The following is a 72089-nucleotide window of genomic DNA, read 5'->3' on the forward strand; positions in this document are numbered from 1 at the left end:
CTCAATCATATTTCCCCTCATCTGTCTCTTTTCCAAGCTAAAGATACCTAACCTCTTTAGCCTTTCCTCATACGAGAGGAGTTCCATCCCCTTTATCATTTTGGTCGCTCTTCTTTGAACCTTTTCTAATTCTGCTATATCTTTTTTGAGATATGGCGACAAGAACTGAACGCAATACTCAAGGTGCATGTAACTTCCTCGAGTGTCCCCTAGTCTTTGTACTTTTGGAATGAGTAAAAAATTGATTTACTTCTACTCATTCTACACCACTCAGGATTTTGTAGACCTCAATCATATCTCCCCTCATCCGTCTGTTTTCCAAGCTAAAGAGCCCTAACCAAGAACTGAATGCAATACTCAAGGTGCAGACGCACCACAGCGCGATACAAAGACATTATAATGTTTTCGGTCATATTCATCATCCCTTTTCTGATAATTCCTAGCATCCTATATGCTTTTTTGGCCACTGCCACACACTGAGCAGAAGATTTCAGCAGATTATCTACAATGACGCCCAATCTTTTTCATGAGCGCTGACCCACAAGGTGGACCCTATCATCAGGTAACTATCATTTGGTTTATTCTTTCCAATGTGCATCACTTTGCATTTGTCCACATTAAATTTCATCTGCCATTTGGATGCCCAGTCTTCCAATTTTCAAAGGTCTTTCTGCAATATTTTACAGTCTGCACATATTTTAACAACCTTAAATAGTTTTGTATCATCTGCACATTTTGATCACGTCACTGATCGTTCCGATTTCCATATCATTTATAAATACGTTAAATAGTACTGGTCCCAGTGCAGATCCCTGCAGCACTCCACTGTTCACCCTCCTTCATTGAGAGAAATTACCATTTAACCCTACCCTCTGTTTTCTGTCCAATAACCAATTCCTAATCCACACCAAAACCTTGCCTCCTATCCCATGACTCTTTCATTTTCTCAGGAGTCTCTCATGTGGAACTATAAAAAGCTTTCTGAAAATATAAATACATCAACTGGTTCGCCTTTATCCACATGTTTATTCACGCCTTCAAAGAAATGAAGCAAATTGGTGAGACAAGACTTTCCTCGGCTGAACCCATTCTGACTCTGTCATATTAAAACATGTTTGTCTACATGTTCTGTAATTTTATTCTTTATAATAATTTCCACTGTTTTGCTCGGCACCGATGTCAGGCTTACCAGTCTATAATTTCCTGGATCACCCTTAGAACTCTTTTTAAAAATCAGTCACATTGGCCATCCTCCAATCTTCAGGTACTATGAACAATTTTAACAACGGGTTACATAACAAGCAATAATGAGCTTTAATTGGCAACAACTAGAATTTACACTCACAACTCACTAAGTAGTGTGCCTAACTTCTAATGTGTGCAGGCAAAAAGATGCATGGTTATAGGTAGGGAAATTGACATTTTCTGGGCATTCTGAAATTTACGTGTGTAGTTATAGAATATTGCCCTCTATGCCTAAATCTACATGCAGGGATTTATGCCACATTTTTGTTGATATAAATGGAAGCGCATAGTTTTAAGCACTGCGATATCAACTAAGCATATTCTATATACCGCGTCTAAATCTAGGCACAACTTATAGAATACACTTAGTCAGAAATGTTTTCTGTGTGGATTTTTTAGGCACCATATATAGAATCTCCCCTTAAAGGGCAAAGACACACCTTTAGCTATGCACGTATTGTGGTGCGCTTCAGCATCCACTCGGAATATGAAGGAAGGAGACAACCCAAAGTGATATCACAGGAGTGGGTGAAGCTCATCACCCCCCATAGAAGTACAACAGTGAAAAGCACTGACACTAAAACCAGTAAAGTGTGCAAATACAGTCAAAACAGTTTCAGGAGCAAGGTCCAATAGCTGGGCATCCAAAATGAACTAGACTTTGAAGGTAGGATGTTATCCTTTCACAAATAACATGGCTTGCAAGCTTGAATGCAATCTGTTTATTCAATATGCACAATTCTGAGACACTTTGCATCTCATTATTATTTAGGGCCTCTTTTACCAAGTCACACTAACAGTTCCCGCACAGCAAAAACAGTATCTGAATTCAAGAGAGTTTGGGACAAGAACATAGGATCTCTAAGAGTTAAGGAGAGTAGATGGCATGGATGGGCAGACTTGATAGGCCATATGGTCTTTATCTGCCTACATTTCTCTATGTTTCTAGGTTTATTCCACTGACACCTGCAACACACATTATGCTTATATGCAAAACACATATATGGTTTCAAGCCCAGCCAGTACCACAAAAGTAGGGGATGCCAAATAAAGCAGCCATAGAAGAAGAGAAATAGAGGTACTGCATCCCATGACAGTCTTTATGGCTACCTTCATTGATATAGTAACATAGAGGGGCATAATCGAATGGCGCCGGCGATCTATTTTGGCGGCAGCGCAACAGCTGGCCGTAAACATATTATCGAAAAAGATGGCTGGCCATCTTTTCTTTCGATAATACAGTTTGGCCCAGCCAAATGCCAGTGTTCGCCGGGTTTGAGATGTCTGGTTTTGTTTTTCAGCAATAATGGAAAAAAATGCCGGCGATCTCAAACCCGGCGAAATCCAAGGCATTTGGTTGTGGGAGGAGCCAGCATTTGTAGTGCACTGGTCCCCCTGACATGCCAGGACACGAACCGGGCACCCTAGGGGGCACTTCTAAAAATTAAAAAAATATATGCAAATACCTCCCAGGTGCATAGCTCCCTTACCTTAGGTGCTGAGCCCCCCAAATCCCCCCAAACCCACTCCCCACAACTCTACACCACTACCATAGTCCTTATGGGTGAAGGGGGGCACCTACATGTGGGTAGAGTGGGTTTTGGGGTGGTTTGGAGGCCTCAACACTTACCACCACACGTGTAACAGGTAGGGGGGATGGGCCTGGGTCTGCCTGCCTGAAGTCCACTGCAACCAACAAAAACTGTTCCAGGGACCTGCATACTGCTGTCAGGGAGCTGAGTATGACATTTGAGGCTGGCATATAGGCTGGCAAAAAAGGTTTTTATTTTTATTTTCTTAGTGTGGGAGGGGGTTGGTGACCAATGGGGGAGTACAGGGAGGTCATCCCCCATTCCCTCTGGTGGTCATCTGGACAGTTGGGACACCTTTTTGAGGCTTGGTCGTGAAAATAAAAGGACCAAGAAAACCCGGCGAAATACTGATTAACGCCTGTTTTTTTTTTTTCATTATCCGCGAAAGCCAGCCATCTAGTAGCCACGTCCATGCCTGCCCATGTCCCGCCTTCACTATGCCACCGACACGCCCCCTTGAATTTTCGCTGGCTCGGCGACGGGAAAGTGGCGACGGTGTCAAAAAAACAGCTTTCGATTATACCGATTTCGCCGCTTTTGAGAGATTGCTGGCCATCTCCCGATTTATGTCGGAAGATGCCCGGCAATCACTTTTGAAAATAAGCCTGATAGTAACATAGTAAATGACGGCAAATAAAGACCTGTACGGTCCGTCCATTCTCCCCAACAAAATAAACTCATTTTACATGGTATGTGATACTTTATATGTATACCCGAGTTTGGTTTGTCCTTGCCTTTCTCAGGGCACAGACCGTAGAAGTCTGCCCAGTACTGTTCTTGTACTAAGTTCTGAAGCTAAAGTCGAAGCCCCTTAAAATTTACACTTCAGCCCATCCCTATCTATTCAGTCACAATCAGGGTGTAGACCGTAGAAGTCTGCCCAGCTCCCGTTTTGTTTCCCAATTACCAGAGTCTTAGTGGCCAGAGTCTTCCTGCACCGAGCAAGGATTACCATTTCAGTATAGCTCCACTTGTTTTGGGGTAACAATGCCTAGATGATGTGGAGGAGCATAATCGAACGGGAACGACAATCTCTAAGGGTGCCCATCTCTAAGGACGTCCCGGTGAAGGGGCGGGGAAACCCTTATTATCGAAGCAAGATGGGTGTCCATCTTTTGGTTTGATAATACGGTTGGGGACACCCAAATCTCAACATTTACGTCAAATTACTGAAAACAGAGATATCCATCAATGGCAATATGTATTTTTATGAACTAAATAAGTTTTCAGACTTCATGATTTTCAATAATAGTAATTTATATACTTTTAGAGTACAAAGTTGAATAAGTTATTAACTGGTAAGCATAAATAAAATCCACACTAATATTTCAAACCGCACACTGGTTTTAATTGCATAGCATTATAGCAATCTACAGAAATTGCTAGAAAGTATAATATATGAAGTAATACTACAGCTGTCACAATAACAGTGCAAAATAGTTAGGCATATGAATCATTTTAATTAGCACTGGAGGTCAGGGATTCAATTTATGACCTTGCTGATTTATTCTTGTTTCTATGTTAGCTCTTGTTTCCAGTAATCTGTCTTTTGTCTCTTTCTAAATAAATTAATTTGAGTCATTCATTATCATTTTATGTCTGGATACCAATTAAGCTGTTCTAGAGTTAAATCTTTGATGACCTAATATCTGACATCATAAATTTAGGACTATATATTTTTTTAAGAGGAAGAAAAATAATCACAACATCCTAAATCAGGTGTAGACTGTTAGTTGTTGGAAAACACATGGCTAAACTACATTAGACTAATCGAGTCTAATAATAGTCTTCATTTTCTTACTGACACATTGTGCATCTGTAGGTCACTGATAATTCAGCTGTATGCAATGTACTGTCCTATAGATAGCAAACATTCTGTTCTCTTGGCAATATTATCCCACCTGTTTCATAGATGTTTTTCCACATGTTCCTTCTTAGTCACCAGTTAGGAACATAATGTTAACTGCTTAATGAGTTTTGTCCATTAGTTAAAAATTAACTTACAGTAAAGAAATCATGATTAAGGGGCCTATTTACAAAAATTTGTTAGCTGTAACAGGCTGCACATTAAGGCACTCAAAAATCATTGTTAATGATGAGCGCCCACTATAGCATTAAGTGATAATTTTGACATCCAAATTTGGGCACCAGATTTTGTATCTGCTGAAACCAGGTGTAATTCCCGGTACCCAATTTGGGTGCACATCCCTAGTATTCTATAACACTGAAGATCAAGAAGAAGTAGAGGACAACATGATTGTCAAGAGGGAGAATTCAAGTCGAAATTCTTTATTAGGCACCAAAGCTAGCAACCCAACACAGGCTAATGTTTTGGCAGAAAAACCACCTGCCTCAGGCGTCACAGGTCTTACAGAGTAGTCAACTATGTATATGTGGAACCTATGGGTAGGTATATTCCTCTCAACAAATAACAAAAGCTATATGAAATACTGCCAACAAAACAAACAGCGTTCTAAGAAACTGTCATCAGATTGTCAGCTCTGGTGCCTAATAAAGAATTTTGACTTGATTTCGCCCTGCTTGAGAGTTGTGCTTCCCTCTACTTCTTCTTGATCGTCATTCAATCCGTAGAGAGCATCTTCCTATTCTAAAACATTGAGCACAAATTTTAGGAATGCCCCTGGCCCACCCATGCACCTCCCATGGCTATGCTCCATTGTAGGTTGTGCAGTAAAGGATTTGGGTGCACATTGTTAAAGATAGCGCATAGCAAGATGTGCTATTGGCACTAATTGGCATGTTAGTTGGATACACATCTTGGATTGGTGTTGAATTTTGGGTGCCATATATAGAATCCAGGGGTAAATACTTATCTTACTGTTAGTACAAATTACAGCAGTGGTAACTTGCAATGCTGTAGTTTGTCATTATTGTGCTTGAGCTTCTGGACACACGTGTGTTGAGGCAGCCATTAAGACAAAGCTTTAAAGATTGTCACCAGCTAAATTATCCCACGATATTCAGTGCTGGGCCATGATTGGGCACAGGCACTGAATATCGGGGGATAATTTGGGGTGGGCAGGCTGCTGGAACTTATGTGGGCCTGGCCGAAATTCACTTGGAGCTGCATAAGAGTTATGCAGCCTCGGCTGAATATCGGACTGGGGCCCATACAGTTTTGGGGGGTTTGTTTGTTTTACCATAGTACCACAAGCTGCTGCAAGAGGTCGTGGCAGCCATTTTCTTTAAGCGGCCGCAAGGGGCAGGAGTGAGGTGCCTGCGCTTCTGCCCCCAATGTCCACCATGGACCACCAGGGCTACAGGTAGGCCCAGGGAGAGGGCCTACCTGGATGGCTGGGAGGCCTCCAGGGCTGGGTTTTCTTGCCACAGGGTGGAGGGAGGGGGAAGGAAAGAGGACCATTGTCAGGGGCAGGAGGGGGCTCAGGGGCTTTTTTATTACAAAATCCCAAATGCTTTATGGGCCCCGGCCCAATATTCAGAGCCGGGACCCACATAGCTAGGCCAGCCAAAGTTAGGACAGCACTGAATATTAGCAGTACCTGCATAACCCCAGGTTCCTCCTTAATGCCGCCCCCCATAAATGTAGTTGGTAATGCTTAGTATGGTTGTTTCCATGCTGTGATGTTGTCAAAAGTCTGACTGGTTTTGATGAAAGACATTTGGTCTTAATGATAAAGTTTACAAGTTGGCATTGAAGAATGGATTCAGTAATTTTGCCAATGAAGGGAAGATTAGCGATAGGGTGAAAATATAAGACACCTGCAAGCCTGAAGGCTATTGGTTTACATTCAGATACAGTAGGTATTTTTCTGTCCCTTGAGGGCTCATAATTTAAAAATAAATCACTAACAGCTGAAGTTGGATTTGAATCTGAGTCTCCTGAGCCTCAACCCACTACTCTAACCATTAGGCTAGCCCTCTGCTTGCATTAACCTCTGTGAGGCCATTTTATAAGACGTGAACACCAAAAAACTGAAAACATGGGACCAACACCCACTCCTGTGTAATAAAGAAAATTTTAAAATCAACACACATACAGTATGTGAAAATGAGGAATAATGAACAAAGAACTCACTTAGCTGTGAACATCTCCTGGTGAAAGCTAAATAATTAACATGTCCAGGTGTAACACTTTCACTTTTCATAGCTCACAGTCTCATTGATGTGAAAAAGCCTTATAATTATCAGTCTCATATTCTCTCATGAAAATCATAATTCATATTGACTTCAATATATAAAATGTGTGGAATTTATTGTAATGTCCGTTGAAGCCAATAAATCACTTCACATAGTGTGCGTAAAAAAAGTATAACTTAGCTTTAGCAGCAGGAGCAATCACAGCAGGGACCTGTTTCACCTCCCAGACTTCTTCAGGGGAACTTACAGCCATCTCTGCATTTCAAATTCACTCCCCTTTTTTTACACATCTAATTTACACATTTAAGTTCCAATTAAGTCTAATTAGTTCCAATAATTGCTTGTTAAAATGACAATTATTGGCACTAATTAGCTCATTATTCAATTAGGGCCCCTTTTACCAAGCTGCGGCAAAAGGAGGCCGGTGCTGGCATTGGCACATGTTTTACATGTGTGCCGAGGCCCCCTTTTAATGCAGCTGGTAAAAGGGAAGTCTTGCTTTCCTGCAGGAAATTGCCATGTGGCAAGTAAAGTACTTGTCGTGCGGCCATTTCAGGGGGAGCCCTTACTACCACTCAATGGGTGGCGGTAAGGACTCCCACGTTAACTTGGCAGTAACCGGGAGTACTGCCCGATTACCACTGGCTACAGCTGGAAATGACATCACACTAGGGGTGGGAAGAACTGCTGGGCTGCTGTGGTAGCCGGTAGTATTTCCTGTATAGCCGCTTAGTAAAAGGAGCCCTTAAATTGTGCGTGCAAATTAGTTGTGTGCCCAAATTTTCATGCACAATTTTTTGTCTTTTATAGAATTAGGGGGTAAATGCAATTCGCTGTTTGAATAGTAGCACTGAATGCACAGTATATATTTTAATGCCAACCATGTTCTCCCTGATTTAGAATCAGTGTTCAAGGTGTTTAGGTGAACATTTTATGAAAAAAATGGTTCTACTATGTCTTTTGCAATTTTTTTTCTTTTGAAAGGATGGAGGATTTTTAAGGACTCCTATGGGTTTAATAGCTATGGATTGTAGACACCACTAGTAATATGAGATCTTTTTATGACAAAGGAAAAATATATATTTTCTTTTAAAGCAAAGATCAATAAGAAGTGGAGCATCAACCATAACAATGAAATAAACTACACAGATCTAGTAATATTTTAGAGAACAGAACCCTTAGGGGTCCTTTTACACAGCCGTGGTAAAAGGTGGCCTGTGGTAGTGTGGGCGCATCTTTTAGGCGCGCGCTCTGGGCCATTTTTTACCGTGGCTTGGAAAAAGGCTAATTTTTAACGGGCCAGTGCTAATATTAAAACTAGCATGTGCCTATTTATGGCCTGAACCCTTACCGCCACTCATTGACCTAGTGGTAAGGGCTCATGCACGACCCATGCAGTAACCATGCAGCGTGCTCCAACATGGGCGCGCTGCCAGTTACTGCCAGGAACGCCCCGTGGTATAAAACAGAAACATATTTTCTACCGTGGGATTCAGCATGCGCAAAACTCAGAATTACTTCCGTGGGCACATGCTACCCCAGCGGTAGTGGCAATTGGGCGCATACTACCCACGCGTTAGTCCTCCTGCGCCTTTGTAAAAGGGCCCCCTCAGTGTCCACCACTCACTAAAACACAATGTGAGCTTATATTGGATCTTGTGCAGTCATTGGTACTACTGTTCACTCTGTTTATCTTATTATCCAAAATGACTATTATCTTAATCAAAGCAACTAGAAAGGGTAATACAGTATATACAAAAGGCTTACAAGGGCGAAAAAAAGCAGAACTGGGCCTTTAAGACTGAGACAACAGGAGTCCTTTATTGAGATCAGACCCGACACGAGCTGTGTTTCGGTGTAAACAACGCCTGCCTCAGGGGTCTAAGTTTAATGTGAAGATATGCAAGTAGGGAACTCAAATCCCCTCCAAAACAATTTGAGAAACTGTCAGTGAAAACCGACGGAGCTCTACAGGAGTTTCACAATTTACTTTGGCGGTTTTTACTAACCGACGGCGTTCTACTGGAGTAAACAGCAAGGGGACAAATATCATTTTCCAGGAAAACTAGATATCAGTAAATTTCCCAAACAACAGGTGACTAAAATTGTGCATATATTTGGAGTAAATTCTCAAAAGGTCACTTAAGGTTAGGTGCAAAGATGCAGGGTACTATGCATGAATTCTATAACAGCAATAATGCATAAAATTACCACGCAGGAATGCTAAAAGATCTGCACGCACATTCCTGAATCTTCACTTTCCCAGCTGTAAAGGTCTAAAATACAGATTAATACACGCGTCCAGCTTTTCATACATGAGTTTGCAGCTGTGGAGTGTTCTACCATTTGACCTGAAAATAGTTCACAAACCTAATTAACTTCCGTAAAGCACTGAAGACTCACCTCTTTAACAAGACATACCATAATGACTCATAATAGGAACTGTAATGCACCATCACTTACTTAATATTTGGAATATTTTTTCCCTATACCGGATTGTTTAATTTTATTATGTCTTCCATGTTCTATATGTTATACCAATTGAATGTTATCTCTTTTTACCTGATTGTTTATTATGTCATCTATGTTCTCTATATAATACCAATTATATCTGTACTGGAATGGCGTAAGCCATGACGGAAAATTGTAAGCCACATTGAGCCTAGAAATAGGTGGGAAAATGTGGGATACAAATGCAACAAATAAATAATAAATTAATTATAGAATCCTAGTGTAAGCAGACATTTATTGGCCAACATTTAGGCATGATCACTTATGCCATGCCAATGGCTTTTGTAAATGACTGCACCAAAATGCAGTTTCATGCATAACGGACAACATTCTATAAGCTTAGGGCCAAATTCTATAACTGGCGACTAGAAAATCAGCACCAGAAAACCACGCACTTAGCACAATTTTATATACTATGCCTAAAGTTAGGCGTACTTTATAGAATACGTGCGTGTGCCAATCTTGTAACTAAAATTTAGGCGTACCCATTTAGGCCACCTAAAACCAGGCCTAAATAGGTGGCCTAACTTAGCCGCAGTTCAGGTGTATTTCATAGTAGTACGCATCTGAATTTAGATGTCTTCCACAAAACGTCCAAATTCTGAACAGAAAAGAAGGTCATTTTCGAAAAAGAAAAATGTCTTTTTTGTTTTTCAAAAATACTATGGACCTTTTGTATTTTGGACGTTTCGTGATTTGGACATTTTTTTTTTGGGGGGGGGAGGGGCATTTTGGAAAAAAAATAACGTCCAAGTGCAAAACATACAAAATCAAACCATTGGGTTGTAGGAGGAGCCAACATTTTTAGTAGACTGGTCCCCCTGACATCCCAGGAAAGCAATAGGGCACCCTAGGGGGCACTGCAGTGGATGCAAATAGATCTCATGTATATTCATTGGGGAAATTCTGAAGACCTGCCTGGGTTGCGGCCCTCCAGGACCCAAATTGCACACCCTTGGTTTAGACAGTTGGAAGGGAAAACCTGATAATTATCAAATAGACTGTATATAATATTGCTAGAGGAATACTAAAATTAGCAAATAAGGTGAAATTCACAGTTTTATCTACTGTCATGTTTTACTTTTCTACAAAAATTAAGAAGCCATAAAACATGTTACCCTTTAATTGATTTGAGAGAAGGTTATTTTATTCAACCACAGCTTCTGCCTTGAGAACCCCAGTGGACTTAGAGCACATATTTTAATTGTTTCTCACTCTTAAGGAAGACGATGCAGTAATTCTTGTTCCAATTTCCTTATATCCATAGACTTATGCTAATGAATACTAATACTTTATTAATACAGAAAAAGAAGTGAAGAACTTCAAGGTTAAACTGTGCATTTACCAATCCTTTCATGTTTAAGAGATTCACAAACACTAAAATCAATCAAATTGATAAAGTGTCACCAGAGAGCAATTTCTTTGTAATAAATTCTTTTTGATGTTCATCCTTAACATCACCAAGCAGCATTATTACAGCTTTTGGATGACAGAAGTTATTCCCAATTACATTTCAAGCTTCTTAACTAACTGTTTCATGAAACATACAAGACACATCTCTGTCTCTTTTATGCATTGTTCGCTCCCAAGCATAAATATTTTTTTGCAGGCTGATACTATATTTCTCAGGAGCGTGTTACTAAATATGTTCACGTCATGGATGTTGCTATAAAAGGAAAAGAAACAACAACAAAAAATAAAGCTGTGAAAGTCAATTCTATAACGGGCACCTAATTTTAGGTGCCAATTGCACACATTAATTTATAGAATAGGTTCACTTACCCACCTGAATGGCATCACAAATTTCCATTTATACATATATGTGCTAAGCACTATTCTATAAAATTTATAGAATCGCTCTCATTGGGAACAGGGGCATGCATGCTAACCATTGCTTTATTTTGATTTATTTTAGAGGAATTTGGGAGGTTTTTCATATTGGGCTAGATTCTACATATGGCACCCAAAAAATCGCACAAAAAAATCCCCGTTTAAGCGGTATTCTATAAGCCGTGCCAAATGTTTGGACCAGTTTATGAAATGTTTAAGAAGAAAGGTAACACATAAATTTAGGTGCCACCATTTGCACCAACGAAAACAAGGTGCAAACGCACATGCTTAAATTTACATGCAAAGCACCGTTCCACGCCCCCTTTGTCAGGTACAGATCCCACGCTTACATTTACACATGTAAGTCCCATTAAATCTAATTAGTACCAATAATTGCTTGTGAAAAAGCCAATTATTGGCACTAATTGGCTTGTTATTCTATTAAATTGTGTGCACAAATCGGGAGCACGCCTAAATATGCACATGCAATTTTTGGTGACTTTTATAGAATCAGGGGGGTTATGTATATTATTTAAGGTTTTCTTTTTGTTTTCTTGCATTTATTTTTGTATTTTGTATTCAGCCTACATTGGTATACCATAGGGCATTTATGTTGAAAAAGAGATACCAGTTTGGAACATCCAAAATTTGATATGCATTTCACAAAAGCCTAAGTAAAGATGGAGCTGAGGGAAAAACACATGTGTTTCTTTTCATGCATAGCAGGAATAGCCACATTACAGAGGACATTATTGAAAGAAGCCCATTTAAAGGTTTTTGTTTGCTAGCCCTAAAGAAGTAAGCACAATTCCTTCCTCAGCTGTTCTCTAAAACCCAGGTTAAAAGAGGAGTTAGTTGGCAGGTGTGATTCTAAGTAGGTAGAAATTAGGTAGCAGTATTCCAAGATTTCTGAACCGTGAGTTTAGGGAGAGTTCATATTTTCCAAGTGGGGTTTTGAAATCAAGTACCTGTCTATTTGTGTTAGGAACCTACAACATCTCTGTTGCACTCGAGTTCAAGAACAGTTTGTTACTTTTCCCCAAAATCTCTGTTGCACTCGAGTTCAAGTAGAGTTTGTTACTTTTTCCTATTTCTTAGTGGCCGTTAGTCTTCTCAAAACTGTGGGTAGATGTGGTTCAGTGAGTATGAGTAACTGAGCAACATCAAGATAGGTATTAAGTTTTGGGTCCATCAACCAAAGCAGCTCAACTAGAGGTTTGAGGTAGATATTAAATAGTGTGTAGGGCATTCTGTTTAGTTCCCCATGTTGTTTATAGGAGGTTTTCTTTCATTTTATTTATTTTGTTAATTTTGGGGGGAGGGGCACTATTCTTGAAGAGTGCACGCTATTTGTGAAGAATATGCACTATTTTTCAGTAAGGTATACATGCATACTTTATTCTTGCACTGTTGATGGAAGACAAAGACCATAGGATGTATCTAATCTGCCCATCCATACCATCTACTATTCCTTAGTGATCCAGTGTGCTTGTCCCACGCTTTTGTGAATTTAGATGTAGTGTTCGTCTCCTCCACCTCCACTGGAAGGCCCTTCCACACATCCACCACACTTTCCATAAAGAAGAATTTTCTTAGATTACTGTTGAGTCTATAAATTGTGTTGGGAAAAATATGCATTCAAATTTCCGCCTAACATCTGTGAAGATACTTTTCCTATTAAAACCTATGCACATTCTTTTCTGGAACAATTTTCAAAGGCATTTCTACGTATAAAAATGAATTTTTGGCACAGAAATGAGACTGTTGAAGATAAAAGTGCACATATATAGGGGAAAAATACTCCCATGTACAGGGTTGGAGTGATCTGTGTACCTAAAGCCATACTTTTGGGATGGTTTTGTTTTGTAAATGTGTGAAACAAGCTGAAAAATGTCCAAAAAATATGAAAGATTCAGAAAATTCTGAAAACAAACCAAAACTATTTTGGCTATATACAACCCTATAAAATATGTAATTCCAGGTTGAAAGAAATAATAACCCTTTTGCGTTTCAAACATTCAGGTTTTGATGCTGCCAACTACATTGATGCATGTGATCATTTACTCCATTTTGAAGACAGAAGAGTTAACTTGAGAGAACCATCATATTATTATATTCTAGAAATAGCTTCTCAGGGGCATGTATTCTAGTAATTTTAAATAACTGCTAGATATCGGCATTTTAGTGAGAGGTGTAGGGTGGGGAAATTTATCAAGTCTGAAAAACATGGTATTACTAAGCAGGTAGTCCATTTCCACAAGACGCTGGGAAAACCTTAACAAAAACTATGAAGATTTGCTTTGAAATTCATTTGTCCTGAGCATCAAGCCTTTCTGTCACTGCATTCTTTTCCTAAGTGCTTACACTCTATTGCTTCTTCAATAATCTGATTTTATGTGCCAAAATAACTGTGGCTCCTAGAAGAAATGTCTGTTTAATTGACAATGCACCACAGTAAGCTAGCAAATCATGTAAGAAATATGAAGGCGTTAAACTCTTGCCTTATTTTTTTTTTCATTGTGCTGATATTTAGAGAACATTCCAATCAGTTTGCTAATTATTGTGTTTCTGTAGAAATTCAAAGAGCTTTCCAATATAGATTTTTCTCAAGTAATAACACACGATGCTCACAAATAGCTTCCTCACCCCACCAAAACAAAGCCAACTGAATATGGTATCCACCCAGTTTGTTTGGGGTTTTTTTTTAGATTGAACTGTTCATTAAATTGTAAAGAAAATCAATGTGTGAGCAGGATGTCTTCTTTATTTATGTCTCATGTATAAATCAATAGTACCTGAATGCTACTGCATACAAAATATTAGTTAATTGGAAGCAAAAAATAATGAATAATAATATTTACATTGCATTATTGGTATGTGTACACAGTGGCGTAGCAAGGGCAGGGCGGTGGGGGCGGTCCGCACTGGGGGTCAACGGGTGGGGAGGGTGCTCTGCTGGCGAGTCCCTACCAGCTCCATCCACCCGGCAGCTGTGTGGTGCGGCGCCTCGCGTCTGCGCTGCTGTAAGAGAAGAAAATCGCCTCGTCGGCCCTTCCCTCACTCTCTGTCCCGCCTTCGAGGAAATAGGACGTTACATCAGAGGGCGGGACACACACTAAGGGAAATGCCGATGAGGCGCCGGGTGAACGGAGCTGGTAGACAGGTGGGAACTGGGTCGGGGAGGTGCCGTGTTGCCATGTTACTCCGGGGGGGGGGGGGTGCACGCAGCAGCGATCCGCCCCGGGTGGCAGTAAACCACAGAACGCCACTGTGTGTACACAGTAATGTGGAGCGGCGTTTTAGAAATGACATCCAAATTGAGGGGGCCCTTTTACTAAGCGCGTGTGCCATTTTCAATGCTACAAAAGTATTTTCTATTTTTGTAGCACTGGGGTTTATCCGGTGGTAATCAGGCAAGGCTAGCATGGGAGCCCTTACCATCACCTCATTGGGTAGCGGTAAGTGCTCCCCCTCCCTTCAAAATGGCCATGTGGTAAGTGGTTCACTTACAGCACGACCATTTCTTGTTCAGAAAAAAAGACAGCCTTTTATCCGCTGCGGTAAAAGGGGGCCTCAGCGCACATCAAAGACATGTGCCGATGATAGCAGGCCCCCTTCTACCACAGCTTAGCAGAAAGGGGCCCTGAGGAATTTAGATATTAAAGTTGGGATATCTGATGTTCTACTAGTATCTTAGATTGAGATTGATGCATAACGTATGCTTGAAAGTGGAGCCCAGATAGGGTTCACTGTTCATCCCTTGAAAAAGCCATGGGTGAAATGGAACCCCGTTGGGAATATCAAGTTAAATGTTCTTTTAATTTCATTTTTCCACACTCCTGGTTTGTGTTTTATGACGAAAAAGACTATTTAATAAATATATTGAGTGAAATGATATAGTGATTTTGAAAAACTGTTGTAAAAATCGGAGGTTTTTTGACGAATGATGACGTGTTACCTGTTGTGACTTTACGTCACAGAAGTTCTGGAAATCGCCCCCAGGGTTTTTTGAGGTCTTTTCCTCCATTATAAAAAAATATATTGTGTATTATAAGGGAAGAATGTGAAGGGGTGTTAAACACTATTGGGGAGATTCTATATACGACGCCTAAATAAATTGATGCGGAAATCAGTGCCGACTAATCATATTCTATAAATAGCACCTAGATTTGGACATGGTATATAGAATACGCTTAGTTTATTTATTTATTTATTTATTTATTTATTTATTTATTTGCTGCATTTGTATCCCACATTTTCCCACCTCTTTGCAGGCTCAGTGTGGCTTACATTATGCCGCCATGACAATCGTCATTAACGGATTGAGAGGAACAGAGTATTGTTTCAGCTAAAGGTACATAAGGTATCAAGACCATTAGAAATAAAGAAATAATTAATACACTACAGATATGCAGAGAGTAGGATAAAGTATAACGATTAATTAATAACAGTATGTGAGTGGAGGAGTGGCCTAGTGGTTAGGGTGGTGGACTTTGGTCCTGGGGAACTGAGGAACTGAGTTCGATTCCCACTTCAGGCACAGGCAGCTCCTTGTTACTCTGGGCAAGTCACTTAAACCTCCATTGCCCCTTGTAAGCCACATTGAGCCTGCCATGAGTGGGAAAGCGCAGGATACAAATGTAACAAAAATAAAAGTAACCGATTTAAGGAATTCAGGGTCAATTAGTTCTAATACAGATGTGAAATGAGTCTCTTGTGAAGGATTATTATTATAAGTCTTGTTGAATAAGTTAGTCTTCAGCGACCTCCAGAAGGCTGTCGGATCATGTGTTGCCTTCAAGGCATTCGGCAATGCATTCCAACGTTGCGTGCAGATGTAGGAGAAGCTAGTTGATATCTCAGCACCTAAAACTATGCACCTCTATACCAATGAAAATATGGCATAAATCCTGGTGTGTAGATTTAGGTGCACTGAGACATATTCTATAACTACATGTGTAAATTTTGGATAGCCCATGAAATGCCCATTTCCTCACCCATAACCACGCTCCCTTTTGCCTGCATGCATTAGAAGTTAGGTGCATTGCATTACAGAATGCACTTAGCAAGTTGTGCGTGTCAGTTCTAATTATTGCCAATTAGTGCTCATTATTGCTTGTTAAGAGCTGTCACCAATGCTGATTAGCTTGTTAAGCCAATTAAGTTATGCCTGTTGTTAAAGAATACTCTTGAATTTTGGTGCAGGTCTCTAGGCACGCTATATGGAATCCGGGGGTATATGACTGCTAGTATCTTAGAACACGCGGGTTGTTGAAACGTTGAAACCTTCTGCTCAGTGTGCAGCGTCAGCTAAGAAAGCAAAAAGAATGTTAGGTATTATTAGGAAAAGGAATGGAAAACAAAAATGAGGATATTATAATGCCTTTATCTCGCTCCATGGAATTAGAAAAGGTACAGAGAAGGGCTACAAAAATGATAAAGGGGATGGGATGAATTCCCTATAAGAAAAGGCTAAAACAGCTAGGGCTCTTCAGCTTGGAGAAAATACGGCTGAGGGGAGATATGATAAGAGATCTATAAAATAATGAGTGGAGTGGAACGGGTAGACATGAATCGCTTGTTTACTCTTTCCAAAAATACTAGGACTAAGGGCCACACAATGAAGATATAAAGTAGTAAATTTAAAACAAATTGGAGAAAATATTTCTTCACTCACCTTGTAATTAAACACTGGAATTCATTGCCAGAGAATTTGGGTGAGGGAATGGGCTCTAAGTGCTATATAGAATGCTTAGCTTGGAGCGCTCTTTATAAAATAACACTCTTTGCCAATTTTTTTCAGCCCCCAAATTTAGACACCATTTACTGAATCTAGGCCTATGCCACATTAAGTGTGCCACTTACAGAATAGTACTTAGGAGGTATATTGATATTTATACACATGTGTTCACACACATTCCCACGTCAGTCAATATTTTGTATATCTCTATATATGGCGCCTGAAAAATCAGCACCAAAAATATTTCCGCCTAGGCATATTCTGTAAACTGCACCTAGATTTAGGCACGGTTTATAGAATATGCCTAGCAAGTTAGACTGTGCTTAACTCTAGCCGTGCATAGATTTTCATAATGCCCACAATCCGCCCATTCCATGCCCATGGCCACACCCCATTTTTAGCAGTGCGCATTAGAATTTACACGCACCACTTTACAGAATATACCTAGCAAGTTGTGCATGTAAATTCTCTAATTAATGCCAATTAGTATTGATTGCTTGTTAAGTGGCAATTATCAGCACTGATTGGCTTAAGTAATTAAATTGCGTGCACAAATCCAGAATATGACCGGATTGGCGTGTGCAATTTTGGTCACGGAGTATAGAATCTGGGAGGTAACATCTAAATGTAAACACCTAATTATACAACTCCCTCCTTATATTGTAACCCTCCAGGGACAGGAAAATGCCTAGTGTACCTGAATGTAATTCACCTTGAAACTACTATTGATAACGGTGTGAGCAAAATCCAAATCAATAAATCTCGTTGACACTGTCAAACATGATATTCAGTGGCATTTTCCAGATAATTCAGCTGAATACCACTGACTGAGCCTATGAGAGCTAGTTATGTGGATAACTGGATATTCAGGTACTGTTACCTGGCTAACCAGCTTTGAAAATTGACCCCCCCCCCCCCCCAAGTTTTAAAAAATCTATGTATAAGAAGGTTATGTATTTGCTACTTGCCAGTAAGCACTCACTTTTCTTTGAATATGGGGCAAAAGTCTCACAGCACTCTCTTATAAGGGGAGAAGTGGCCCAGTTGGTAAACAACGAACAAAGTCCAAGTTCATGATTTTAAGACTTACCTCTGCATTGGAATTTCAATGTACTACTACTACTACTTGACATTTCTAAAGCGCTACTAGGGTTACCAGCGCTGTACAATTTAACATAAAGGACAGTCCCTACTCAAAGGACAAGTGAACAGTCAGTCCGATAGTGGCAGTCAAATTGGGGCAGTCTGGATTTCCTGAAAGGTGAGAGTTAGGTGCCGAAAGCAGCATTGAAGAGGTGGGCTTTAAGCAAAGACTTGAAGATGGGCAGGGAGGGGGCTTGGCGTAAGGGCTCAGGAAGGTTGTTCCAGGCATAGGGTGAGGCGAGGCAGAATGAGCGGAACCTGGAGTTGGCGTTGGTGGAGAAGGGTACTGAGAGGAGGGATTTGTCCTGTGAACGGAGGTTTTGGGCGGGAACATAAGGGGAGATGAGGGTAGAGAGGTAGTGAGGGGCAGCAGACTGAGTGCATTTGTAGGTAAGAAGGAGAAGCTTGAACTGAAATGTAACCCCAGGCAACTTATGCTATGGTCTATATGCTCAGCTGTGTTGCATGCCCAGGAAAATGGGGTTTATTTTTTTAATTGCCACCAATTTAAAAAAAAAATCCTACCAGACTCGATGCTTTCTCTCCTAGCATCACCCTACCAGACTCCTCCAGCCCATACTTTACCCTATCCTTGGGTCTACTGAGGAGAGTGTAACCCCTAATCATGCCTGCTCTGCCAGTGCTCTACGTCAAATGGCACTTTTATATTTATTTATTTTATAAGGATTTATTTACCGCCTTTTTGAAGGAATTCACTCAAGGCGGTGTACAGTAAGAATAGAACAAACATGAGCAATAGGCAATTACAGCAGTAGAAGTACTCAAATAACAATACAAAATATGGCAAGGTATACTATTTACAATGTCAACACGATACATAATAGAACATTTTAATTGGAGGCAGGGATAGTGCTAGGCAGACTTATACGGTCCGTGCCAGAGCCGGTGGTGGGAGACGGGGCTGGTGGTTGGGAGGCGGGGATAGTGCTGGGCAGACTTATACGGTCTGTGCCCTGAAAAAGACAGGTACAAATCAAGGTAAGGTATACACAAAAAGTGGCACATGAGTTTATCTTGTTGGGCAGACTGGATGGACTGTGCTTTTTCTGCCGTCATCTACTATGTTACTATAATGAACAGTAAAGCAAAGATGGAATATATAGATAGGTTAGAGAGTAAGAAGAGTTAGAAAGTAAGGTGACTGATTTAAAGAAAGTTTCACCCGAGGTCAGAGAGATGGTTAAATATTATCTCAGCTAGTGTAGGAGTGGATAAACATGTCCTGCTGCAGTATGTGCAGCCCGAGTCACTCCTTGTGTGTGTGAGTGAGACTAACAAGTTAGTTACTTGTTCCATTAAAGGCCTGGTCGAAGAGCCAAGCTTTCACCTGCTTCCTGAAGTCATCTATTTCAATTACTCTTACAAGTATTTTTAAATGTAGCATTTTCTCCTTTGCATATATTTGGGGTTTTTTTTATTGGCTGCTATACTCAATGAGAAATGACAAGTGCGAAATGACAAGTGCAAAGCAAGTGATGTTTGTAAACTATCTTATATATTTTTGTTTAGGAAAATTCCTATGACCTTCAAGCTAAACAATTTGTGCATGAAATCAATTTGTTTTGTTGCTGCTGACAATGCATAAACCTTGAACTACATGTCTAAAATAGTTGGCTAGCACAGCAAGTCCAGTCTGTTCTAAGTGACATTTACACTGGGTCTAAAGGTCCAGACGGCTCACTTGACTTACTGGCTGACAGCAAGCTGTTGATCACTTCTGGCATTTTACACCACTGCAAATCAGTGACAAGAACAAAAGGGACAGACTGAAAATGTGAGTCAGATTATAAATGTGACAGTGAGTAAGTGTGTGTCTGTGGGGGGCAGGAGTCAGACTTAAGTCACCATAAATGTACCTCGTCAGAGAATATATTAACATTATTTCTTGCTTTGCATTGACCCAGCTGTTAAGTGCATCCTCATTATAAAGCTGGTATCTGGCATGCCTTCTTTTTACTGGTGCCAACTGACTGCTTCTCCCTCTCTTTCTTATGGGGGCCGCTACAAGCATGGCAGTTTCTATGGCAGGCCCCAAGTGGAGTGAAGTTGCCACTGCCACTCCTGGCTAAACTGGCTGCTTAACTGCAATGAAATAAAATTTTTCAAGACAAATCTCAACTTTTAAAAGTTTAAGGATGCAGCTTTAAAATATGTATAGTAAATATGGGGTTAGTGTTGTGCATTAAGGGTCCTTTTACTAATCCGTGGTAAAAAGTGGCCTCTGGTAGTGAGGGCGCATGTTTTAGGCACGTGCTGGGCCATTTTTTACTGCGGCTGCAAAAAAGCGTTGTTTTTTTTAAAGGGCTGGAAAATGGGCAAGCACAGTCATTAGCGCAGGCCTATTTATGGCCTGAGCCCTTATCGCCACCCATTGACTTAGCGGTAGGGGCTGACACGCTACCCGCATGGTAACCATGCAGTGCACAAACTGCTGACTACCACCAGGAATGCCCCCGCAGTAGAAAATAGAACATTATTTTCTACCATGGAATTTGGTGCACGCCAAACTCAGAGCTACCACCAGTGCACCCTTCTACTCCACTGCTAACTCCAGACTCCGTTCCTTTTATCTTGCTGCACCTTATGGCTGGAATAGACTTCCTGAGCCGGTACGTCAAGCTCCATCTCTGGCCATCTTCAAATCTAAGCTAAAAGTCCACCTTTTTGATGCTGCTTTTAACTCCTAACCCTTATCCACTTGTTCAGAACCCTTATTTTATCATCCTCACTTCAATATTCCCTTATCTCTTGTTTGTCTGTCCTAATTAGATTGTAAGCCTCTGTCGAGCAGGAACTGTCTCTTCATATTCAAGTGTACAGAGCTGCGTACGTCTAGTAGCGCTTTAAAATGATAAGTAGTAGTAGTAGTGCTAACCCAGCGGCAGTGCTGATTTGGCATATGCTACCCATGCATTAGCCCTCCCACGCCTTAGTAAAAGGGCCCCTAAGCAAAAAAAAAAGAAAAAAAGCATATGAGAAACAGAGGGAAAAATAATCCAAATCCATAAAACACTCAAACTGTGTAAAAAAAGAGGAAAATGCCACTTGCTTGGTGTCAATGAAGAAAAGATCTCAGTGACAAATACAGAAAAAATCGGGGAAATGTAAAGCCTGAAAAAAAAAATCGCCATCGCAGGTCAAAAAAATTCCATTTTCCACATAAGATATATGGGGTTCAAAAAACCCATATTACCAGTGTCCATAAATCACTACAATGGTATAACAACAAAACACTAAAGCGGCCTTTTACAAAGGTGCATTAGCATTTTTAGTGCACAATAAACACTAGAGACACACATAGGAATATGTGGGCATTTCTAGCGTTTAGTGCAACCTTATTTTTAGTGTGCGCTAAAAATGCTAGCGCCTTTGTTAAGCACCCCTAAATTAGGTCTTAGAAACATTTCAAAACATGCTTAAAAGCACTTAGCTTAGAAAGCACAAATAGAGAAATTCAGGGCTCCTTTTACTAAGCGGTGGTAAGCCCAATGCGGGTTTACCGCTCGCTATACAGGAAGTACCGCCGGGCTACTGTAGCAGCCCGGCGGTACTTCCCACCCCTAATGCACCATCATTTCTGGTGCTATAAAAATGTGAGCTGCCCGGTGAAGACCGCGTTAGTGCGGGAGCCCTTACCACCACCTCAGTGGGTAGTGGTAAGGGCTCCCCCCCCCCAAAATAGCCACACGGCAAGTGCTTTACTTGCCACATGGGCATTTCCTATAGGAAAACAAGACTTCCCTTTCACCAGCTGCAGTAAAAGGGAGTCTCAGTGCGCGTGAAAACCATGCACCGAAGCCAGCGCAAGCCCCCTTTTACCTCCACTTGGTAAAAGAGGCCCTCAGTGGCTATAAAGCTCAAAGCATTATCCTCCGGATTCCGTATATGGTGCACAAAATTATGAGTGCAGCTTCGGGCACATGTCCAATTTGTGCACACAATTTAATTGAGTAATGAACCAATTATCACCAATAATTGGGCACTAATTGGCAAAAATTAGAATTTATGCGTACATCTTGCTAGGCGCTAGTCTATAAAGATGAGTGTGTAAATTCTTGTGCTGGATCTGAAAAGAGGATATGGTCATGGGAGAGCGGGTTATGGGCGGTCCAAGAATTTGCATGCAGGGTTACAGAATACGGCAGATCCATACCTAATTTAGATTGGTGTAAATCTTTATGCCTAAAAGTTAAACACAGGTCTCTGCACTAGGCACTGTTCTATAAAAGGCACCCAATTCAGTCTTTCTGCAGCTAAGGGAAGATGAGAGAGCAAATGCATCTCTGGAAGAAGCTATGGCAAAATGGGTGCCTGTCAGGATCTAAGTTTGAGGGGCCCTTTTACTAAGCCGCATAAGCATCTACGCCTGCCCAACATGCGCCAAAATGGAGTTACCGCATGGCTACCACTTGTCTCTTGTGGGGACACACACATCTGAAAAATAATTTTTATTTTCGGACGCGCGTATTGGATGCGCAGCAAGTGGCATTTGGCGCGTGTAGGTCATTACCGCCCGGTGACCGCATGAGACTTTACCGCTAGGTCAATGGCTGGCAGTAAGGTCTCAGACCCAAAATGGATACACACCAATTTTGATTTTGCCACACGTCCATGTTCGGCAAAAACAAAAAAAAAAGGCCTTCTTTACAGGCACGCTGAGAAATGGATCGGCGCGCACCCAAAACCCGCGCCTACACTACCGCAAGTCATTTTTCAGCGTGCCTTTGTAAAAGGACCCCTGAGATGTGTCACTAATTTTGCAGTCTTTGCACCAATATTCCTGCTGCGGTTTGATGTCCGTGAAGCATAATTGAATTGAAGAGTATGAAGCACTGTATATATTCAAACTTTAATTGCATGAAAAATATTTTTAAAGTTTTCCAGTTATTGGCAAGAAGTTTTTTGACCCATGATTACAGTAGTCACTAAAAGCTAATTACCACAACCTGTCACTGGCAGAGGCCGTTTTCAAGTCCAAACTTAAAGCCCACCTCTTTACCACTGCTTTTGACTCCTAACCACTAATCACTTGCCCTATCCTTTCATCCTCACCTCTTTATTCCCTTACCCTTATTGTTCTGTCTGTTTACCTGTCTTATCTAGATTGTAAGCTCTTTGAGCAGGGACTGTCTTTTTGTGTATGGTGTACAGCGCTGCGTATGCCTTGTAGCGCTATAGAAATGATAAGTAGTAGTAGTTAGGAATCCTTTGCGACATCTGAGGTCTTTTTCTCCTGCCATTTTTTATTTTTCTTTGTGGACTGTCTGTAGTTTGTTGTTCACTTGTGGGTATCATTTGTGATATAGTGTGAATCCAACTCGGAGTGCCATTTATAGAATAGCGCTTAGCGTTCATTTTTTCGGCGCCATATATAGAATTTGGTCCTATGTGCTGAAGAGAAAAAAAGGCAGTTTAGCAACTAAGCCACTCTCAACAGGAGCCCCGTTTCGCTGGGGAGAGCAATCACGCTAAAAAGAAAACCAACCTACACCAGCAGCAACCCAGGTGGAGTTTTCCTCTTTTTTTACACAGTTTGGGTGTTTTATGGGTCCTTTTACTAAGCCACGTAAGCGTCTACGCATGGCCAAAGTGTGCCAAAATGGAGTTACTGCCCAACTATCGCATGGCTCTGACGGTAATTTCATTTTTGACGCGCGTCTGATACGTGCATCTGAAAAATATTTTTATTTTTGGGCGCGCGTGTAATGGACACACGCAGGTCATTATCACCCGGTTATCGCGTGAGTCTTTACCGCTAGGTCAATGGCTGGCGTTAAGGTCTCAGACCCAAAATGGACGCACGGCAATTTTGATTTTGCCACATGTCCGTTTTCGGCAAAAGAAAAAAGGCCTTTTTTACAGGCGTGCTAAAAAATGGATTGGTGCGCTCCCAAAACCCGCACCTACACTACCGCAAGCCATTTTTCAGCGCGTCTTAATAAAAGGACCCCTGATTGATTTGGATTAGTCTTACTCCCAAACTAGAGTATGTGGCATATAAGCTCAGTCTCTCAAACTGACTATTAATGCTTCCTGTAGTACTTGTATTATACCAAAAGAGATCTTCCTTCTCTAGTTCATAAGGTGCAACAATGTACAGGCAACCATGGGGTACCTGAAATTCCTTTTAATCAAACCTGTGGCTCTCAAAATAAGAGGAAATATTTCTCGAGTATGATGAATCAATTATTACTTCATCAGAAGTTTCCCAGTGAAATGAGTTCTGTATGTTCCCACTAAAGACGAACGGGAGGGGAACTTTGCCTTCAGCATTTTAACTTTCAATCTGCTCAGCTTCAAAGTCTAGCCTCAGGTTATTGCACAAACCTTTAACTGTTCTATTTAAAAAAAAAATGTACAGGTACTATATGCTGTGTGCTTTCCCTTCCTCAGAAAATGATGTTCATTCTGGATACTTATTTCAAGTGATATTTTCTAGGCCTTTCTTCTCATAAGGAAATACGATCACCAGTTTAGGGAAGAAACATTCTGGTAAGCCTTTAACCATAAAGAGGTGAAAAACAACTTGTATATTGCCTGCACACTTGAAAGTTATTCAAGTCATGTAAAACTTGTACAGTAGAAAGCCCATTATCCGGACTATTCTCTGTAGAGGGTGGTCCGGATAATCATAAATGCGGAGAATTGGACAAAACATGCCTTTTTTTTGTTACATTTGTACCCCGCGCTTTCCCACTCATGGCAGGCTCAATGTGGCTTACATATTGTATACAGGTACTTATTTGTACCTGGGGCAATGGAGGGTTAAGTGACTTGCCCAGAGTCACAAGGAGCTGCCTGTGCCTGAAGTGGGAATCAAACTCAGTTCCTCAGTTCCCCAGGACCAGAGTCCACCACCCTAACCACTAGGCCACTCCTCCACTTTTTGCCTTTTTTTCCCATTTCCAAGCAGCGTCCCCGCAAGCAATGATAGCAAGGCTGTTTCTTCTGCCGCGTCCCTGCAAGAGCAAGGCAGAAAAGGGCTTTTTTCTGCTGTGTATGAGTCAGGAAAGGACAGGGCTTTTCTCTGCGCGGACCACGAGAATTGGCTGGGAAGGTATTGGTGGATAATGGGTCCAGATAATTGGAAATCCGGATGATTGGCATTCTGCTGTATTTTTCTTTCTGTGGAGGACTCACAATCAGTTTGTATCTGTATCTGAGGCAATAGAGGGTAATTAACATGCCTAAGACCATAAGGAGCTGTACTGGGATAAGGCTCGCTGTGTTCTCAGGCACTGATCTAACCATTAGGCTACTCCTCCACTCTGTATTGCAGTTGATCCTAGATGTTCCATGAGATTGGACTTTGGTGGGGGCTAGTTTATACTGTTCAGGATGGGTAACATCAGGGCTTTTTTTGAGGGGGTACTTGAGGATACTGAGTACCGGCACCTTTTCCATTGTCTGCTAAAATTAACCAATGGACCCCAAGTTTTAATGAAAGAGCTCAGGTTCTACACACCAATTCTGCTTTGTAATAGATTCTGTGACTGGTTGCAGGGAGCCTTACTATTGTGGGGTGGGTGGGTCCCTCAGTGATCACCCCACCCCTGAAGGGTGGCCTAGCATTTGAGTACCGGCACCTTTTTTGCTGGAAAAAACACACTAGGTAACATTCAAACAGCAAAAAGGATCAGTATATTAAAACTGGTTTGAACCAGGGGTCCCCAGGACAAGGGTTATATATGATATTTTATATCGCTGAAAGTATCAGCGGGGGACCCTCAATGGAGCTAGATAAGAATGTGTCACTGTGTTGTACTGCCATTGCTTTCTTCACATGATGGAGCTTGGGAACCCCACCAGCCTTGCTACCTCTGCTGCTGCTGCTGCTGCACATCAAAGAATGGAACTTCCCTGAGCTAGATTCAGCTAAAATAAACTAATTGCATATAGGAGGCAATTTTGCACAGCTAAAGTACACAGGTACGTTCGTATCCAAGTATCATTGTCCTAGTTTTCAAAGGGAGCCTATCCAGGGAGTTTCCTTTGAAAACTGCTTACTTTTCAGGTACACTCTGCTTGTTGTTTCTGTGGACAGCAGAAAGGTAGCAAAACATCACAAGGTCGGAACACAGCTTTGCCTATTAACACACAGACGGTGTTTAATAAAACAGTTTTCGGTTGATAAAGTGATTTAACCAACCAGAAATGGCTCTTGGCCAGTTAACTGGTTAGTGCTGCCGAAAATGTCCGGTTAGCATCTCTCTCAAAACCAGCTATTTTTTTTTGGGGGGGGGGGGGGAATGCAGGGGTAGAGTTAGCACTTGACTTGGTAAGTACTGATAGTCCACACTTAGGACCAAATTCTATATATGGTGCCGAAAGACCTGTGCTGAAAAAATAACACTTAGCACTATTCTATAAATGGCGCTCAAAGTTAGGTATCACTTATTAGAATAAGCGCTTAGCACCGGGATCTGCGACTACTTTTAGGATCAAGCATATACATCAACTGAACCCTGGTATAAGTTGTCATGCCTAAATTAGGCATGGATCTCCCTTATTCTATAAATGTGCATAAATTGCAGCAATGCCACTGATCCACCCATGTTCCTCCCATGGCGGTGCTCCCTTTTTGGAACTACACGTAAACTTTCTGCATGGATCTGGGTGTGAAAATATGTGCACCGATTAGCACCAATAGTTGATTTTTAGGTCCCAATTATTGGCACTAATTGGCTCATTATTCAATTAAATGACACCCACACCCACATTTGTACACACAATTTAAAGCACCATTTATAGAATTTGGAAGTTCACCAGCCAAGGTAACCACATAAATAGGTTGCACAAATATCAGTCCTATCTTTGGGGCCCTTTTACTAAGCCGTGGCAAAAAGTGACCTGCGGCAGTGTGAGAGCATCTTTTGGGCATGTACCGGGTCTGTTTTTGCAATGTCCTGGAAAAATGACCCTTTTTTAAGGGGCTGGAAAATGGATGTGCGGCAAAATAATGTCCATTTTTGACCTGAGACCATACTGCCACCCATTGACTTAGCGGTAAGTCTTACGCGGTACCCAGGTGGTAGGCATGCAGCGTGTGCTCACTGCTGTTTACCACCAGATAAGCGCCACATAGTAGAAAATATTTTCTACCGCGTGTTTTCGGCATGGGCAAATTCAGAATTACTGACCGGGGCACATGGTAAACGGGCGGTAATGCTGATTTGGCATGCACTGGACACGCATAGGCCCTTACGCACCTTTGTAAAATGGCCCCTTTATCCGGTGCCCCATAGCTGGTTAAGTGCTGAATATTGCCTTTATAGAGGGAAAAGTAGCCTAGTGGTTAGTGCAGCAGCCTTGTGACTACTACTACTATAAATCATTTCTATAGCGCTACCAGTCGTACGCAACACTTCACAATTGAACATGAAGAAGAGCACACCCTGTCATAGTGCATTTTAATCTGCAGTAAGCACTCATTATTGCTTACTGCAGCTTAGTAAAAAACTGTCGTAGTGTTTATTACAATGGGGGGGGGGAGGCATGCACTGAAGCACAGCATATGTAGGAGCTACCACTGTAACAAGATTTTGGTTTAATTTACCCCCAAATTGTTTTGTCCCTTGTAGAGCAAAGTGTGCTCCAGCTATGTGAAATATCAAATATCATTCAAAAAATAGATTGAAGAGGTGGCCCACAGATTAACTGGGTGCTGGACACTGCCATGCTGAAGCAGCTGAGTTCAGTTCCTGGGTAAGGTCTTCTGCTACCCAGATCAGGTGGAGTTGGAGATGTGATAGCTGCTGCCATAGCAAAATTATTGGTTACATTTAGAGCCTATGATTGATTGAAGGGTTCAGAAAGAAACCTTGATGCATGGCCCCCAACTGAGGACTGTAGCTTCAGTAACTGAGTTGTGAGTCTTCTTCTTCTTCTTCCAACATTTATTTCCTCTCTACTGATAAGCGCATTTCAATGCTCATTGGTTGGATTCAGCAAGAACCTACATATCATTTAAGGGCCATCCTTGAGCAGTCAGAAGAACATAAAAGTGATATATGGTTTGCCTCTTGTCACAATCTCAGATCGCAGGTTTATCAGATTATCTTCATTCTCTCCTGTTAGTTCTTGACTTGATGATGGATACAGAAAGAATTTAGGATCTTCAGGTGGCCCATTCTTTTTCTGCCCCTGCAGAAAGTAGAAAAGTAATTCTAATCTTCATGCTGAGCCCTTCAGCATCACCGCCAAGTTATGACTATCACAACTCCCTGCAGGTAATCATAGGGGTGGTGTTAATTGGCTCTGTTGTAGTGAGGGGTTACCTACATGAGATCAGATTTTTTTCTATTTTGACATGACGTGACTTACTTAGGGTGTCTAGTGTCCTTTGCCATTTCCTCCTGCTAGATGTCTAGCAATGCTATTCCAGATTTTACATGGCAGTTTGAGTTAATGTCACTGCAATAATTCAATACCGGGTCCATTTTAGTTACATAGGCAGAGTGTTCCCATACCAGGCAAGAACACATAGTGCTGGCATAACAAAATGCATCCGTAGAGACTACGTTCATAGTTGGGTGAATTCTCCATTCTGAATTTGCAAGTTTACATTTGTTGTTTTGGTACTAACCATAGTTCTCTTTTTTTATTTTTTCCAAGGGCAATCAAATGTTAAAGGTAAGTGTACTGTCCATTTTTACTTTAACGCATATTGGACTGACACAGTAAATCAGATGTTCATCTTTCTAACTGATGTAAGTTCTTGCTTTGCACTTCCATTGGGCAGGTGGAAGGGGTAGGCCTGAGGTTTACTTAGGTTTGGTTGAAGCTGATCAATAATACTGGAGTCAGCCATACTTGTTAATGCAGGGGTGGTCAACCACAGTCCTCATGGGTCTTCACTTAGTCGGGTTTCCAAGATTACCACATGCATGAGATTGATTTGCATGTACTACTTCCATTGTATGCAAATAGATCTCATGCAAATTCATTGTGGTTGCCCACTACTGTGCTAATGCAGATTGCAAAGTGTGCTTCAGCTAGGGCAAATATCCTGTCTGTGCAGCAAAATAAGATTGGAGAGGCAAAATAAAAAAAAAAAGGGAGGGGAATATCAGGTAGCCAAAAATGGTAGAGGAAATTGCTAGGTGAAAAAAAATGTATTTGTTAACCAAAAAGAAACTGAGCATGAGAGTACTATAAAGACCTTTCACACAGCTCACAGACATGCTTATAAATATCTATTTCACCAAAATATATATGCATTCCTCATCTCTGGCTGTTTACAGACTGAAATATATTTACTAGTAAAAGTCTAAAATGAAGCATTGCCATAGTCAGCAATCCAAAATGTTTTCAATCATCCCCTATTTCTAATACATGGGCTATACATTCACATATCAAAAGTCAGATGTATATAGCCAGTGCTATTTTTCTCTCTGATAATCTCTGAGCTTTCCTGGCCTGCCTTTAGGTTTATTTCAGTCTATACAATATTGACATCACAGAATGGTCCCCCGGGGCTTTTCCTTTCAATATTAGTAAGTAGCATCTTTATTAAACATACAAAGGAATAAGCTGCCAAAGACCATTCTGTGTGTTATTTGATTTTCACTAGCTTAGTTAAGGAAAAGCCAATGGTTTTGAGGAAAATCTAATTTGCATGTCAAACTAAAATTAAGCAGTAATTCAACTAGTCACAAATTGATTCTCAATTTTTTTTTTTTGGTATAGAAAGTTCACTTAACAGTATGTTTACTAAGGTGTTTCTAACTCGCCGTTAAATTTAAGGCGCATTAAACGCTAATGCGCTTATATATTTCTATGGGCACATTAGCGTTTAATGCACGTAAACCATTTACGTGCATTGAAAACGCTAAGGTGCCCATAGCGCACCTTAGTAAACATAGGCGTTAATGTCATGTATTTAATTATACTTTTGCTTTTGGATGGTGCCAATGAAATGACAAAGCAATCCATAGATATTTCCAATGGTGTGCAAAATCTGGAATAAGCAGCTCTTAATAATGTTTTGAAGCTTTGGTTCACAATTTTCCACATAACTGCAGATGTTAAGGTAGAGCCTCATACATATTGGGCTAGATTCAGTAAATGGTGTTCAAAAATTGATGCAAAACTTTTTTTGATGCTATTCTTTAATGGACACTTAAAGATGAGCGCTCGTTATAGAATAGCATTGAGTGCCAATTGTGGTGCCCAAATATCGGTTGGAATGATGTACATCTGATTTACTGTGTCAATCCAATGTGCATTAAAGTAAAATTTGACAGCACACTTTCCTTTAAAAATTGATTGCCCTAGGGAAAAAGAGAAATACAGTCAGTGTCTTTGTTAAGTCCTGTCTGGTGGGTGCCACTTTACAAAACCAGATCACTGTATCAATGATTTTATGGTGAGAATACTAAAAGGAAATTTTAAGACAATCCAGGAACGTAAGACCTTTGAAATCAGAATGCTGAAATATTTTGACACCCACCAGACAGGACTTAACAAAGATCTGGGTTTTCTAGCCCATTATAAACCATAAACTTCTAGTACATGTATATAATATGTAAACCGTTTGATTGTAACCATAGAAAGGTGGTATATCAAACCCCATCCCCTTTCCCTTTCCCAATATTTGACTGGGTAGTAGATAAAACATAAAGGAAAAACAGAGAAGAGAGAGAAAGTTTTGAAAACAATAGAGCACTCTGTACAACCATGGGTAGAGTTAATGCCAGTGAATTTTGGTCTAATGTTCTATTAGTTCAGCTGTTGTCATATTCCTTCTCATCTAATTTCTTTCAATTTTGGGGTGACGTTAGCAGGGCAACGATGGATAGAATTGCACCTGAGAAAATGAAACAGTTCTTCTAGGAAACCTTCCCCTTGGTTTACAGATGAAATTCTGGAGGCGTCAAGAAAGGTTCTGGGCTAAATCTAAATCTGAGGACAATAGAGGAGTCTATGCAAGAAGTCTAAGCACTCAATTAGGAAAACCAAAACTGCTTACAATGTAAAATACATGTGGGCCCAAACTAAGCATTAGGAAATTACACTTCTTAGTTAATTCCATGCCCAACACCATTTCAGTAACCACTGTCATACCTATCCCATCTGCAGACCAGCTTGCAAGCTATGTTGGGCAGAGAATTATTAAAATTAAAAGCGCACTAAGTGGTACTAATATTTTCTTCACTGACCATATTAGTTTTGCTCATGGTTTTTCCCAGGGGCATAGCCAGACAACAGATTTTGGGTGGGCCTAGGTGTTGGGTGGGCCTGTGTCCTAAGTGGGTGGGCCCTGGCCCACCCAGGCCCATCTGTGGCTACGCCACTGGTTTTTCCATAGACTCACATGCAGATAGGATTTGCGTTGCAAATTGTACAAAGAGAGACTTACCGACCTGAACATGTACTGTATACCTTGGAGGAAAGGAGAAGCAGGGGTGACATGATACAGGCGTTCAAATGTTTGAAAGGTATTAATCCGCATATGAACCTTTTCCGGAGACGGGAAGGTGGTAGAACTATAGGACAAGAATTGAGGTTGCAGGGGGGGCAGACTCAGGAGTAATGTCAGGACGTATTTTTCACGGAGAAGGTTGTGGATACGTGGAATGCCCTCCCGCGGGAGGTGGTGGAGATGAAAACGGTAATGGAATTCAAGCATGCATGGGATAAACACAAAGGAATCCTGTTTAGAAGGAATGATCTATAGAATCTTAGTGGAGATTAGGTGGTGACGCCGGTATTTGGAGAATAAAACCGGTGCAAGGCGGACTTCTATGGTCTGTGCCCTGAGAAGGGCAGGGACAAATCAAACTCAGATATACATATAAAGTATTACATACCATGTAAAATGAGTTTATCTTGTTGGGCAGACTGGATGGACCGTTCAGATCTTTTTCTGCCATCATTTACTATGATTTGGTCATCCTTTTCTCCGCTAGTATTCTTCTTTGCATTGTCTTCTTGATGCATGTCCTACTTATCTAATGAAGTCGGCATCTGACCTTTTCATCAGTTGTCTAACTTTTCTTTCATGCTGTCTCAGGGCTTATTCCCTACAGACAAAGGATGAATAATCCTTACGCCTATTCCTTAAAACCCCAAGACAAACATGAGCGAAGTACTTGATTATAGGCCAGTAGCCTCCATACCACTGTTAGTTAAGGTTATGGAAAGCCTTGTTTCAAGTCAGCTCATGGACTATCTGCAGGCTCATACTATCTTATATAGCTCTCGGTCAGGGTTTAGACCCTCACATAGTACAGAGACAGTACTTACCACCCTGATTACCAACTTCAGAATGGACCTAAATCGGGGCAAGAAAATCTTGATCCTACAATTTGATATGTCTAGTGCTTTTGATACAATTGACCATGATATTATATTGGGCCTTATGGATCAGTTTGGCATTTGTGTTGAAGTCCTGCAATGGTTTGCTGGTTTCTTAAAGTCTAGTCAATATAAAGTTAAGTTATCTGGTAATTTATCTTTGCCATGGCTCTCTGTATGTAGAGTGCCCCAGGGTTCCCCGCTTTCTCCCATTTTGCTTAACATATTTATGGCCCCCTAGATTCATGTGGCTTTCTAGATTCGCATGGCTTTAACACCTTCATTGCCCCTGGTACAAAATAAGTACCTGAATATATGTAAACCACTTTGAATGTAGTTGCAAAAACCTCAGAAAGGCGATATATCAAGTCCCATTTTCCTTCCCTTCCCTATTTATGCTGATGATGTTACACTTACCGTTTATGGAGAACGTAAATTAAGTCCTGCCTAGAATTAAAACTGGCTTAGATTTGATGGAATTTTAGGCTGCTGCTTTCAAATAGAAGCTAAATAGAGACAAAACCAAGTTTCTAATTCTAACTAATTCTGCTCACCCAATGACTAACAAATATTTCTCTGTTGATAATCAGGCTCATTTTTGAAAGAGATGGACGTCCATCTTCTGACATAAATCAGCACTTGGACATCCATCTCTCAGAGATATCCAAGTCAGTATAACTGAAACTCGATTTTGGACGTCTCTAGCGGAAGTCCATCGCAAGGACGTCCAAATCTGAGGGGTCGTATCGGAGGCGTGGTGAAGGCGGGACTTGGGCGTTCCTAAGACTTGGACGTCTTTAAGCCATAATGGAAAAAAGCAGAGACGTCCAAGACTAAAACTTGGATGTTTTCACCTGGACCTGTTTTTATTACGAATAGGGCATAAAAAGGTGCCCGAAATGGCCAGATGACCACTGGAGGGAATCGGAGATGACCTCCCCTTACTCCCCCAGTGGTCACTAACCTCCTTCCACCCTCAAAAAACATCATTAAAAATATTACATGCCAGCCTCTATGCCAGCCTCAGATGTCATACTCAGGTCCATGACAGCGTATGCAGGTCCCTGGAGCAGTTTTAGTGGTGCAGTGCACTTCAGACAGGTGGACCCAGGCCCATACCCCCCCCCCCCACCTGTTACACTTGTGGAGGAAACTGTGATCCCTCCAAAGCTCACTAGAAATCCACTGTACCCACATCTAGGTGCCTTCTTCATCTGTAAGGGCTATGGTAGTGGTGTACAGTTGGGGGTAGTGGGTTTTGGGGGGGCTCAGCACACAAGGTAAGGGAGCTATGTACCTGGGAGCATTTTATGAAGTCCACTGCAGTGCCCCATTGCTGTCCTGGCGTTTCAGGGGGACCAGTATACTAGAAATGCTGACTCCTTCTACGTCCAAACGGCTTGCATTTGGACGTTTTAGACTTGGATGTCTTTGGTTTTGAAAATCGCTGAAAATCAAAGATGTCCAAATCTAAGGCCATCCAAAGGACATCCTTGGTATTTTCAAAATGAAAGATGGACGTCCATCTTTTTTCAAAAATGACCTTTTCCCCACCTCTAAATTTGAACGTTTTACAAAGACATCCAAATTCCAACTTAGACGTTTCTTTCGAAAATGCCCCTCAATGTGTCTTTCTCTTTTTCTGCCACCTTGAAAATCCTGGGAATAACTATCAACCAGTATTTATCATTTGAGCCAGAGGTTTCTGTGGTAGTTTCTAGTGTCTTTAACTCCCTATGGAGATTAAAAAGACTGAGGTCTTTCTTTTCAAATTCAATATTTCCTTCTTTAGTACAATCCTTAGTGTTGTCCAAGTTTGATTATTGTAATGCTGTTTACTCAGGTTTGAAAATCTCTCTTATCAAAAACCTTTAATCAGCCCAGAACACTGTGGCCTGTCTTGTATGCAAAGACAGTTTAGCAAATCAGCCCCTCTTTTAATCAAGTTGCATTGGCTTCCTATAAATACATGAGTCACCATTAAACTGTGCACCCTTGTTTGTAAAATTTTGTTTGGTCTTCTACTTCATTATATATGCAACACTTGCTGCAATAACCGTCACGCAATGCCCATCCTGCATTGAGAGATTATCTACTTCTCCATTTTCTGAATTGCAAGAATCTCCATTATAAATCAATTCATGATGCTAGTTTCTCATACCAAACTAAGCAATGGAATTCCTTCCTAAAATCAATTAAGTGTGTTTCTGATTATCTAAAATTTTGTAAATCATTGAAAGCATTTTTATTTAGTGAATTCCTTGCCATTGTTGATCATTATAATTCTCTTAGGTAGTTTGCTATTTTCAAATGAGTCATTCTGCTGCTTTGATGATATACCTCTTATTGTTTAATCCTTATTATACTTTGCTCTAAAATTTGATGCAAGCCATATTGAATCCAAACTTGTTTGAGATAATATGGGGTATAAATGTGATAGATAGATAGATAGATAGATAGATAGATAGATAGATAGATAGATAGATAGATAGATAGATAGATAGATAGATAGATAGATAAAATATTCATTCCCTTATCACCACCGCCAATCACTTCATGCTCGCTACTCCAGGACAAGCAAGATCGAATAAGTACACCCTCAGGGCTGCCTTAAATTTGGGGAAAGGCAACTCTTCACAGATCGATAATGGAAGTGAATTCCATTAGGCTGGAGAAAGGTAGAAAAAAGTGCTATGTTCTGTGTTGAACAAAGAGTTCTCTGAGGAATATAGGACATAATGGTTGCTGCCAGATAAGATGGTGCCTTGTTGCAAAGAGCTTTATGAGTCTGAGTCAATGTCAAAATTTTATGGTTTATTCTATAGTTAATTGAAAGCTAGTGATGGTGAATAAGTAGAGGAGTGATCCAATCAAAACATATCGCATGGGATAATAATCTAGTGGCATTATTTTGGATAGACTGAAGCCTTTTTAGACTTAAAGAATGAAGACCCACATAAATCGGTTTACAATAATCAAGTCTAGATATAACAAAGGCATTGATTAAAGTAGCACAAGCTGAGTCATCAATATAATTATGAACTGAACAAATCAGATGAGGTACATTAAAGCAAGACTTTCAAACAGCAGAAATTTGAGAATGGAATGAAAATTGGTAATCCAGATGACTCCTAAATAGCGAAATGAATCAACCAGAGCTATTGGTAGACCTTTAATGGTAGGGGCAAGGATGAGTTACAATGGTCGACCTGTTATCCATGATCCAATGATTTTAGAGGGGTTAAGAATTAGGTGGTGTTCCTGTAATCATCGCGCAATGGAGCTGAGGCATGATTGTAAAGAAAAAGGTCTGGGGCATCAGGATCCTGCAGGGAAAGCAGTCAGATGTCATGTGCACAGAAATAAAAATATGCCACAAAACAGTATTCCTGAATGAGGGTAGCAAGTGGGATGAGAAAGATATTAAAGAGAAAAGGAGACAAGACTGACCCCTGGGGAACTCCACAAGGAATTGGGTGTGAGGGGGATGAAGAGGATAAAGTAGTTACTGTAAAAGAGCATCCTGACAGAAAAGAGCAAAACAATTGGAGGTCAGTGCCCGCAATTCCTATGTCAGCTAGTCTTTGCATCAAGAGTGAATAGTTGAACATAACAAAAGTGATCCAGAGAAATGATCAATACTACTCAGCTCGAATTAAAGGCATTGTGCAAGTGGTGTCATAACTGTTTCTGTAGAGTGGTTAGACCTGAAACATGCCTGTTGGAGATGAAGAATCTAGATGTGTGTGTGTGTATGTATGTATATGGAGAGAGAGAGAGAGAGAGAGATTTATCTATCTAGATCCTTCATCTCCAATCATGTTTTAGGTCTCTCCAAATACATGCAGCGGTGGCTGGGGGAGGCGGCCTATATATATGAGAGAGAAAGAGAAGGAGATACAGATATAGATTTATCTATCTAGATTATTCATCTGCAACAGGCATGTTTCAGGTCTGACCACACTACAGAAACAGTCATGACATCACTTGCACACTGCCTTTGAGTGAGCTGAGTAGTAGTGATCATTTCTCTGTGCTGATCATTTGCCAGTAAATATATATATATATACATACACACACACACACACACTGGCATATGATAGAGAGAGAGAGAATGAATTTCCCTCAAGATATATGTAAAAATTAAAACTACACAATTTGTTACTAAAATTAACATCTCAATCCATATCTATGTATATTCCTCTCCATATATATCTATCTATACATATATGTCATTACTATTATATATATATATATATATATATATATATATATATATATATATATATATATATATATATATATATAGCTATTTCAGGGGGCATCATTAAGATCATATTGAACTGTCCTTTGGGTGTGTACTGATATAGGATTGATTGCATTTAATATTTATGCTACATTTATCAGTTCATATTCATGCTATGTAGGGTAAATGCATAAAAGTTCATGACTATCGTTAATATCTATGTAATTGAAATCATTTACTAATGACAAGTGCTGTCTTTTTTTTCTTTTTAAAGATTCTGGTAAAAGTAACCATGTGGGATTGAGTTAACAGGCAGCTAATATGATTTCAAAGAAAAGTCTTTTTGCTTTCCCCCCTGTAAACAGCCATTTGCTTCATCAGTGAAGATAATAGCTTTGTTCTTTCTTTCCAAGGTCATTGAAGCCATCCAAATGATGTGAGCTGGTATGGTTGCAGAGTTTTCTTTACCTCCAGGCAAATATAAAACAACAAACTCAGCAGCAACTTGGCAAATGCTGTCAACAGATTTGGACTCTAGTAAAATGACTGCAAGAAAGTTATGTTGATGCTACATTTAGAATAGTCTGTGACATGCTATTTGTACTGAAAATTATACTTTCATATGGATCTACTGTAGACTCTCGAGTTTCGTTTTGCAAGTCTCATATTATAAATCCTGATTATAATTTTAGTTTGATCATAGGAATAATTCACTCTGCACTATCTCACTGCTAATAAAGGGGTCATTTTATCACCCAGTGGTAGGGCTACTGCTGGGTTTGCATTCAGCAAATCAGCCCTACCACCGGGCTCACCCAGGAGCCCTGTGGTAGATCCTGCTCTGTGGCAGGCGTGTAGCTGTGGGGGCCACGGGGGCCTGGTCCCCCACAGATTTAGTCCAGGCCCCTGGTTTTGCTGAAGGGGGTTCCCAACCTTTTTCAGCGCCCGTCTCCAGCGTGCTGCATTTGTTGCTGATCTGTGCTTTCTTGAGTCCTGATGTCCTGCTCGTTCCTTTAAGTGAACCTGAGCATGGACTCAAGAAAGCACAGGTCAGCAGCGAACGCAGCGTGCTGGAGACCGGCGCTGAAAAAGATTTCAGCTGGCGGGGGTTGGGGACCCCCGCCAGCAAAGGTACCTTGTGGCGGTGGGGTGGGGGGAGATTCGGAAGCGGCTGGGGGAGGTGGCCTAAAATGTGCCTCTCCACTTTGGGCCTCTGGACCTCCCTCCCGCCGAGGTCTGGCTATGCCACTGCTCTGTGATGCACAATTTCCAGCACTAGAAAATTTTTTTATTTTCTAGCACTGGTGGGTGGGAAGTGGACATCATTGGCAATCATCAGGTTACCATCAGAGCCCTCGCCACTTCCTAATTTTTTAATTACCACATGGCCATTTACTGCGTCCTGCAAAAAAAACAACACTTTAACCCACGGCGATAAAAGATGGCCTTGTTGCATGGCAATCCTACACACCAACACCAATGTATTCCTGGGGGTTTCACAATACAATATGAAGGGGTTTAGGTAGGATTTGCACCTAAGTCCCATTATGTGAAGTCTTCTGCACTGATCACTAGGCTGCCCCCTGCTCTACTGGGATGTCTGTGTGGCCAGTTTACTAGTAATGCTGCCAGACAGATGTCCCTATGGCTTGTTTTTCTACATTTTTCCCTGAGACTTATTTTTTTATTTCAAAAATGGTATTTACAGATGGACATTTTTGGCATATACACATCTAGCCCAAAGCCATAATCAAACCAGAAATTTAGACATTTTTCTGGTTCGAATTTGGCTGTGAGCTGGACGTTTTCGGACTTAGACTTCATATTGAAATTGCCCTTTCATATGTGCATATACTAGTGTATAATTCAATGAAAGGTCTTTTCCTTGTATAAAACAGATTTTACATATAGAAACCTTTTAAAAAAAATTATCCCTTAATTCCCACTTGCAATTTCACCGAACGGTCAAAATAATAACTCGAGTGACCTTAGGGTGGTGGACTTTGGTCCTGGGGAACTGAGGAACTGAGTTCGATTCCCACTTCAGGCACAGGCAGCTCCTTGTGACTCTGGACAAGTCACTTAATCCTCCATTGCTCCATGTAAGCCGCATTGAGCCTGCCATGAGTGGGAAAGCGCGGGGTACAAATATAATAAAAAAAAATTTTTTAAATAATGACCGTGGTGATAAGGATGAAGGAATTTTATACAGATCAATTAACTCTTTCCTCTCTTTATTTTCAGCCCTAACTAAAGGCCTACTGGTTTGGTGATGTGGCATAAAATAATGCATGTGCAAAACTGGTCCAATGGAAGAAAAGCTACCATGTTTTACCTCCAGTTCATAGTGCGTGTTCTAGAGATGTTTATTTGGGGTTGTGTAGCAAGGCAGCTCAATATCCTTCCAGGCATTAAGACTACCATTTACTTTGAAATGATATATCGGGCTTCTGCTGATAGATTTGCTCTTTTTTTAGGCCAATTCAAATAATAAGAAACAAGGTAGAAAGCTTTCTTCTTCCACACTAAGGACCAGATTCAGGAAATCATGCTGAAAAATTTGTTGTGGAAAGAATTATGCATAGAGCAGTATTCTATGAAGGGCATCTCCACTTTATAGAATACTGCCTGAGGGATCCTTTTTAGAAAGCTGCGGTAAAAAGTGAGCTCTCTAGTAAAAAGTGGCCCATGGGAGTGTGGGTGCATCTCGGGAGTGGAGGAGTAGCCTAGTGGTTAGTGCAGTGGACTTTGAACCTGGGGAACTGAGTTCAATTCCCACTGCAGCTCCTTGTGACTCTGGGCAAGTCACTTAACCCTCCATTGCCCCTGGTACAAAATAAGTAAACTGCTTTGAATGTAGTTGCAAAAACCTCAGAAAGGCAGTATATCAAGTCCCATTTCCCTTTTTGGCACATGCTGGGCCACTATATACCACGGCTGGGGAAAAGGCCTTTTTTTAATGGGCCAAGAAATGGGTGTATGCAAAAATTAACTAGTGCATGCCTATTTATAGCCTGAGCCCTTACTACCAGCCATTGACCTAGCAGTAAGGGCTCATGCGTTATTCGCATGGTAACCATGCAGCACGCACCAATGTTGCCATGCAGCTGATCACCGCTGGGAATGCCCCCCATGGTAGTGCTGATTTGGCACATGCTACTGGCGCCTTATCCCTCCCACAGTTTGTTAAAGGGCCCCTACGAGCCTGATCCACGCCTAACTTAAGTTGCCTGCATTTACGCCTGCTGAAAGCTGTACTCTGTTACTAACTGGTATTCTGTACTATCAAGAAATAGTAACAAAGTAATAGTAACATAGTAAACGACAGCAGAAAAAGACCTGCACGGTCCATCCAGTCTGCTGAGGAGGAAGGAGGTGTTTTAGAGAGCTCTGCTGACTTCCAGTGGAAAGGGAGTGAGACCTAGCTCCCTCCCCAAAGATGAGGAGGGTCCCTGGGGAGAAGGCCTCAGGAAAGTCCCAGGCTATGGGGCCTCCTGGGGCCCGGGACCAGAAGGCCGAAAGGAGTGGCTCTCTCCCTGGTTTGACTACCGGGAGAAGGGAAAGGAGTCCAGTGGACCGAAGGGAGAAGCAGCCCAGTGGAGGCCACCAGAGCATTTCCCCCTCCATGGCCCAGCTTGCGGAAGGTAAGCGAGAAGACAGTGGAGGGGGGAGGAAGATAGTACAGGCCCCAGAAGGGCGCTTCCAAGGAAGGGAGAAGGAAGAGGCGATGGAAGTTTGCCAGAAGCCTTTGCTGGAGGCAGCTGAGAGTGAGAGTGAGGAGAGTGGATCGTCAGATGAGGAGTTCCTTGAAGTGAGCTATGACCCTGATGATCCAGCAAGTAGTGTGGTAAATATTGTAAGACGAATTAAGCTGGTGGAAAAAGAAGTAGTGGAGCTAGGAAAACGTCTGAAAATGGCAAGAACTATGTGTAAATTTGCCCCAGCGGAGCACAGACAAATGTATGTTAAAGAGGAAGCCCGGATATCAAAGTTGTTGGGGAAAAAAGAACACTTGTTGAACTGTTTAAAAAAGGGCTCTGTGAATCCTTTGAGGGAGCTCTATGTTAACCGAGAAAGGATGGCTTCAATACCACAGTCTGGGGGTTCAGGAACACTACAGTTGCAGCAAGCTTCAGTGTCTTCAGCAGCATTAGACTCAAAAGAGTTGTCTGGGTTCAGAGGTGACCCCACTTTAAAATACATGAGACAGTTGGCAACACAGTCCAGAGCACTTACCCAGCAGCCAGAGGATAAGGAGGCAGCGGCAGGACATGGCTCTGAGGTGGGGGCTGGAGTAGAGATCCTACCTGTGGAGGGGAGGACAGAACTCAGTAACTTTTCAAAACTCCAGATAATGGAGGCAGCAGAGGGAGACGCAGGTAGCAGCCTGTTTTCTACAGAGGTGGTGGTCGAAGTCTCAGAGGGCTTACCTGCAGTTGTGCAAACAGCAGAGACAGTTGCCGTGAAGGAGGCCCTGGTGGAAAAGGGTCAGCAGAGGCAGACTCCGGTATTTTTGGCCGGGTCTGCAATGACTGAAGTGGAAACCGAAGTAGCATGGCATCTGGAGAAGCCCCGCCCACGAAGTCCGGGAGCAGGGGAGGTCTTCCCTGAGCATGGAGTAGCTGGCGGTTTACAGGAGAGGGGTCGGAGAGAGAGAGGAATAGGAGCGGGCAGCAGCTGGGAGCTCATTTGACCAGCTGTCCATTACAAGAGGTGAAATCGGGGGGTGCTAACAGCCAGCCTGTGGCGGAATCAGGAACAGACAAGCCATGCCCCCGGGAAGCGCCAGCCATTGGGAGAACACAGGAGGGACTGCACCAGAAGCAAGGGGGAAGTAACCCGATTGTTGAGAGACTTTCGTTGACTACAGAAGTGGACATGGCAAGTCTAACAGATGTGCAGCGGGTGGTGGAGCAGACCTGCCAGCAGGACGGCTGGGAGCGAGGAGCCAAGGGGAGCGGCGGAGTTCCGGAGGCTTCGCCCCTGGTGCCGGAGGTTGGAGGGAGTTCGGGGGCAGAGCGAGCAGGGAGTCTGGTATCGCCAGCTGCAGACCTGACTGGGCAGGTGCCAGAGTATCGCCAGGAGACAGAGGAGAGGAGGCGATTAGCCCAGAGGCTGGAGCCTGCAGTGGCAGGGACGAGCAGGGACGTTCCAGGAAGTGGAGATGGGCAGGACAATCAGTTGGAGGCAGCCCAAGCCGCAGAACTGACTATGGACGTTGCTGGATGTTTGTCTGAGAGGGAAGGGGACGGGGGACAACGGGAGGGGGAGGGGGCGGTGGATATTGAGGAAGGGAGAGGGATGAGGGGAGGGGCAGAGGGACAGAAGGGGGGGGAGGCAGAGGGAAGGGCTGGAACAAGTGTGGAGGGGGGGGCGGTGGGGGCTGGGGTCCAAGTCCTTTGCGGCAGTAGTCCAGGGAGGGGGAAGGAGGGAGGGGGGGAGATTGGGTGGTTTTGAGGGCCCAGGGAGGGGTTGGGGGGGAGCGGGGACAGGGGGTGGACAGCTGCCTAAGCGGCGAAATGTGGTACAGCTCAAATGGATAGGGGAGGGGGCAATGCCCTCCAGGGATCGGGTCTTGAGGCTGGTGATGGGGATGGGGTTTATACCCGAGGACTTTTACGCGTGTATACACCCCATCAACATCCCAGAATATGACTTGAGCTTCATGACCCAGAGGGGGATGGAAATATTCTGGGAAAGGTACGAGGGGGTGAGGGGAAAGGGGGAGTGGCGGGACCTCAGGGCCATTCCAGTCAGCAAGCCGGACCTGGTGCAGATCACCCTGCTCGTGAGAAATGAGTCTATCTCTGGGGCAGATTTAGCCTACTGGCTACAGAGGTACGCGGAGCTGAGATCCCCACTTACAAAGTTACCGGATCCAAGCAGGGTTTGGGCAGGAGGTTGGGGAGCCCTGGTCAAATTGAGACAGGAGAGCCATGTGGTCCAGCACATTCCTTCGGCTGCCTTTATCGGTCGTGACAGGATACTGTGCTTTTACAAGGGGCAGCCGCGGCAGTGCTTCAGATGTGGTTCGTTTAGGCACTTCAGCATGTCATGCCCAGTGGTAAAGTGTGGAAGATGCGGGGATCAGCATGCCACAGAGGACTGCACCGCGATCAGGTGCAACCTCTGCGGCGGGTTAGGCCATGCATATCGGAACTGCCCTAGGGCGGCCCATAACGAGTGGGATATGTGGGGGAAGGGACGGGGAGGGGGGGTAATGGAGGAGGGGATAGGGCAGGGGGTGATAGGCAGGGAGGGGCAAGGGGGGGGAGAAGGAGGGGATGCAGGAGGGGGGGGCGGCAGGGGGCTGGGTCAGGAGTGGAGCAGGGGGGAGAGGGGGAGTGGGTACAAGTGCCACAGAGGAAAGGGAAGTTTCGGAGGGGGGGGGAAACTAGGGGTGGGCAGGGAGGGGTCGCTGCAGGGGAAGAGGGGGGGAACAGATTTCAGGTGTTGGAGGAGGAGGAGGAGGATAGGGAGGTTGGGAGGGAGGAGGAAGAACAGGGGGAAGGAGAAGAGGTGGAGTTAATGGAGGAAGAGGGGGCGGCAGGGGGGATTGGAGAGGGCAAACGGAAATATGAGGAAGCACTGGAGGAGGGTACTGGTGGTAGGAAGAAGGGCGGGAAGGCTCTGGGGGGAGGGGGAGGGGTGAGGGAGGAGGAAGAGGGAAGGGAGGGAGGGAGGGGAAAGGGGAGTAAGAGGAAAGCTGAGGGGGCCGGGCAGGTGGTGAAGGCCCAAGTGCAGGCTTGGGGGGACAGAGTGGAGCTAGAGGAGGATCTGGAGGACTTGGAGGACTTGGGGGAGGTGGAGGACTCGGAGGAGGAGGTAGGGGGCGGGGGTGAAGAGGGGAGAGGGAGGGATCAGGGGGTGGGTCCGGATAGAGCAAAGAAGAAAGGAAGGAAGAAAGGGGGAGGGGGGGGTAAGGTGCAGACAGGACGGCTGCGGGGGGGGGGAGGGGGATCTGGCAGGGGATGATGTAGACCGCATAGCAGAGGACCTGCTTCAGGGTAAGAAGGGGGTATCCCAGGAGATAAGGAAAGAAGTTGGGAGTGAGCAGACCCGTGACTCGCAATGAGGATGGCAGGCTTAGTGTTGACATTTGCCACGCTGAATGTGGCCAGCATCGCCTCTCCGAAGAAGCAGGGTTTAGCGTATGACTGGTTCGCGAGGGTCCAAGCAGATTGCTTCCTGCTCCAGGAGACTCGGCTGCGGTCCATTGAGGTGATCAGGCGGGCAAGGCGGGCCTGGAAGTGGGGTCCCTCGGTGTGGGGGTTGGCGGGGGAGAGGTATGGTGGGGTGGGGATCTTATTTAAGTCCCACCGGGTGAATATTCAGCGAGTGGTGGAGCTGGGGGTGGGGAGATGTCTTGTTGTGGATGCGATTTGGGAGGATAGAGCACTGAGGGTGGTGAATGTGTACGGGCCCCAAAGCAAGAAGGAAAGGGTGCTCCTCTTTGGGAAGATCAAGCCCTACCTATACACTTCGCGCCAAGTAGTCTGGGGGGGAGATTTTAACACCATATTGCGGAAAAAGGATAGTGGGGGACGATCGGTACAGGTGGGCTATGACGGGGTGAGGCTGGCAGGGATCATGCGGGAGGCGGAGCTGGTAGACGCGCATGTGGCCTTCTGTGAGGAACAGGAGGGGTTCACGTTCTTTCGAGGGCAGTGTAAAAGCAGAATCGATAGATTCCTGGTAAAGAAGGGGGTTTGTCTGTGGGGTCCACGAACCGTGGACGTGGACTTTTCAGACCACCACATGGTCCTCCTTCAGGTGGGGGGGGCGGCAGCGCAGAGGCCAGGGAGGGGGTTATGGCGACTAAATTTAAAGTGGTTAGGTAGCGAGCAGGTGCGGGAGGAGTACCGCCGGTTTTTGGAAGATCAGGTGTCAGTGCAGGGGGCATTTCAGTCATTGGGGGAGTGGTGGGATACAGTGAAAAGACGAACGCGGGGATTCTTTCTCAGACAGGCGAGAAGGGAGGGGAGGGAAAGGACAAAGTTGGGCATGGCAATAAAGAAAAAGAGGGACACATTGATTTCACAAGGGGGGAGGGAGGAAGAAATACATGATCTCCAAGCACTCCTGGAGCAGGTACAGTACAACCGCTACACCTCCTTGGTGTATGAGCGGGACTTCGGGAAAATGTGTAGCCCGGACCCCTTCGCATGCTGCCGGGAGCGGAGGGCGCGCAGGGTGATGGAGGGGGTGCGGGATGCACAGGGGGTCCTGCAGGACACCAAGGAGGGGATTCTGGGGGCAGTGAGGGACCACTTTGCGGCGTTCCTTTCAGCCCAGCAGATTGATATGGAGCAGATGGAGTGTTATGTGGAAGGAACCCCGGGGATAGGTCACGGGGGACCCCAGCTTCAGGCCCTCTTGAACCCGTGGACAGAACAGGAGGTGGAGGAAGCCATCGGGGCGCTCCACAGGAAGACCTTGCCGGGGCCGGATGGGCTAACAACTGAGTTCTACCAGGCCTTTAAGGAGCAGCTGGTGCCGAACCTGGTGAGGGTATGGGGGGCAGCCCAGTTGGAGGGTTCCTTGCCTAGTTCCTTGACAGAGGCGGCTCTTATCCTACTAAGTAAGGGGAAGGACCCGGCGATGCTGGCCAACTGGCGGCCTATAGCACTGCTTAATACAGATCGAAAAATCTTCGCGCGAATGCTATTCCAGAGAATGAGGCAGGTGTCTGGGGATTTGCTAGCAGCCTCGCAAGCATGTGGGGTTAAAGGGAGAGGGGTCTTGGAAGCTGCAGCGTGGGTGCGGGAGGGGGTAGAACGCAGTAGAGTGGGAGGGCATGGTAGGCTGTTGGTAACACTCGACCAGGAAAAAGCGTTTGATAGAGTGCAGTGGGGTGTCCTATGGAGCATTCTGGAGCGCTATGGGTTTCCGAAGGGTTGGATAGAGCAATTACAGCTACTCTATCGGCATGCGGGGTGTTTTCCCCTGGTTAACGGGTGGAGAGGGCAGGGGTTTGAGGTAGGGGCAGGGGTCCGACAGGGGTGCCCACTCAGCCCGCTGTTGTATGCATACGCCATCGACCCTTTTATAAGACGGCTGGAGAAGGGGGGGGGGGCGGAGGGGCTGGAAGGGGTGGAGGTGGGGGACAATAACCAGTTAAGGGTCGTGGCGTATGCAGATGACGTTACAGTGTGGGTAGCGGACCAGAGGGAGGGAGGTAGATTGCAGAACCTGATCCAGGAATACTCGCAGGCAACAGCGTCGCAGGTCAATTTTCAAAAGTCCAATAGCCTGTGGGTTGGGGATCAGGGGCTGCAATTTGAGTTGGGAGGTAGGTTTCCTACAGCTGTGGAACGTATACGGGTCTTGGGAATATACTTCGAGAAGGGGGATTATAGGCTCTACAACTGGGATAGGTGTCTCCAAGAAGTGAAGGGGAGGGTGGATAGATGGAAGGGGTGGAAAATGACCATGGGGGAGCGGGTACAGCTCTGCAAGGCACACTTAGTTCCTTTGTTTCTGTTCGTCAGTTACATCTGCCTGCTGCCGGAGAGCCGGTACGCGGCCTTGTATGGGGTGTTCTTCCGGCTGCTCTGGGGCAACAGGACGAATCCGGTAAAACGGAATGTTACCTATCTGCCTAGGAGGGAGGGGGGGGTGGGCATGATAAACCCAGTCCTGTTTTTCAGCGCTTTGTTCCTGCAGTTCAATCTGGGGAGGGCGGTAGGGCGGGAGCCACCGGGGTGGGCTAGGAGTGTCCTGCAGTGGTGGCCGAGATATTGGGACCTATGGCGGGAGGGGGGGAGGGTAGTGGCACTGCGAAGGGGGGCTCCGGGGGGGGTGAGTTATTGCAAGACCCTAGTGAAATTGGTGAGGGTGTGGGGGCTGACGGTGGGGGAGGTGAAGGCAGGACAACGGGGGGTCTGGATGGACAGAGTACGGGCGCAGGTGTTCTCAGCTCCTCTGGCGCTGAGGGACGCGCCGGCCCCACGGATGCAGCAGGGGTTACGGTTGATTGCTTCGAACCGCATCCCGGTGAAGTATAAAGACCTGGCGTGGCTGTCCTTTCACGGTAGACTGTACGTCCGAGGAAATTTGAAATATCGCAATGTGCGGGATAGAGGGTGCCCACGGGAGGAATGTGCTGGAACTGAAGAGACGATGGAGCATTTCCTGGTGAGGTGCCCATTTACAGTCCAGGTCTCTGACCGGGTTTCCTCGTTGCTGCAGATCCCCAGTTTCCGCAACTACAGCTATGCGGACTGGGTGTATGGCCCAGAGGGTGGAGAGGGACGCGGGGATCCGGTAACACGCTTTCTGATTTCGGTGATATTGCGGTACTGCCTCTGGATGGCGCGCTGCAGGGTGTCCCTGTACCAGGAGGTCCGGCCGGCGGAGGTAGTCAGCTGGGATGTGGTAAGGGCGGTGCAGGAAGCGGCGAAGTGGGAAAGGGTGGAAAAAGGGGTGGGGGTGGCTTCGAGGTGGTGGAGACACGTGAGGCTTAAGCCGCCATGAGGGGACATGCTTCCCAGGGGATTGTGTGCCAGTTGTCTGAAGGGGTTGTGGGGGGTCGGGGGGGGGGGGGGTTGATCCATTGTATTATTGAGGAGGGGGTGTACATAGATAGGCAGACCATGTCTAGCTAGGAGCCTGGGGTTTGATTTGCATGTCCTGTTTTTTTCTTTGATTTTTCTAATAAACAGTTTCCACTGTACTATTGAGGAGGGGGAGGGGGTGTACATAGATAGGAGGACCGTGTATAGCTAGGGGCTTGTTTTTGATTTGTATGTTATTTGTTTTTAGTTTTTTCCAATAAAAAGAGTTTTCCAGTCTGCCCAACAAGATATACTCATATGTGCTACTTTATATGTATGCCTGACCTTGATTTGTATCTGCCATTTTCAGGGCACAGACCGTAGAAGTCTGCCCAGCACTAGCCCCACCTCCTAACCACCGGTGCTGTCACCCAATCTCTGCTAAGCTTCTGAGGATCTATTTCTTCTGAACAGAATTCATTAATGTTTATCCCACGCATTTTTGAATTCCGTTACCGTTTTTATCTCCACCACCTCCCGCGGGAGGTCATTCCAAGTATCCACCACTACATTTTTCTTGAGTCTGCCCCCCTTCAACCTCATTTCATGTCCTCTAGTCCTATCACCTTTCCGTCTCCAGAAAAGGTTCGTTTGCGGATTAATACCTTTCACAAATTTGAATGTCTGTATCATATCACCCCTGTTTCTCCTTTCCTCCAGGGTATAAATGTGCAGGTCAGCAAGTCTATCATTGCTTCCATTCTTAACAAAAAAAAAAAAACCATAGCCTATATAAAAGTTAATATGGAGATCTCCCCAAGAATTAGACCACTAACTCTCTTTTTTACCTTGACGACACAAACATTTTTTTAAACCCACCTTGTCAACTCAAGAAAAAAATATTTGCATGCTTGATTGACTTAATTTTTTTTCTTGCTTAATTTGGTATTATGGTCTTTAACTAGAAAACTGGAATTAAGTGGCAAAGGAAGTATTATATATGTAAATCTATGCATTTAGCTATCAGCTGTAAGGTAATGATAGACAGCAACCAGCCTGCTTTAAGCAGAAATGAGAAGAAAAGCAAAGATGCAGTCTTCTTCCTGTCTTTTAATATCAATTTGTTTTTCTATGGTGGAAACATCCCCTCCTTAGAACAGAAATTGATTGAGCCCCAGATTATGCCTCTTTTGTTTTTTTCAAATAACTAAGGGACTCTTTTACTAAGGTGCGGGAAGGGGAGGAAAGGATTTAGGGCTCCTTTTACCAAGCTGCAGCAAAAGGGGACCTGCACTGGCAAAGGCACGTGTTTTGGACACGTGCCGAGGCTCCCTTTTACCATAGCAAGTAAAAAGTAGGTCTTTCTTTTTTTTTTTTAAGAAATGGCCATGCGGCAAGTGAAGCACTTGCCACTTGGCCATTTTGGGGGAGCCCTTACCGCCACCCATTGAGGTGGTGGTAAGGGCTCCCACGCTAGCCCAGCTGTAACTGGGCAGCATGCGGCACTGCCTGATTATCGCTGGGTACACACTGGCTCTATTTATGATGGCACGCTGTAGGTGGGAACTACCTCTGGGCTGCTGCGGTAGCCCGGCGGTACTTCCTTTTTAGGGAGCGGTAAGCCTATGTTGGGCTTACCATCGCTTTGTAAAAGGGGCTCTTACTGCATCATTAAACTCAGGCATTTTCTTTTTTTTTTAATGTTTTTGTTTGCAGATCATGCGGTTATGTTCTTATTAGCGCAGAGCACCTGCAAAAAAAATAAAGCAGGTGTGAATATTATTACTATTTGATCCCAGGTCTGACTTTGCTTCAGGATCTAAAATGAGGGAAAAATTACAGGCCTGTGTCTCTGACTTGAACTCTAGAGTTGAAACACTGCAAAGCAAACAGAAAACCGCAAGGGTGGGGGTCTAAATGACAGAGTTGCATGAATGTGGCAATATGGTGGTCACAGATGTTCTTGAGAAGCAGAACAAAGATGGTTTCTCAGAAAGATGACCAGGTGTCACAGAAAGTGTTTTGAGGAAGATATGGTCAAAAAAATATAGAAATGAGGGGTCTTGCAAGAACATGACTGTCTTCCAGTAAGGGGCATGTAACAATATTCTGTACTTTCAGTGAGATATCACTGATCTGTTAATGGTAAAAATACATGGTGAGGTATCCAATAAATAACAAACTGATGCAGCCTTGGTTGGTCTATTTACTCCTCCCCCTGCCTGGGAATCAGCTGTGAGTGATGTCATCCTAGCTACGGAGCCTAGCTCAGCAACTCCAGGAGCCACAGACACAGGCAGTCCCACATTAGAACGTTGGTGGTGAGAATTATTATATAGGATAACCCACTTAGAAAATTACATACTAAAAAATAAAACACAACTCAAAATATCACAAAAACTGTTTACATATATAACAACACAACCAATCTTCTTCAGATTTCATCTCGCCTTAAATTTTTCAATGTCCTATATCATCCAAAACACAAACAAAAATGTGTTTATAATAAAAGTCATTCTCCTATTCTTATCCTTTTTACTAGTCATACTTGCTTCATCATTCTCTAATTTGTATTACTACCATAAGCGTTAACAAACAAATGACTTTTCGAAAGTCATTGTTTTGTGTCTACAGTTCTTGTATTCATGGGAAACTGGTTCCACAGTAAAGGTCCAGCAATTGAAAAGAGCATTTACAAGTTTTCTCATAATGCACTTTCCTTAAGGCTGGAATATGCAAGCAAGCAAATGCTTCAGATCTAAGTGAGCGGCTTGGAATATAGAGCTTTATAACTGATGACAAATAATGTGCCGAATCATTTTTTAATGGCTTTTTTTTATTAAAATCCTTCTGTTGAAATGCAAGTTATATACTAACTCCAAAGTTACTTCACTAACAGGAGGAAAAAAGGCTTCAGATGCTCAGCCTACTGTCCATATTGTAGATTTGTTGTTTGCTGGACGAACTTCCTCATCAGGCTTTTTAAAAACCCATGAACCCGAGATATATATATGGATACAGATAAGTGTCCTGATTTGATTGATGAATATCAGCAACATTTAGAATATGAACCATTTATACTGAAAAAGGAAATAATTGCATGTTGTAAATTTTAAGAAAAAATAAAAACTACAATAAAATAAAAATAAGCTCAGTAAAAAAAAAAATCAAGTTTAAAAAAAAAAAAGCCACATTGAGCCTACAAATAGGTGAGAAAATGTAGGATAGAAATGTAACAAACAAACAAACAAACAAATAAATAAATAAATAAAATAAAGGCTGATAAGAAAGTTCACCCAGCAAACAAGTCTATAGCATGGACATTAGACTAAGCAACTGAAAGCTTCCCCCCCCCCCCCCCCACTGTTAGCCAAGTAATTTTGGACTAAGTATATAACTCGCATTTCAACAGAAGGATTGTTCCTAAAAGCAAGTTAACTAGGAATAATTATACATTTATTTATTAAAGCAATATTTTAAACAACATTCTTTCCTCAATTGGCAACCTATGCAAATTATACAAAATGGGTTTCAGATATTGAAGTAGAAAAAAAGTGGGAAATCGACCATGGACTCTAGAAATGAGAAGGACAACCTTGATGCTTTAGAGAAGATTTATTTGGTTCACAAACCACATATTTAGAAGACACGGAGATCTGCTATATATTTTTTCTATGGTCTTTTTCAAGACCTTCCCTTTGTATTTTTTGTATTAAAAAGATACCACATTGAAGATTTTATCACCTAGTTATTACCAACAGACTACTGAAGCAGGCCATAGGCCAAAAGACGGTGCTGAGTCTTTTTATCAATACATCTTCTGTAAAGCATCAAGTTTGTCCTCGTTTCTGGAGTCCGTGGTCGATTTCTCACCTTTTTTTCTGCTGCTATTATTTCCTGTGGGATTTTAGAGTTCTCCACCTCAGTGGATTTGTGCTGGATCTTTCATATGTTGCAAACATGAACATCTAGCGATAAATCGAGCTGCAGAATTTTGGATAACTTTTAATGCATGCAATTTTGTAGCAGGTAAGCCTCAATAGAAAGAGTTAAAACAATCAAACCTGCTCAAACATTGATCTAGTGAACAGAATGAGATTTCAATTTACCTAACTTTTGAAACTTTAAAAAGAATTCTTTATAGCCTAACAAATTTGTGATTTAAAAGTCAATTTAAAATGCAAAATAAGAGCTTGTTTTGATATATGTACCTCTTGGTCATTTAAACATATTGTAGATAGTGCAATTTCATTATAAATTTTACAATGAATACTACTTCTGTCTCATTCACATTTAACACTTTATTTACCCATAACCAGTTTGTGAAGTTTCTCCAAAAACTGGCTTTAATCTCTGAATCGTAAGATCTATTCCAGTAACAAAAGCAAAAAAAGAATTGAATGTCATCTGTATACATGATAATGAACTTAAATTCTCTAATTTTCAACACAAGGGGCTTAAATACATATTAAACAATGTTGCAGAGAGGGCCAAGCCTTGAGCCACCCCAGTTTGCAATTTCCTCAGCTGTGATTTCCATTCTCCAAGACAAATTTCTTTCTACCTATCACTCAGAAAAGATTTTAACCACCCCAATACTGTGCCAGAAGATCTGCATGCCTGCAATCAACTTAAAAGAACCAAATGATTCATAGTATCAAATGCGGCAGATATATCCAAAAATATACAAGTGATCTAAACCTTGTCTCAGAGTCTGATGGGGAGGGACTATGTAAAAGGAACTGATGAAAAGAAGCTGGAGGAGAGGTACTGGTAGGAAAGGGTTGCACAGAGTGGAAATGATCTACTCAGTGTCACATTTGCCCAGCGTCATCTATATATGTAAAACTCACCCTCAACGTTCTATTGTCTGCTGACGTCACTGAAGCCAAGGTTCATATGTTCGAAGCTCTGAAGCCATGAAAATCACAGTCTCTGGGCCCCACCCTCGCGTCAAACGTTATGACATTGAGGGCGGAGCAGATTCTCACCTCCAACGATCTACTCAGGCCACAAACTCCGGATTTCCACACTGTAGCTCTGCTCTGCCCTCGTGTCAAAATGCGATGATGTCGAGGGCGGGGCACGAAAACCGCCACCCACACAGAGCTACAACGGACACGCCATGAACCAGGTAAAACCGCGACGAGCCATGCAGCCATGAAACCCTTGCTAGCGCCCGTTTCATTGCGCTCAGAAACGGGCCTTTGTTTACTAGTAATATATAATGTCTTCCCTTTACATTATTCATTTGCATTTTGTATTTCTCAAAAAATTGTAATCTTAAGGTTCTCCACAACCATATCAAAACAATTTCAATAGTCTTAATTACTAATGGACCTCAGTAGCTCAATGTGTAAACTGGCGGCAATTCATTTGTCCATAGACATAAGCTTCAAGCTCTTAATGCGCCCCTCATTGGTCCCTCCACCTTCCCTAAACCATGTCTTTTTCATTTTTAACATAATAGAAAATTAAAACTTAGCTTTCCACGTAGCTTCCTAAGCACCCAAGCATCCTTCTGACTTTTGCTATGGCTTGTTCAACCTATTTCTTCACCTTAACATCATCAGATATGATCACCCCAAGTCCCGCTCTTCTTTTGTGTACAGAAAATGCTTTCCCCCCATACTATACCACTCCCTTGGGGTTTTGCAGCCCAAGTTCATAACATTGCATTTTTTAGCATTATCCCTTAGATTTTTATAAATGGTGCCCAAAATTGCATGTGATCCTGAGATCCATGTGCAAATAAATTAGTTAATGAGTCATTAACAATCAGTAATTGGCTGTTAACAATTACTAATGTTAATTGGCTCTGATTTCCATTTATTATTATTATTTACTGCATTTGTATCCCACATTTTCCCACCTATTTGCAGGCTCAATGTGGCTTACATTATGTCGCAAAGGCGGACACGATTCTATAAAGATCTATGCACAAGTCCTCTCACGTGCAATCTGAAAGTGGGAGTGGCTATGGGAGGGACATAGGCGGGTCAGGGCATTCCAAAAAATTATGCACAGTGTTATAGAAATTGGAGGTGTGCACCAGGATTTACACCAGGTTTCAGTTGGTGGGTGTTAAGGTCGCAGACCCAAAATGGACGTATGGCAATTTTGATTTTGCTGCAAGTCCATTTTCGGCAAAAATTTAAAAAGGACTTTTTTACTGGCGCACTGAAAAATGGATTGGCATGCGTCCAAAACTCGTTCCTGCACTACCACAAGCCATTTTTCAGTGCACCTTAGTAAAAGGACCCCTCAGTGTATATTTAAGCTCTGGAACTCATTGCTGGAGGAAGTGGTAAAAGCAATTAATGTGGATGGGTTTAAATAGTGTTCAAAGTGTCCAAAGTGTTTGGGGGAATAGTCTATAAACCACTAATAAGGTAGACCTGGGAAAAGCGACTGCTCATCCTTGGGATTAAGTAGCTTGTAATCTTACCATTTTGGGGGTATCTTGTAACCTGGACTGGCCATTGTTGAAAACATGATGCAGGGCTTGATGGACTCTTGGACTGACCCAACTCCTATGTTCTTATGTTCATATGCTTAATCCGGTATTGCAAAACCTCTGTTCTTAAAACTTTAACATTTTGCCTTTCTTAGGACCAATAGTCTTACTTTCTGCAGCTGTGCAGTAAATAACTTTCAACAAAGTACTAACAATGAGCCTGATTTTATAACAGAGTGTTTATGTGAAAAGTTCAAAAAGGCATCCATTTTATAAAGGCAACATAACTGCTTATTTTCAAAAGAGAAGGCCGGCCATCTTCTGACACAAATCGGGAGATGGCCGGCCATCTCCTGAACCCGGCCAAATCGGTATAATCGAAAGCCGATTTCAACATTATTGTCCGGCTTCAACCAGGGGCGTATCTGTGTGGGGCCACAGGGGCCTGGGCCCCCGCAGATTTCGCCCTGGACCCCCCCTACCGCCGTTAACTCTCCCCCGCCTACCACCAACCCTTTCCCCGCCTACCGCCGTCACCTACCCCGAGGTCCGCTCCTGCCGGCTTTTTAAACTATTACTTCAGCTGGCGGGGGACCCCAACCCCTGCCAGCCCAGCCGAGGTCTTTAACTTCTTCATCCTCGTGCTGTTAAAGCTGCATGATGCATCCTTCCAGTTGGACGGAGTTTGACGTCGCAGCACGGTTGGTGGTAGGCGGGGGAGGGTTAATGGCGGTAGGGGGGGAGGGTTGACGACGACGGCGGCGGCGGGGAGGCGGCAGTAGGGGGGTTATAATGTGCCCCCTCACTCTAGCCCCTGCCCCCCATACCGCCGAACCTCAGGTATGCCCCTGGCTTCAACTGCATTCCGTCACAGGGCAGGCCAAAGTTGAAGGGGGTGTTTCGGCAGGGTACGGAAGGCGAGACAGAGGCGTGGTTATGAGATGGCCGGCTTCGGCCAATAATGGAAAAAAGAAGGCCGGCTCTGACAGCACTTCGCCGGCTTCACTTGATCCCATTTATTTTTAGGACCAAATCTCAAAAAAGTGCCCCAACTGACCAGAAGACCACCGGAGGTAATAGAGTATGACCTCCCCTTACTCCCCCAGTGGTCACTAACCCCCTCCCACCCAAAATAAAATTTTTTTAAACATTTTTGCCAGCCTCTATGCCAGCCTCAAATGTCATACCCAGCTCCATGACAGCAGTATGCAGGTCACTGGAGCAGTTTTTAGTGGGTGCAGTGCACTTCAGGCAGGCGGACCCAGGCCCATACTCCCCTACCTGTTGCACTTGTGGTGATAAATGTGAGCCTTCCAAAACCCACCACAAACCCACTGTACCCACATGTAGGTGCCCCCCCTTTACGGGCTATGGTAGTGATATACAGTTGTGGGTAGTGGGTTTGGGGGGGTTTGGAGGGCTCAGCACCCAAGGTAAGGGAGCTATGCACCTGGGAGCAATTTGTGAAGTCCACTGCAGTGCCCCCTAGGGTGTGGCACTCTTTCTTGAATCTACACCATTGTACATATGTACAAGGGAACTATGCCCCTGCTGCAACCAAATTACACTCCCAGAAGTGCCTACTGTGCATGCAGTATCCTTTCTTATACACAGGTATATCGCAACAAATTTTGATTTAAAAAATGTCACATTGGCTCAACTTCCTTCCTGCATGTAAAAAAAAATCCTTTACTCATGTAAATCCTTTATAATGTTATTTCCCCTCAAGTTTAAACAAGCACAAAACAAGCGTCAAAGTCCCACAATTTTTTTTTTAAGTTTCTCTACCAAAATTCCGTTTCTACTGGTCTGGTTTTTTTTTTAAATTTCCTATGCCACTTTGCTCAGATTTCTGGGATACAAATTCAAGACTCTTTTGCCACCATTGAGATAGGGTTAATCATTTGATCTTGCTCTCCTTCAGTTTGCCAAATTGTAATAGAGAAATATCATTGCTCCTTCTCAATCATCCCTAAGGAAGGTTTCATGCAACTCATATGTGAAAAAATGTGTGCCAAGTCATCCACCCACTTCAAAGGTCCAGGAGAAGCAGCATCTGTTAATCAGGAGATACTAAATAAATCTGTATCAACCTCTCTGAGTGAAATGAATTCATGTTACAAATAGCTCCCGAATAATTACACAGGCATGTCCAGAGATCAGTTCTTCTGTAGCTTTTTTTTGCCTTGCAGATTCTGTCTGATCCTTTGGGCTTCAGTTCGATCAGAACCTACCCCAGCTCCATGATTTGTCACTTCCAATTACCCAGAGGCCTGACTTCTCCCTTTTCAGCCCTCTTGTATCTAAGGGGGTCTTGTTCTAAATTGTTTACTAAGCGGTTAATGCACAAATTGGAGCTTGTTAACTGCTAATAGCTAACGTAGTGGCATGAGTGTTTGCATGTCCTAATTTGTGCATTAACTGTATATTGTTAGGGGGCAGGAACTACATAATACAGTGAGCGCACAGTAATTAATACCCGCTAACTTTCATTTGTGCCAGGGGCTTAGCCAGATGGCCAACTGTGGGTGGGCCTGAGCCTAAGGTGGGTGGGCATGGAATTCACCTCCCCCCCCCCCCCCCGTTTGCTCCTCTCTCCATCCCTCCCTGCCCACAAACCCCAAATATTAAATACTTGAGCTGGCGGGGATCCCCAAACCCTGCCAACTGAAGATTTCCTCCTCCTCAAGCAGCCAGCACTCTTCCAAATGGCAGCCGACAGCACTTGCCTCAAACTGATGTTGCTGCCGGCAGACCGTGCATGCTGTGCATGCTCAGTGCTTTTGCTTGTGTGAAAACTAAGCATGTGCAGAAGGGCCAGTCTCAGCCTACTACTACTACTACTATTTAGCATTTCTATAGCGCTACAAGGCGTACGCAGCGCTGCACAAACATAGAAGAAAGACAGTCCCTGCTCAAAGAGCTTACAATCTAATAGAAATAAATAAAGTAAGCAAATCATATCAATTAATGTGAACGGGAGGGAACAGAGGAGGGTAGGTGGAGGCGAGTGGTTACAAGTCAAAAGCAATGTTAAAGAGGTGGGCTTTCAGTCTAGATTTAAAGGTGGCCAAGGATGGGGCAAGACGTAGGGGCTCAGGAAGTTTATTCCAGGCGTAGGGTGCAGCGAGACAGAAGGCGCGAAGTCTGGAGTTGGCAGTAGTGGAGAAGGGAACAGATAAGAAGGATTTATCCATGGAGCGGAGTGCACGGGAAGGGGTGTAGGGAAGGACGAGTGTGGAGAGATACTGGGGAGCAGCAGAGTGAGTACATTTATAGGTTAGTAGAAGAAGTTTGAACAGGATGCGAAAACGGATAGGGAGCCAGTGAAGGGTCTTGAGGAGAGGGGTAGTATGAGTAAAGCGACCCTGGCGGAAGATGAGACGGGCAGCAGAGTTTTGAACCGACTGGAGAGGGGAGAGGTGACTAAGTGGGAGGCCAGCAAGAAGCAGATTGCAGTAGTCTAAACGAGAGGTGACAAGGGTGTGGATGAGGGTTTTGGTAGAGTGCTCGGAAAGAAAGGGGCCTCAGTTCAAGGCAAGTGCTGCTGGCCAACATTTGGAAGAGTGGGGACTGCCCAAGGACAGAAAATCTTCAGCTGGCAAGGTTTGGGGATCCTCACCAGCCACAGCAAGAGTGTCACAATTTTGGGTGGGCCTGAGTCCAAAATGGGTGGGCCCCAGCCCACCCAGGCCCACCTGTGACTGTGCCACTGATTTGTGCAGTTAGTGTGGCTTCACTTATCACCTCCTCAACAGGAGATGTTAAGTGCAGCTGCACTAATTGCATCCTGGTTCATCACGCACTAATGCGCGTGTCCATGCATTAATTCCAGAGATCATGCTGGGCACACCCGCAAAAATTAGCATGCAGTCTTGGCACCTAATGGCATCTGTCTACCTGGATTCTGTTATAGAAGACCATTGCAACCAGACATTGACACCCTGGATGTACACAAAACTGCTCTTACATAAGACATAGATCAGGTGTAACTGCGGTCAAATAAATGCAGCAGGGCTGCATCTAGCTAAGGAATCCTTTTACAAAGCGGTGGTAAGCCAACGTGGGCTTACCACTCACTAAAAGGGAAGCACCACTGGGATACCACAGCAGCCCGGCGGTTGTTCCCACCCTAGTGCGCGTCATATCCAGTGCTACAAACATATTTGTATTCTTGTAGCGCCGGTGTGTACCCAGCAGTAATCGGGCGGTGCCGTGTGCTGCCCGCTTACCACCAGGTTAGCACGGGAGCCCTTACCACCAACTCAATGGGTGGCAGTGAGTTCCCCCTCCAGGGCCGCTGAGAGGGGGGCGGGACAAAATTCCCTGGGCCTCCAAGGGGGGCCCGGCGCCGGGGTCAGGCCGCCGGCGCTGCAGTCCCTGGTCTCGCTTGCCTGCCTCCTCGGCTCCAGGCCCCATTTATTCAAAGCGGCAGTCGCAGATCGCGTCTCTTCTGGCCTTCCCTCCCTGTGTCCCGCCCTCGTGGAAACCGGAAGTTACATCAGACGAGGTCGGGACACAGGGAGGGAAGGCCAGAAGAGACGCGATCTGCGAGTGCCACTTTGAAGGGGACCCGGAGCCGTGGAGACAGGCAGGTGAGACCGCAAACTGCAGCAGTGGAGGGAGCGACGGGGGGTGAGCAACGAGGAGCGGCAGCGGCGGGGGGCGGAAGCGGGATGACCTTGCCCCGGGCCTGGCCTAGTCTATCGGCGGCCCTGTCCCCCTCAAAATGGCCACACAGCACGTGTTTCACTTGCTGCACGGCCATTTCCTGAAAAAAACCCAAAGACCTACCTTTTACCCGCTGCAGTGAAAGGGGGCCTCGGCGCACGTCAAAACCACATGCCACCAGCGCAGGTCCCCTTTTGCCGCAGTGTCGTAAAAGGGGATCTAACAGTTTTCTCTAATGTAACCCCTCCCCCACTCCTGGGTTCAAAAAGGATATCGCCTGAGCCGAGTGTTTCACCCAGCGCAGAAGAAGGGCACAAAAAAAACTTATAAATCACAATTGGTTAATAAAAATTTACTTTATTCTAATATGGATTTAAATGAACACAATATATTTCACACCCCTTAATAACCTTAACATTTCATTTCTTTATTTCCTATAGGTTTCTCTATTCTCTATAAAGCTCCACTTCCGTGTTACTTCCCATCAGATAAGTATCAGTTCAACTTCTTAATAAAAGTTAAATATGCATGCAAAATTATATTTTAATATGAGTCCCTTATATAGAGTTGATTCTTTGTTTCTTTTCTTCTTTTTCAGGTTCTGCGCCGGAGACTTCAAGGTAAGTACACTATTTTCCTTTATTCCAAAAAAGTTTCAAAAGGATACTTTGATACACATCTCCTCTGCTGATTTTGTATCTTCTTATTATTCCAATCGTTGGGTACCATGGACTGTAGAGTTGAACCCTGGCCAGGGTACAGGAATCAGGGACTGAAGACACCTACTACTCTAAGCTATAAAAAAAACAATAACCCTAAAACCTAACTAATTCACACAATTTTCAGGTGCTTAATGCTCACACTTTCTATCTAGCTTCCCAAAAAGAACATATAATTAATAATCCCTATTCTATTTCCCTTCCCCAAAGTTTAATTAATTCAAAGAGTGTGCTAAATAATAATTTTTAAATAAGTACGGGCCAAATTCTCAATTTCAGAAATCCCCTTTCTCTTTAAAATCATTTAGGGTCTTTCAGGATAGCTTTTCACTTTTCAGCTCTTTTTACAACCATCCAGGTTTAAAAGTCTAAAGTGTTCCTCAGCTATCACTGGCAATACCTTTTTAACATAACACCCCTTGATAAGATATCAAGATTTATAAGATCCGTTTATTTCCAGTACTAGTGCACTGCCATTCATTCCTCTCTAAAGCCATTAAATACGCGGCAGGCTTTCAATTTACATTACCTACTGATCACCTTTCAAAACACACTCATCAGATCCCTTTTTAAGTACTTTTTTCTCTATTTTTACACAAAATTTCCCCTCAGCTGAGCACAGCTCTTAAATACAGCTCTGCCCTGCTCAGCACTTACCTCCCAACTGACAAACCGTCAAACTTGGAACCCTTACCCTGGCTCACGCTGCTAGCACGAGCTCTGCATTCCAAACCCCTCAGTACATAAACACAGCATTTCCAAATTAAAATGAACACCTTCTACACATATACAAACAACCAGCACTTTAAACAATATAATTTATGTACCTGCATGTCCTTTGAAGTCTAAAAACGTCCCTTTTTCATTCTCCACGCGCCTCCCGCTGTTCTGTCACGAGCTAGCACCCAGCTCGTGCTGCTGTCTTCTGTTCCAGTCCTCACGTGCCTCCTCTCTAGCGCGAGCCTCTCTGCCATCTCTCCCCGGCTTAAATAAAAATAAAAACGCCGGAGAAGTGCACCGGAGCACTTCCCCCTTCCTTCTTAGTCCCACGCTGGCCTCTCTCGCGATCCGGAACCAGCTCTGCCCCTTAATTTCAGCCGGTTCCTTTAAATGAAAGGGATTCCCTGGCCCTGCATCGGCAACGTGTGTCTGACGTCAGACGTCAACGTCAGACACCGACGCAGGACCAATCAGCACTCGGACTCCTCTTTCCTCTTCTTCCCTGCCGGGCCCGAAAACCCCCAGCGACGCCAGGCCTCCCAAAAAGAAATCGCCGCTCTACACGCCGCCACCGCTTCTGCCTCAACCCCAGAACCCGGAAATGAACCAGACGCCGCCGCCCACCAAAACCGCCGATCAGCTGAACAGCTGATCGTCGCTCCCTCAACTCGTCTCTCCTCTCTCCCGCAACGGCCCTGACACCAGCGCACCCCAACAAAACACGTGGCTGCCGGATCTCCCTCCACAAGCAGCCCCAGGTACGTTTATTTTAACCCCTTATGGGTTACATTCGGCCTAGCCAAGTTAAAAAAAAATGTATGAAATAACATTTTTTTTTTTTTTTTTTTTTTTTTTAAATCATTCCATCCACTTCACACCCCCCCACACTTCAATATATTCAACAATTTTCCTTGTAAATCATTCTATTACATTACTTCCATTTCTGTACTACCATTATTTCATAATAAAATGTTCCCTTAGAAATACAGGAATTTTCCCTTTTGTTGCTCTCTCCGAAACTCGTACCTCAGGTTCATGCCCAACAACAACACTTTCCCTTTCTACATCTTGCTCATTTCTCTGAGGATTATCCCTCCTGGTAATAATGAGCCAGGATGTATTAGGTTCACTAGACACTTGTTCATTCTCTGGGAGCTTTTTAGATTCTCTTTCACTCATGATATTTTCCTCTATTGAATCTACGTCAGACATGTCCCAATTGATCTGCTTCAATTGGTTTCTATGCAATATCTTCTTTATACCCGTTTTGGTACAGATTTTATATACATTATTTCCAGACCCCAACCTTTCTAGCACTTGGTAGGGTTCTTCCTCCCATATATTCTGCAACTTATGCCGACCCCCAAAATTTTGTCTCCTTACTAGCACCCACACACCAGGCTCCAGAGTTGAACCACATGCAAGCCGATCATAAGCTCTTTTTGTCTTAAGCCCACTTTGATCTGAGCATCTTCTCGCTAACTCACGGGCCTCCTGTAAGGTCTCTTCATGTGTTCTCAACCACTCTTCAGTGGACAACTCCATCTTTTCCGCATCAAACATCCATTCCTTATATGGCATTAAGGTTTCTTGTCCCAGAAATAAATAGGCGGGAGTATACCCGGTGTTACCATGTATGGTGCTATTGTATATCTGGCAAACTTCTTGCAAATACTCAGACCACCTTCTTTTCTTCTCAACTTCCAAAGTTTTTAGTAAATGGTGTAAGGTCCGATTAAAACGCTCACATCTGCTATTGCCTTGGGGGTGATAAGGTGTTGTGCGAGATTTTTGTATTCCATATCTCTGGCAAAGTTCCTTAACAATTGCTGCTTCAAATGTTTTTCCTTGATCTGAATGAATTCTTTCAGGGCAACCATAGACCATGATCCATCTCTCTAAGAGTACTTTTACAGTAGTTTTTGCAGTCTGGTTTCGTGTTGCCACTGCAATAGTGAACCGGGTAAACATGTCCGTGATAATCAACACGTTTTCAAACCCTCTTGTATCTTTTTCTAAAACGGTGTAGTCCAACGCAACCACTTCCTGAGGTTTTGTAACTACAAATGGTTGCATAGGCGCTTTCTCTTTAGGCACCATTTCTCTTGCCCATCCACAATTCTTGCAACATTGTATCCAATCACTGACATCTTTGGTCAAATGTACCCAAAAATATTGCTTTCTTATTTGTTTACATGTGATCTCCGTTGCAAAATGCCCCCCCTTATTATGGTATCTCTCCAGAATCTTCTTTTTCTCAATATCTGGCATTACCATCTGTATAATCTCTTTCCCATCTCTATAATCTTCAATGACTCTACACAATATTCCATCTTTGAGCATCAGCCTCCTTCTGTGTTTCCATAGTTCTTTTGATTCTACGGACCACTCTTCATAATCATTAGGCCTTTCTTGTTTTATCTCCAGTGCTTCAATAACAGGCCTTAAACTTGGATCATGTCGCTGCAAATCAAACAATTCTTCTGCCACTACTGCCTCTTCACTACTTTTTGACGCACCAGCATTCTGGACACTTATGTGACCCCTTCGTTTATCTATTTTACTTTTTACGCAGGCAACAACCTCTGTGTTAGACAGGATAAAGAAATCTTTCTCTTCATCGCTGCTGAATTCACCTTCACTGCTCTCACTGCTTGCCTCCTTCTCTTCTTCTTTCTCCTTTGCTTCTTTTTCTTCAGTTTTTACCCCACTTTCCCCTTCCTTATCAGCACTAGGCGCCCTTTCTTCTATCTCCTTTTCACCATCCTTCCCATTACTCTTTGGGGTCTCCACCTCACCATACTCAGTGCTGAGGTGTCCTTCTTCCTTGTTCTTACTACTGGGGTTCTCTGCCCCATCCTTCTCATTGCCAGCAGTCACCATCATATTTCTTGGCAGATTCACTGTAGCTGTTGCAGTTACAAGCATTGTACACGCCGTCATACCTCTAACACTATGACATTTACCGCTCAAAATTTTCTCAGACAAGGGCGGTATGATATATTTCTCCTTGCCTATCATTTTGATGAACCCTAACCTTTTTGAAGGGTCATGTTCTTCAAACTTCCTTTTCTGCACAATATCATGCCAAATTCGGGTAACCCCAACATGTTTGGATTCTGGTGATAGTTGAGATAGATCCTTAAACAACCCTTCCAGGGACTGTAACACATTCATGCCTAATATGCCTGGGATGCAATTCTTCTCAGTTTTACCAGTATTTAAATTATCCCGCACAATAAAAATGCAACAAGATGGCACTTTTTGTCCCAGGCATTCCACAGTGGTCTCGATACATCCTAATACCGGCAAGTCTGTACCATTTGCTGCAGTTAACGTGATCCAACTTGCGTCTTGTAATTGATTTATACTATCACAATACTTATAAAAATGACTTGCCACGATGGTGGTGACATCTGATCCGGTGTCCACAATGCACTGCGTTTTAACTCCTCCAAAGGACACTGTTAATACCGGACTACTCCCGATTGCTCTGTCCTTAAAACTTTCCCGATTGGTGTCCAAATTCTCTTCCTGCACCCTCTGCACTCTTACTGTGGGTGTCTGTGTTTCCCCTTCATGTGCGGATTTCACTAGTGCTTTCCCTTTTCTTTCAAAATTAGCACCGGCACTTGTGGATGGCCGATTGTTCTCCTCTGAATTTCCAGCTTGTGACCCAGATGTCACCCTCCTCTCACTTTGGCAAAATCTGGCTATGTGTCCGGGTTCCTGACATCTGTAACAAACTAAAAGCCCTCGGTCATCCCGTAGAGGTGTTCTCCGATTAGTACCTCCATATGGTGTCGTCCTTTCTCTTCTTGTATCATTAGGACGACTTATGGTTTCTCTTCTCTGCCATTCTAATATTTCATCCTGCTTCCTCCCCATCTGCCCCAGCAGTTTTGAAATCTCAGATAGTGTGGTCACCAGCCCTTCCGTTTCTGTGGAGTCGGGACGCTCTGAAACTTCGCTCTGTCCCCTTTGAAGAATCCTTACTCGAGAAACCCCTGGCTCAGGTATCCGCTCTTCCTCAGACCAACGGATGGCAGCTTGCATCAGATCTGTAAACCGTATTTCCGGATTGTCTTCCCACCTTCTGGTCATCTCTCTTCTCAGTGACACATCTTTAAGGCCTAACAGAAATTGCTCCTTCAGGACATTCTCTGGCTGACTCACTCGAGAACTATCCCGAGCTCTGATCATCTCTAGCTTCTCTTGAAGTTGGTATGCGAATGCCCGGATAGTTTCCCTATCACCTTGTCGCCTATCATAAAACTCCTTTACTCGTATACCCAGAGGGACTTTGTCTCCATATACTTGAGTAAGTAATTCATAGATGTCCTCAACTGTTGGTTCTCTTTCTCTGGCCATATACTTCACTGTGTCTTTAGCCTGACCCTTGATGTGATCTTTTAAAATCTCCAGTTGGTCCTCCGATGGCACTCTCAGGATCTTTAAGGCTGATTTGGCCGTCACAATCCATTCTTCTACCGGGATGTCACCTGCACGGGTGGGAAACCCGTAAAAATCTGGAATATTCTTCTCCTTTTGAAGTACCACTGTAGTGGTCTGCTGTTGGCTTGGTTCACCTCGTCCCCGTCCTTCCATTGAGTTCCTCAATTCGTCAATCTGACGCTGTAGTTCCTCCATGTTCTTCTCTGGAGCTGATATGTGGGCCCAATAAACAAACAAAATTTCCCTCCCCACACAACAGTTGCCCCAACCGTTCAAATTTTACTTTTCACCAGAGATGAACAATTGCCTTTACATGAATTGCTTAAAAACAGTAAATACCTTTTTACCATACATACACATATATTTCTGCCCCTCTGTTTCACTTTGTTGATAAAGTGAAGGCACTATCCTGTCCGTGACGCCATTTTTGTAACCCCTCCCCCACTCCTGGGTTCAAAAAGGATATCGCCTGAGCCGAGTGTTTCACCCAGCGCAGAAGAAGGGCACAAAAAAAACTTATAAATCACAATTGGTTAATAAAAATTTACTTTATTCTAATATGGATTTAAATGAACACAATATATTTCACACCCCTTAATAACCTTAACATTTCATTTCTTTATTTCCTATAGGTTTCTCTATTCTCTATAAAGCTCCACTTCCGTGTTACTTCCCATCAGATAAGTATCAGTTCAACTTCTTAATAAAAGTTAAATATGCATGCAAAATTATATTTTAATATGAGTCCCTTATATAGAGTTGATTCTTTGTTTCTTTTCTTCTTTTTCAGGTTCTGCGCCGGAGACTTCAAGGTAAGTACACTATTTTCCTTTATTCCAAAAAGTTTCAAAAGGATACTTTGATACACATCTCCTCTGCTGATTTTGTATCTTCTTATTATTCCAATCGTTGGGTACCATGGACTGTAGAGTTGAACCCTGGCCAGGGTACAGGAATCAGGGACTGAAGACACCTACTACTCTAAGCTATAAAAAAAACAATAACCCTAAAACCTAACTAATTCACACAATTTTCAGGTGCTTAATGCTCACACTTTCTATCTAGCTTCCCAAAAAGAACATATAATTAATAATCCCTATTCTATTTCCCTTCCCCAAAGTTTAATTAATTCAAAGAGTGTGCTAAATAATAATTTTTAAATAAGTACGGGCCAAATTCTCAATTTCAGAAATCCCCTTTCTCTTTAAAATCATTTAGGGTCTTTCAGGATAGCTTTTCACTTTTCAGCTCTTTTTACAACCATCCAGGTTTAAAAGTCTAAAGTGTTCCTCAGCTATCACTGGCAATACCTTTTTAACATAACACCCCTTGATAAGATATCAAGATTTATAAGATCCGTTTATTTCCAGTACTAGTGCACTGCCATTCATTCCTCTCTAAAGCCATTAAATACGCGGCAGGCTTTCAATTTACATTACCTACTGATCACCTTTCAAAACACACTCATCAGATCCCTTTTTAAGTACTTTTTTCTCTATTTTTACACAAAATTTCCCCTCAGCTGAGCACAGCTCTTAAATACAGCTCTGCCCTGCTCAGCACTTACCTCCCAACTGACAAACCGTCAAACTTGGAACCCTTACCCTGGCTCACGCTGCTAGCACGAGCTCTGCATTCCAAACCCCTCAGTACATAAACACAGCATTTCCAAATTAAAATGAACACCTTCTACACATATACAAACAACCAGCACTTTAAAACAATATAATTTATGTACCTGCATGTCCTTTGAAGTCTAAAAACGTCCCTTTTTCATTCTCCACGCGCCTCCCGCTGTTCTGTCACGAGCTAGCACCCAGCTCGTGCTGCTGTCTTCTGTTCCAGTCCTCACGTGCCTCCTCTCTAGCGCGAGCCTCTCTGCCATCTCTCCCCGGCTTAAATAAAAATAAAAACGCCGGAGAAGTGCACCGGAGCACTTCCCCCTTCCTTCTTAGTCCCACGCTGGCCTCTCTCGCGATCCGGAACCAGCTCTGCCCCTTAATTTCAGCCGGTTCCTTTAAATGAAAGGGATTCCCTGGCCCTGCATCGGCAACGTGTGTCTGACGTCAGACGTCAACGTCAGACACCGACGCAGGACCAATCAGCACTCGGACTCCTCTTTCCTCTTCTTCCCTGCCGGGCCCGAAAACCCCCAGCGACGCCAGGCCTCCCAAAAAGAAATCGCCGCTCTACACGCCGCCACCGCTTCTGCCTCAACCCCAGAACCCGGAAATGAACCAGACGCCGCCGCCCACCAAAACCGCCGATCAGCTGAACAGCTGATCGTCGCTCCCTCAACTCGTCTCTCCTCTCTCCCGCAACGGCCCTGACACCAGCGCACCCCAACAAAACACGTGGCTGCCGGATCTCCCTCCACAAGCAGCCCCAGGTACGTTTATTTTAACCCCTTATGGGTTACACTAAGACATGAATCTAAGTGGCAGCCCTGTCCATGCCCCTCCCATATTCCATGCATCTGAATGCCCCCTTCCATTTACGTGCTATGCCACTTAAGCATGCCTTAACAGGTAATAGCTTTGCCAACACATGCATCTTGACCTGTCTATATATCTGAACTTGGCCCCTGGCTACATTTTAAGAAGTCTCATTGTATTGTAGGAATAGTATTAGCATCATATCTATTTTATTCAAATGTTTAGTGTGTGCTTATCAACTGATCCATTGCTTGTATGCTGATATCATATTATATCTATGTTATTTGAATTTCCTTCCATGATGTCTACTACGGTATTGTCTATATTGTACTGACATTTACCATATTTCTGTTAATGATTGCTCCACAGTGCTGTTAAATGTGTATATTTCTGATACTGTTTCATATTAGTCCCGTTACTAGGTTTCAATTATCTGTTTACCTCCTTGATTGCATTTGTATTTGTTTATATTTGGTCATTCTACTATTGTTATGCTGTTAACAAAATTGTAAGTTTTATGTTAAACTGTACCTGCTGTATATCGCCTTGGGTGAATCTCTTCACAAAGGTAGTTAATAAATCCCAATAAATAAATAAATTGGTGTATTCTTACTCATGCAGTGCTCAAGTTGCATGTAATTGCAGGTACCCAGTTATAGAAATGCTCTTTTATTGCTAGAATGCAAGCTTCACTATTTTGGCCTTTATTCTCTACGAGGAGGTTGGGGAGAACATTAGCTGTGCATCTATCTGCTTCATCCTCTCTCCTAGAATCATAAAAGTCACTTTTAATACATTTAGGAGGATATGTAGCGGTATTATTCAAACCAAGATGGAGGGGCAGCATCTCAGAATATATAGGCTTGATGAAATTTAGGCAATAAGGTCTTACATCTTGGTATTAAAACTTCCAGATAATTTATGAATAGAAATCCATAATTATGGAGGCGTAGTCTTTATTGAATTGGCACTAAGCACACCCCTCTGTCGCACGTATATTGAGTTGCCAGTTTATCAAATTGCATCCTAAGGGGCCCTTTACAGAGCCGCGGTAAGTCCAATGCGGACTTAGTGCATGCTAATCTGGACCTACTGCAAGCCCAACGTGGGCACTAGCAGTAGTTTCAGCCTTGGTGCTCGCCTTTTGCTGTATTAGGGAAAATAGCTAGCTCTTTTCTAGCACAGCGCTAACCCAGTATTAATCGGGCAGCACCACACACTACCCAGTTATTGCCGGGTTAGTGTGGGAACCCCAGGGGCATAGCCAGACAGCCAATTTTGGGTGGGCCTGAGTCCAAGGTGGGTGAGCACAGAATTCACCCCCCCCCCCCAATACCTGGTCCCCCTCTGCTCTGCTTTGCTCCGCTCTCTGCTCTTCGTCTCTTCCTCCATCTACAAGCCCAAAATATTAAATAACTGAGCAAGAAGGTATCTACAAACCCTGCCAGCTAAAGATTTCCTCCTGCAGTCAGCACTCTTCCAAACAGCAGCCAGGAGCTTTTTTCTCGAGCTGGCTGATGCCAAGGTTAGCAGTCTGTGCATGTGTGAAAACTAAGCATGTGCAGAGGGGCTGCTGTTGGTGTCAGCTCGAGGCAAGTGTTGCCAGCTGCCATTTGGAAGAGAACCGACTGCCTTAGGAGGAGAGGGTCTTCAGCTGGCGGGGTTTGAGGATCTCTGCCAGCCATAGCAAGAGTGCCACAATTCTGGGTGGGCCTGAGTCCAAATACCCAGGCCCACTCATGGCTACGCCACTGCCTTAATGCTATCTCAATGGGTGGCGTTAAGTGCTTCCCCCCCCCCCCCCTCCATATAGCCATGCAGTAGGTGAAATCTTACAGATGTCCATGCCATTTTTTTGGCCTTTTTACTCATTATGACCACAGTGTACAGCAAACATGCCCCTCTCCCCGCAACTAGCGTAGGGCCGTTTTTACCGCAGCTTGGTAAAAGGACCTCTAAGTTTTTACTGGAGGCAATAGAGTGTTAATTGATTTGCCCAAGATCACAAGGAGCATCATTGGAACTTGAACCTGGTTCTCATCCCTCTGCTCCAACTATTAAGATGTCCCTCTACTCCAGAGAACTTACCACTAGCAACCCAGAAACGATGGGTTCCATATTCCTATTTCAGTTTACTGAGGCATCAAAGACTATGGGGTCCTTTTACTACGCTGCAGCTAGTATGCCCTTACACAGGTCTCTTGCACACTGACCCCCAAATTCTGTATATGATGCCCAGAGTTGCACACGTTAAATTGGGCACGTGCCCAATTTATGTATACAACTTAATTGAATAACGAGTCAATCAGTGCTGATAATCGAGTGGTAACAACCAATTATCAGCACTAACTTAGGCGCATATATGATATGCGCCTATGATGTTATGCGCACATCCAATGTGTGTCTAACTTCAATTGCGTGTAACTGTATGAGGGCATGCTTAGGGGTATTCCAGGGGCGTTCCCAGGATTTGCGCACATAAATTGTGCCTAGATGTAGGTGCCTGCATTTAGGCCTGCTCATAGGAGGCCTAATTCTAGATGCCTACATTCAGGCATGGTTTTGCGCTAAGTGTGATTCTATAAAGGACACATACCCCTTATAGAATCGTGCTAAGCATGGGGGGTTTTTAACACTGATTTTGTAGGTGCCATTAATAGAATTTGGCCTTAAGGCCATTTTACCACAGTCATAAAAATATTAGTAGCAAATACACTTGTTAGTCTTCGGAGGAAAAGGCCTCGAGGAACCCCTTGACATATAGACAGGTCAATAAGGAGTTGGACTTCCTCACCATCGGCCAGAAAAACCTCCAGTAGTTCTTTTTGACTAACTTTTTTGTTGCCATTAGTGAGGGGCCAGTTTTTAAAATTACTGTATGTGCACTTACCTCCACTCAATTTGTAGGCAGTAACCCCTGACACACACACCCTCAATAAATAAATAAGTAGAACAGATGTGCCTGAGCGCATCCCATGGTAACTCCATTTTTAGCTGCATTATGCTTGGCACCTAATGCAGCTTAATAAAAAGGACCCCTATGTTATTTAAAATTTGTCATCATAGTTTATTATGATTCTAAATGCTATGATCCATAAGTAGTGTGTTTTTTTCTAGCAAAAAAGGTGTCGGAACTCAAATGCCAGGCCACCCTTCAGGGGTGGGGTTGAGGGACCCACCCCACAATAGCCAGGCCCTCTGCAACTAGTCACAGAATCTATGACAAGGCAGAATTGGTGTGTAAAACCTGAGCTCTATCATTAAAACTTGGGGACCAGGGTCAGACAATGGAAAAGGTGCCGGTACTCAGTACCCCCACAAAAAAAGCCCATAGGTGAAAGAAAAAAATTATCTAGCAAACACTGCAAACTGAGGGGTCCTTTACAGCTCAGTTACTGCCTCGAGGTAGAAAATAAAAAATATTTTCAGCCACACCTATCGGATGCAAGTAAAAAATGGAATTACTGGACAATATACAACCTCCCTCCTTTCAACCCTAATGGAGCTTGGAATACATCTACCTTATTCGAACATAATATAACCTTGTATCTGTTCTCTACCGAATTTGGCAAACGCCTTACGGTACTATGTAAGCCACATTGAGCCTGCAAATAGGTGGGAAAATGTGGGGTACAAATGCAATAAATAAATAAGCCGTAAAAAGTGGCCTGTGGTAATGTGGGCGCGTGTTTTCGGAGCATGCTGAGCCATTTTTTACCGTGGCTGGGGAAAAAAAGAGGTTTTTTTTAACGGGGCACTAAATGGCCATGTGCTAAAATTATAAGTAGCACTCGGCTATTTACTGCCTGAGTCCTTACCACCACCCATTGACCTAGTGGTAAGGGCTCACGTGATACATGCATGTTACTCAAGCAGCGTGCGCTAATTTGGGCTTGCTGACGATTACTGCCATGAACATCCCCACAGTAGAAAATAGAAAAATATTTTCTACCACGGGAAGCAGCGCACGCCAACTTCAAAATTACCGCCGGGTGGGCATGCTACCTGGGCGGTGGTGTCTATTTAGTCATGCAAGGATACTTATGATAACCAGTCATATAAAAATGTTCACAAACAAAAACCCTGATTTCACAAAGTACTCCTCGCTGTTTGTTTGTTTTTTCAATCTACTACAGCATATATAAGAGTGAATAGTGAAATGATGTTTTGATTCAGCCACTGCTCAGCTGTATATCAAGCATGTTAAAGAAACAGGAATGGACTTTGGTGTGTTTGGTTTGGATCAGTGAATTGAGCTCTTCCTGAGCCCTAGAATATAAATGATCAAACCTATCTGTCTGATCAGTTCCCCTGCTGGTGCTGTCCTCCCCTTTCCTATTGCTAATGCAGTCATATGTATGCAGTGCACAGCACTTTCTGCAACTGCCACTTGACAAAATGTGCCAGATCGTCACCGTCTCCAGACGAGACAGATTTATTATAATTCAATATGTTCCTCGTGAGCACTCCTTTCTGTCTCACGTTACTGTCTGCACAGCATCCAGAATAATAAGTACAAGCACTTATGACATTGCAGTACTGAACTCTTGCAGCTGAAAAATTCCCTCTCTTGGCCTTGCACCGCCAACTTAACCACAAGCAGCGTTCTGTCGCCACTGCAGAAAATGAACAGGCACGCCCCTTCGACCTCCCTCCCCGTGGAATAACAGAGACAAGCTGTCCCTCCATACGTTGAATCGGAGTGTGCATTACAGTGTCTAGAATAGGTTTCGCTTTGTAGGGGGAAAAAAAGACACACATAAAAGTCCTTTATACATAGAGCTTTTATTTGTAGGTGTTAAGAAATTGTAAATGTGGGTGTTTATTTTCTAACTAATTAGGAATTCTTTGAGGCTACAAAATTTCAGTACTTATTGGGCCATTGATCAAAGTTTTGTCTGGGCATATGCAGAAGATCTGCGCTTACCGCAAAACCTTTATGCACACGTGCCAGGCACATTCGTCCCCCTAATTTTGGTTTACTACTGTGAATTAAGAGGCCCTTTTACTAAGGCACGAAGGTGCCTACACGCGTCCAACACATGTTAAAATTGGAACTACCGCCCGGCTACCGTGTGCCCCTGGTGGTAATTCCATTTTTTTATGTGCACCCAAAACGCGCAATAGAAAATATTTCCTATTTTCAACCGTGTGACGCTTACCCGGCAGTAATTGGCAGTTTACATGCACTGGCCGCTTCCCACCCGGTTAGTGTGTGAGATCTTACCGCTAAGTCAGTGGGTCAGCCTGAAAATGGACACGCGCTGGTTTCAAATTTGCCGCACGTCCATTTTCTGGCACAAAAAAATGCCTTTTTTTCCAGGAACACTGAGCAAATGGACCTGAACACATCCAAAACAAGCGCCTACACCAGCACAGGTCACTTTTAGG

General features: G+C 43.5%; 1 long non-coding RNA gene across 1 annotated transcript; it reads left to right on the plus strand.

The window, feature by feature from the left end:
* Positions 1 to 19894: 19894 nt before the first annotated feature.
* LOC115479247 lies at positions 19895 to 41356 on the plus strand. Its single transcript, XR_003943636.1, has 4 exons — positions 19895 to 19975; positions 37159 to 37301; positions 40645 to 40650; positions 41346 to 41356. It is a non-coding gene; the product is annotated as an uncharacterized LOC115479247 (long non-coding RNA).
* The last annotated feature ends 30733 nt before the right edge of the window (positions 41357 to 72089 follow it).

Source organism: Microcaecilia unicolor, chromosome 10, assembly GCF_901765095.1.
Source record: "Microcaecilia unicolor chromosome 10, aMicUni1.1, whole genome shotgun sequence".
Taxonomy (NCBI): Eukaryota; Metazoa; Chordata; class Amphibia; order Gymnophiona; family Siphonopidae; genus Microcaecilia; species Microcaecilia unicolor.